The sequence below is a fragment of the Tauraco erythrolophus genome, chromosome 16 (assembly GCF_009769465.1).
Source record: "Tauraco erythrolophus isolate bTauEry1 chromosome 16, bTauEry1.pri, whole genome shotgun sequence".
Lineage (NCBI taxonomy): Eukaryota > Metazoa > Chordata > Aves > Musophagiformes > Musophagidae > Tauraco > Tauraco erythrolophus.
In genome coordinates, this window is record NC_141480.1 from 12,978,839 (window position 1) to 13,049,425 (window position 70,587).

General features: G+C 43.8%; 2 protein-coding genes across 6 annotated transcripts; one reads left to right on the forward strand and one right to left on the reverse strand.

Moving 5' to 3' along the window:
* Positions 1–8,978: 8,978 nt before the first annotated feature.
* Positions 8,979–19,962, reverse strand: SLU7 (spliceosome associated SLU7). 5 transcript variants are annotated; one of them, XM_086621438.1, is made up of 16 exons: positions 19,937–19,962; positions 19,280–19,456; positions 18,450–18,603; positions 18,103–18,183; positions 17,395–17,559; positions 16,911–16,976; positions 15,716–15,763; positions 15,045–15,176; positions 14,673–14,770; positions 12,755–12,822; positions 12,413–12,552; positions 11,334–11,495; positions 10,777–10,881; positions 10,543–10,617; positions 10,183–10,287; positions 8,979–9,275 (listed from the first exon to the last, which is right to left on the reverse strand). In XM_086621438.1, the coding sequence occupies exons 2-16, from the start codon at positions 19,441–19,443 to the stop codon at positions 9,096–9,098; spliced, it is 1,743 nt and encodes a 580-aa protein (XP_086477564.1). In that variant the 5' UTR covers positions 19,444–19,456; positions 19,937–19,962; the 3' UTR covers positions 8,979–9,095. The 5 variants fall into 5 exon arrangements, with proteins under 5 accessions (XP_086477564.1, XP_086477568.1, XP_086477565.1 ...); XM_086621442.1 differs by lacking the exon at positions 19,937–19,962 and adding an exon at positions 19,838–19,884; XM_086621439.1 differs by lacking the exon at positions 19,937–19,962 and adding an exon at positions 19,675–19,704.
* Positions 19,963–20,212: 250 nt separating this feature from the next.
* Positions 20,213–24,877, forward strand: PTTG1 (PTTG1 regulator of sister chromatid separation, securin). Its single transcript, XM_086621665.1, has 6 exons — positions 20,213–20,279; positions 21,055–21,157; positions 21,472–21,656; positions 22,567–22,660; positions 24,198–24,347; positions 24,733–24,877. Exons 2-6 carry the CDS (start codon positions 21,076–21,078, stop codon positions 24,795–24,797), a joined length of 576 nt encoding a protein of 191 aa, XP_086477791.1. The 5' UTR covers positions 20,213–20,279; positions 21,055–21,075; the 3' UTR covers positions 24,798–24,877.
* The last annotated feature ends 45,710 nt before the right edge of the window (positions 24,878–70,587 follow it).

Here is a 70,587-nt window from a genome sequence, read left to right on the forward strand (position 1 = left end):
TTTTCAAGTTAAGGTTAAGAGGAGGGAGGAAAAAAAAAAAGGAAGAGTGAATATACTCACCAGGACTGATCTCTTCAGCGAGATCTTGACAGGCGCTGGAAGCCTCCACGACTTCAAGCAGATGTTTTGCTGCGGATCACTGTGGCGCGCAGAGCCCCGGCCCCGTCCTGCTGCAGCAGCGTCCTCCGGAGGGGTGTGCAGCATTGACTCGGGCTCGCTTTTCTTCCAACGTTGTGCTCCTTCTTGTGCGGGTTGCTGGCTTCCTGCAGCAGCTCCAGGTTTTGGCTCAACGTTGCCAAAGGCATATTTTTATTATTGTGTAATGGGTCTGTGCCTCATCCTCTGTCACGTGGCACGGGAAGAAATTTTTGCGCACATATGGCTGGAAAGCTCTTGATGCTTGGGGAGCTTTTCCCTTTCTTTCCCTTCCAGTTTTGTACAGAAGGCTCAGGAGCTGCCTGGATCATTGCTGACCGATTCTGCCCCTCTCTGCTGCCCCGCAAGCAGAATTTGTAAAGGGATGTGTAACACAGATCAAACTAGGGAACAACTTCGTTGCTTGATTCTGGAGCATTAGCGAGGGAAGCAGTTCTGGTCCCAAGGGTGGAAATTCACTTCTAAAACAATTTAGACAAACAGGTAATGGCAAGTCACTCCAGGCTTGAATTCAAGGACTTCGTGGTGAAGCAACAGCTTTGCAACTGTGAATTTTGAGAGGAAACTGCACGTACCTCAACGCTGCTTCAGGTTGATGCCTGAGACAAAACATGGAGATTTTGCCATAGGGATGTCAGGGCAGGAACGCTTCTGTCTTTGGAAAGGGCTGGGATTTTGTTTTAAGCTCCCAAAGTAATTATGAAACCCCTAGCAATTGTTTCAAGGTAAAGCAGTAAGACCAGAATTGGTGGCTGAAGCCACAGTTCAGCTTTAGCTCTGCTGAGAACACTTCTGTGAGAAGTGTAGAGCTGCAGCAAATCCCTGTCCCTTTGTGTTTCTCTGCTTATACCAGCCCGTTACACCCAGAAATTGCAAATGCCTTACAAATCTCAAAATTGGCAGTGCTTCCCTTACAGCCCTGGGGGCTGCATAGAGACAAACAGGGGGTCAAAGAGTTTCCTGACCCCGTCCCCCCATGCCCACCCCTTCCCTCCCTCTCCACTTTGCAGGATGCTCCGTGATGCTGCTGGGGTTGGCACAGACCAGACTTGTCTTTTTAAGGGTGCAGTGGGGAGAGTCTAAAGAGGAGCTGAGAGATGTCTCAAAGGCAGAGCCTAGCCCCATGGGTGCCTGGGCTGGCAGGGTGGGAGGTTATGGGAGACCTGTCACCCTGCTGGGAGGGCAGCAATGGCCCCGGGGCCATCATCACCCACACAGAGCGGGTCGCTGGTGCTCCTGGCCACAGCCCATGGGTACCGGTTGTGGGTGTGTGATTCCTGCTCTGCCCCGGCCAGGATCCTGCGCAGGGCTTGGGACAGGCGTGTGCTCGGTGGTGGGCCTCCAGGTCCTGCCCTACTGCTGTCCAGCCAACAAATATTTTCTGCTCAGTGCAGATGATCAGCTGATTGGGAGTATGCTGGAAGTGTCGTTCCTTACTCTGCCAGAATTCATCCTTATCTGAGCTGTTGCGGTTGTTTTTTAAGCTTTCCCCTGCACTTGCTGTTGGAACATGATGGGAATGGATGTAATATAAAAATGAGGTACACAGTTTGCTTTGTGAACTGTAATCAGTTTAGCTGCTCCTGGGAAGGATGGGAATGTTTGGCCGAGGAAGCACAGGGCTGTGTTCGTGCTGTGCTGATGGGCCCACAGAGCTCCTTTGGAGCTGGTGCCCCGGCCCCCAGCTCCCTGATGGCTCAGTGACGTTCCCTACCATTGAACAGCTCCAGAGAACGAGCCCCCTCCCCGAAGTCATGCAATCGTCATCATAAATTTCAGTGGGATAAGGGCTGGTTTAGAAAAGCTGTTGTATGGCTGCAGAGCTTTGGTGTGCCCATGGGGAGCTGCCCCCAGCCCTGCTGCCCCCTGGCATTGGGGTGGGTGCAGGTGAGGACACCCCCAGATGTGGGCTCTGAGAGCTGTTCTCCCCTGGGGCAGCTCTGGTGATTGGTCAGGTTATGAATTCTCACTTTTTGCCTGTTTCCATAAAGTTTGTAGGAGCCCAGTTCTCTTGGCAAGCCTCTCCTGCCCAGGTGCGGGGCTGGGGTCAGCCAAAAGGCTCAAGGCATGTGCACAGGTCCTGCCTCAGGCTTCTGATGAAACCAGATGAAAACTTCCCTTGGGCTTTGCTGGGGTGCCAGTTGGATTGGCCTGGGAAGCCACAGTGGTTTCCTCAGGCACTGACAGTGTTGGAAGAAAAAGCCCTTATGCTTATCCTGAACCTTCCCCATGGCAGCCATGTTGGGGCACTGGGAATTTGGAATGGGTGTGAAACAGGCCAGGGGCAAAATGATACTTGAAAATACAGCGGTCCTGCTGGGCATCTCCAGGTGTGACTGGGGAAGTTGCAGTTACTGGTGGTTTTGTGCCCAGATCCGTGGTGTGTTGAAGGCAGCGAGCGCCTGACCTAGTTCAGCGGTGTGGGGAGAGGCAGCGCTGGGAAGCTCCTGCCAGGCAGATGGAAAATATGTCTGTGCTGCAACGCCGAGCGAGCTCACCCGGGGTCCAGACAGCTCTGCTGGGGAACATGCTTGGCAGCGTGCTTTGTTAGATAAACAAACTGCCCGTTCGCAGTGAAACAGAGCGGCCCTGAGACTCGCTTCTCGGTTCGTTTTTTTCCAGCTAGCTGTTGCAGGGAAGTGTTACAAGAGGCCATGTCCCGTCTGTGCCGCTTTTTAGCAAAAGCCTCCTGCTGTGGTTAACGCAGTTTTCACCACTGACCACGGGGAAGGCAGCTCGTTGCTGAGCGTGGGCAGCCGGCTCGGGCTGCCATCTGCCTCGGCAGACCCCCGTGGGGCTTGTGTAGGGTCGGGGGTGCAGGACCCACCGCAGGTGAGACCGTGGTGTGTCCTCCCTGGCAACAAAGCTGTCTTGCCCACATCGCCCCTCATAGCCCCTGCACCGCCTGGGCCAGGTGCTGCTCCTGGTTGGCGCAGTGCTGTGCCCCTGTCCACGTCCCCCTGGTTGGCGCAGCGCTGTGCCCCTGTCCACATCCCCCTGGTTGGCGCAGCGCTGTGCCCCTGCCCGCATCCCCCTGGCTGGCACGGCGCTGTGCCCCTGCCCGCATCCCCCTGGCTGGCACGGCGCTGTGCCCCTGCCCGCATCCCCCTGGCTGGCACGGCGCTGTGCCCCTGCCCGCATCCCCCTGGCTGGCACGGCGCTGTGCCCCTGCCCGCATCCCCCTGGCTGGCACGGCGCTGTGCCCCTGCCCGCATCCCCCTGGCTGGCACGGTGCTGTCCCCCCGCCCGCGTCCCCAGCATGATGTTCTGTGGCTTTACGTCCTTTAGCTAAAGATTGTTGGGGGAACACGTGGCTCGAGTGGCAAGGGAAAGGTGCGACACCCAGCACCTACGGAGTAAAAAGGATCGTTGTAGTTGCATTATCTCCTGTGCACGTGCAAACGTGAGCGCAGGAAGGTGAACGGTTGCCAGACAGAACGGCATCCCAGCAAGGAATGGTTTTCCCTTGTTTGCTTTCTGAGCACTAACATGTTTCACCGTTGCAGATACTGACCTTGCTGCAACAACTTCGTAACAGAATAAAATGACTCAGCAAATGCCAAAATAGCTGCAGTTCACCCAGAGGCTGGAGGCAACCTAAAATACAGCCTTCCCATTGCGCTGGGCAACGGCGGTGAAAGTGTAGCTCTCCTCAAAGATGAGTGTACGTGCTTTGGGGTTTTTTTGGGGAGATACTGATGGAAGGGGAAAAGCATTTTTCTACCAACAGGCCTCCTGGCTTAGTGTGGACTGGTGATTTGAGTAATTTTTATTGCCCTGCCTGAAAGGAGTTTGGAAGTCTGTGAGCAGTCTTCAGAGAGTGATTGTCCCTTTCCAAAAGCCCCCATAAAAATGAGTCAAATCTCTGTTTAAACGTAAAGGATGCCCTTGAGACCATTAGCTCTGCTTAGGAACTGCAGTCCTAACCCATTAAGATAAAAATAAATAGAGCTTATTTTAGGAAGAGGGAAGTGGGAACCAGCCCAAGCACCAGTGAGCCACCGCAAGCACAGTGCAGAAGATGTGTTAAGGCTGGAGTTTTTTTCTTTTCTCTCATGCACCTTCTAATTCAAAGTGAAATTCAGCAATCTTTTTGACTTGCCACAATTGGCTCCTGCCTACGTATCTAATAACGTAGTTAGACAAGAAAACATTCTTCTGAAAATGGCTTGTATTTCCCAAAGTACAAAAGACTCCAGTCCCACTTCTGAAGTCTGTAGGAGCAGCAGCAGCAATCCCAGTACCTGGGGACACAGGCAGCATTTGCCTAAGCCAGGAAAGCCGGCAACAAATGTCACTTACGTCACAGTGCAGTGCCTCTCTCCTTCTGGGCAAAGCAGCAGCCCTCAGAGACCAGTAAAAAATTACTTGCATTGCGTGCAAGCAGTGACAGCCTGTGCAGACAGCAATAGCTACAGATAAAACCCCCCTCCTGCTGCTGCGTTCCCAGCAAAGAATTCTGCATGAGAGCTGGCTTCTCTCTTCTCAGAGAATTGATAATTTGCTAAAAATAGTCTTTCAGCTATTCCTAAAATACGGATAAAATATTAGCATATCGGCAGAACTGCCTCTTAAACCTGCAGCCCAGTGCTTTTGCTGCTGCACATGCCCAGCACGAGACTCATTAAAGGCAGAAGGGGCTGCCAAGCAAAACCAGAAGCCAGCCGAAGGCACCATTTTCCTCCCCCAGCTTGCGTCTCGTGCAGCCCAGGGGCATTACCCTTTCCCAACCAGGAGCGATGCTAACGCCAGGCAGCTTCTCCTTCACCCGTGCTGCCGTGACAGCCGCCGTGCTAACGGGCCCTGCCGCAGCGACTTCGACCTCAGGCCTTGCACTGCAGCATCCGCTTCCCGATGCAGATGGCATACGTCATAGCAGCTTGTCAATAAAGAGCAGCAATGGGTTAAAACTCTGCTGTGAGGTGGTGTTGGAGCCAAACTTGTAGTTCCTAGCTTTCTGTTAAAAATGGAGAACAAACGCATGTGCCAATGTGCTAAAGAAGTAAATGCAGCTGAAAAAAAGGTCCCACTCATAAGAGACGTGGTGGGAGATTATAGAGCAACGGGCCAAGGACTGTGCTTAGATCTAAATGCCGTGCAAATGAGTGGCTGGGTGGAGGCTGTTTCTAAAATGCTTTGGAATTACTGGACTTACTTTTAAGACTTTGTAGCTTGTAGAAGTTTTGGGTTTGCTAATCTGTCCACTGAGCAGGGTTTTCTTAGGCAAAGTCAATTTTTCCTCTGTTCCACTGAGGTCTGAAATGCATTTTGCAGAAGCAAAAATTATCACTATCTACTACCCTGGTGGGTTTCTGGTTGGGTCATCGAAGAGATGTGGAGAAATTTGTTTCATGTAAAATAATTAGTTTCAGTTGCAATGTTTGTGTCTTTTTGTTGCATGTGGCAAAATGAACGAACGCAAACAGGAGTGCTGATAGAACAACAGGTGGTTGACTGCAGGTAGTTTGGGCCTGAATGGAGTAGTTGAAGTCATACCCTAAAATGGCACGGAAAACTGCAGTTCTTGGCTTGCACTAGGCACTGGTGGGCACAGAAATCTCTGTCTCTTCTGTTGTGTTTTATTTCTCCTAGAACTCTGTTTTATCCTTAATAATTGCTATCATTCCTGCTTTTTTCTGATCCCTCAACAGCCTAAAACAATTACACTCATGCAGAACAGTGCATCTCTTTCATTAACCCACTCAGGAAGCCATAAAGATCCAATTACAAAGAAATGTGGAGACAGTAAAAGAACTACCTTCTGGCATGCCTTGAAAGATAACACAGAACCCTACACTTTTCAGTAAAAAGTAAAGGAGAATGTTTTAACCTGCGTGTTTTAAAAATGCAAACGTCTTCAAATCAGCTGGCTAGTGCAGAGTTTGCACACTGAGCGTGCCTCGGACAACCAGAGCTCAACAGGATGAAAAATGAGGCAATTACAGCCACTGTTGAAAAGGGAGTTGAGGAAATAATTTTTGAGCTTTGCCAAGGGCAAGATTCAGCAAAAGCCACCCTGACTGTGCTGGGAGGGTCTGTCACGCATTACGATTTCAGAATATGACTCTTCTGTGTTACCAGGCCAAGGTGTCTCCTCTCGCCTTGCTTCTTTGTGCACACAAGAAACGGGAGTTCTCAACTTCAGCTGCCTCTGCTGAGTATGCTCATTTTTATTGTTTGTTTTTGTCCAAGCTAGCCTACAAACTTGTTTCAAACTCATTTTAGAAAAGAAAAATTCTTCTTGTGCAATAGGAAGCAGTCTTTGGATATGCACAGTTATATTGCATGCCAAATCCAAGGGGAAGCAGATGGAGGAAAATTAATCCTCATGATCAGATCCACAATGTTCTTTAACATTTAACCTTTATGATATAAATAGGACAGCATGTTTTAAGCTTTATTTATCCTTTAGCTGTTGAGACTGATCCAGATGAGATCCACTCTCCATCATTCATAAGCTCAAGGAACTGTATTTTGAATAAAACACTACTAATTGCTTTTTGCCCTGCAGCTGCCTTCCTGCTTCACCAGAGAGGAAACTGGTCCATCCTCCCCACCAGTGCTCTCTCCGCAGAGCGAGACAGGGCATGCCAGAAAAAAGGTTTTACAGTCATGTCTTCTGGTAGTGAAAAGAAAATCCATCCACATGAGTATGCCTAAGGTGGAATTCAGTACGTTTATTTGTAATAAACATATCTCTCTCTAGCACTGAACACGTCATACTGGCTTCTAAAATACAGGCACCTTTAACTCTCTCCCTGTTTTTCTTTTGAATGTAAGAAAAAGTGACTAAACAAGAGTTTAAACCTAAGCTTTACAGGCTGCCTAGACTGGTGAATTAATTCTTCTTCATTCTAAATGGCTCTTTTCAGAATTATTTCTGAATTGCCTCCTTTCCCTATGAAGGATCAAGTCTCTAGCTACTTTGAGAAAGGTATCTGAATTGCTGGTAGAACTGATAACATGGACCCTTCTGACATCTCATCTTCCCTCAAGCTGAACTTGGTACTGACCAAGACAACAGCAGTTGGAGGTATGCTGGCCAGAACTTCAGATGTTACAGCCCTGAGAAAAGTAATAGTTTACAGTTCAGCTAATTCAGAAAAATCATCCAAGGACAGTTTGCACTCAGGTCATATCAGAGGAAGTCTGGAACACAGTCAATACTCAACCTAAAATTTTGATCATCAAAGAGAGTAGCACAGATAGTTTTAATCTAGAACTATACTGCAGACTAATGCAGAAATTCCATTATTAGCATTTCTGTATGCTAAATTAAAATCCTCAATCCTCAAAGAGGCTGTGAAATCACACACATGGCACTGAACTGTATGTTTATTGTATGTAGTTACTCGTGGAAAAGAGCAGTTTTCCCTTGAGATTATCCATAACCTAGAAAGGTCAAGACAGGAGCTGATGTGGAAACTTAGAACGTCTGTCCCTGACTGCCTAAATCCACACTGTTTGTGAAAACATAAAAGCAATTTCTGCAAAAGCTGTTTTCTACTCTTAAAGTTTTTCTTTCCTGGTACTTGGTTATATTAACGATTCCACCCCAGATCTTTGACTATTTTTTTGCAAGTGCTAGGAGGATTTTTACATCAAGTTTTATAAACTAAAATTCTTCAGTCAGATTTGTAAGTCTTATAAAATAAAGTCTGCATTCAGAATTAGTATTTCTGTAACAAAAATAAAGGGGAAGCAGCCTTGGAGAAAACCTGATGAAAAAGGGAAACCAGCTTTACAGGTGGAAATCGCAGGTACAACATGTTACAGGCATAACATACCCTTTCATTTTCTTCCAGTAACTTTAACTTCCTTCATTGTTTACAGAGTGGAAATTGTAGTTAGGTTCTTAATTTTAAGAAGAAAAGCCAGGATTATGGAGTCTTCCTTATCTTACTATTAAAACAACCACATTAAATGTGGTTATAAAAGCTGTGTTTAATATGGCTGCTTAAGCCACAACAGAAATAATTCTCAAGACTTCCAACTCTAAAGTCATGCTGTGAAGTTTTTCACCCATGTCTTCAACTTTTAGTAGTTAAAGGAGAAAACACCTAGTTTAAGGACTAATATTGCCAAACACAAAGCAGATGCTGCTTCACATTATCATAAGGTATTAGAGCCTGACGCTTGGTGTTACACTGTGTAACAGGATTCTGGAAGTTGTAAGGGAAAGATGAATACTGTTACAAACAGAAAAATCAAAGAACTCATCCTCTGCAACTGAAATTTGTATGTTAACATCTGCAGAAGCAGAATTCTAATTTAAAAGCTCTACAGCCAGCTTCTCCTAACCTCTTCATTAAAAAGGCTGGACAGCATTTTAAGACCTTTATATTAATTTAACCAAAACTGTACAAAGCAATCAATTTTTACATTTCCAAAATACTTACTACAAAGTGATCAAGAAAGAAACTATTTCTCCTTTCAAAGCCATGTGACAGGCAACTCCCTTTACAAACAAGAGGCTTCAGTAGCAATATCAAATTTTTTTCAACAATTTTTGTTCTATATTAACAGTGACACCTGCTGACCATTTCTTTTGAGTAGTCAGTTTCACTGAATGTCTCATCACTGTATGTGTGTCTTAGTTGGCCAAATGAACCTGCAATTCCAGCCAGTATCAAATCTTTTCTCTTACCGTAAAGAATTTACAGAGTAGGTGGACTTATTTTATATATACATATATTTACATATGTGTGTGTGTGTATATATATCTCTTTGTGACTGTATATATATACATACACATACAAAATTGCTGGAAGTATTGGACTGCTTATGTCTGGAAAGAAGTCTTCAACTATTTTGCTGCAAAAAAAAGTCTCTGCCATTTATGGCACTTTAATTAGACATGTGGAAGATAAGCAAGTGTCTACGGAGTTATAAACAAGCATGAAAAAACGTCTTGTGTATTGGAATGATTTTCACCGTGACTACTGTCCAAGAAAAGAGGCCATCGGATCATCAGGCCTCTGACGTTTCATTCTGTAGGCTTCCATTTCTTCTTCCGTTGGCTCCCTGTTTTCAAATACGCTGTTGTATGGTCTCTTCCTCTCATCCAACTGCATGATTTCTTTAACGTGGAGAAGACGAGCCTCTTCTGCGTTTAGTGCCTGAAATGAAAGCAAAGGAAGAAAAACAAACACAATGAAAGTTAAGCAAAAAAAAAAAGTGTTTGTATTAGATTCTAGTACAATGAACAGGCAGCCCGCAGAATGGTCGGATGAGGAATGCACATCTGGCTCACCTATGCACATCTGGCTCACCTGCAGCATGCTTCCTTTAATCCTCATTTTTTATTGTTTAACATAAAATGACGGTGAAATGTAAATTATCTTGTTTGCTAATTACATCTCTTTCCAGCTGCCAAAATCAACTAAAAAACTCCCTGGTTTTACCTAAAACGTAATCATGATCCAGCAAGTACAAAAGCAGGTAAGCAAGCATGTGATCTTAGGGGTTTGAATTGTTGGATTTTTTTTTTCCAGTCAGAGTGCTTTTTTTTTTTTAAAAATGCTTTTTGAAATACATTAGTTTCACACTCTGAATATCCAGAGGCAGGCTGCTGTCCTTGTGGAAGGCCTGTTGAGCAGCAGTCAGCAGATAGCTGGGTGGATGGCTTTACTGCATCAATTGTGAGACTGGGCCCAAGTCTGGGATAAAAAGCGCTGAGTTAAGTTTTGACGGTGCCTTTGATCTCTTCATCTTTCTTCAATACCCACATCACTGTGTTCTGCAACGTCTTTTATGGATCTATAGCTGTAATAGGTGCCTAGAAAGGAAGTGTTCTAAATCTTCTAAACTAAGTCTTCCAAAACTAAATATTTATTGCATGTTTGCCTGAAAAACAGGGAATGTACTTTAGAACCTCTAACAGCATTTTAAATTTGCTTTAGCTCAAAATTAACATCAAAGAACATCCCACAGAATACAAGAACTGCATTACAGGTTTCATAAACCTGACATTGTAAAATATATTGCAAGTTTTTTGCCACAAAACCACTGAAGAGTATAGTGCACCTTTTTAAGTTTTTCTTGCTTCTTTTTCTCTTCACCCTCACTATCTGAATTTGAGGTCTTCTTGTGCTTCTTCTTTTTCTTCTCTTTCTGTTTCTCTTGGTGGATCTGAAAGGTGGAAAACCAGCTACTGTTAAGATTCAACTTGCAAACATCAGTAATGTTCAAGCCATTAAATCCCAAGCGTCTATTAATGCTATTTGAGAGCTTCGTTTTCAATACGGACATTAATGATCCAATAATGCGGTCTAATAATTTTCAGACTCATTATGACTTACATAATTTTGTAGTTATACACATCTTTCCATCTCTTAAAACGCTGAAGAGAAACACCTGCTTCCCTGAGAAAAGGAAACAACCTACCTCCATCAGCGTTTTTGGTTTTGTCATGTGTTCTTCCTCCCTGGGTTGCTCTTCCAGTAAGCTTGCTTCAGTATTCTGTACAAGAGGAAGGATACCCACTTACTAAGCACTTTTGAAAGGGGAAGGACAGAAAAAATCCCCAAAACAAACAAAAAAGCAAAACCATCTAAACCTTAGGTAGGTAGATAAATGCTTTTTAGCTCTTTCCAAGTGGCTAAATAGGACAATACTTACAGCAATTTCTTTCCCAGCTTCTCCAGTACAGTACGAGTACTTAACAAATGAGTGGCAGCATTTGTAACCCCACTTGCCTTCTTTCCAGTATGAACCCCAAATGCACTGCAAGAAAAGACACCAAAGCAGTTATGTCCACAATGATACTCCTGTGTGAGGCAGGCTGCAATTTATTCCTGAGGTTATATCCTGGTAAGTAACTTGTTCAAACAATCCAGAAAGGAAAATTGTAAGAAATACTTTTGCAATTTTACATTAGCCTTACAGGTACAGTTTCAAAAAAGAGAAAAGCAACAGGATGTGGTCAACTCATATTCAAAGTTGAATATAGTAACTTTCCCTTCAGTTTAAGATTGCCATCACAACCTCTCAAATTCACGCTGCACCCGTGACAATTTGAAATCCTCCCTTAATAGAAAAGGGAGAGTGTCACGTTTGAGACAAGAGAAATTTATTTGCTGTATTAATTATATTGTACTGTATCCTGCCATATCTCATTTTCTTCCAATGGGAAGGAATGAAATTTTTTAATAATTTTTACAGAAGTTAGGGCTTACTGTATGGTTGTTGATCTTTACATCCTCTTCATATTTAGAGCAAGCAATAGCCTTCTCTTGTCCTTTGATGACTGTTCCATGCCTTGAGTACTCCACATAATCTTCTGTTTGTGCCAACAGCAGTTCAGCTGGTGGGGCATCCAGATGTTCTTGTCCTCCATACTAAAACGCAAACAGAAACGACGTATAATAGTTCTGGAAAAACCCTCATCTTTTATATAGTTAAGCATACATTTCAGAAACGTCTCATTCAGTACCTTCTGAAGAAGACACAAAAGAAGTGGATGGAGACAGTTTAATCTTTAGTGAACAGGTAAGAGAGAAATACATCTCCTATGTCCATGGTGGTGTTTTTTGGTGTTGTCGTTTGTTTGTTTGTTTGGTTTTTTTTTAAATGTCTGGAGGATTACAACAGTAATATTCCTCACTCAAAACAGGAAAACTTTTCAGACCAACCCAAAAGGTTCTGTTACAACCAGAGCAGTACTTCCTGTCCCACCCCAAACTTGAATGTTGACAAGGTTACAATCTAAATGGATTATTTAGTTCCTTGTCAGTTGTCCAAGAAATGAGCATCAAAATATAAACTAAGTATTCATCTAGAAGAGTTCACCCAAAACTTGAGTCTGAAAATTCTGCTTTTCGCATTTAAGAAAAAAGGAGAAATTTAAAAATAATTTTGGGCAACAGTTACTTGGATATGTTACAAAAGACACCACTTTTAAACAGTAAAAGAATTTTTTTAACCACTTGTATTATTTAAATAAAAATAAATCTGAAATACCACTCCTCCTACGTACTGCTGTCAGATTTTTCACTGGAGAAACTCTGACAGTTACGGGAAGAGCTCCCAATAATCCAAAGAAATACCAGCAGATCTTCAAAGGCTCCTATATTAAATAATATAATGAATCCAATGGATGAAATAGTGTGTATAGATATAAAAATCTTTTTATAAATCTAAGCTGCTGAGAACAGCTGATGTATTTTCACATAGCATTAGTAATCTTATTTGTTCCCCAAGACCCAGACTTCAAACTCAACAGAATTCTTATTAAATAAAACTAAATGTCTGTTACCTTCTCTAGGATGCTTTCTTTCTGCTGTGCCTTGAAATCTTCTTTTTTCACTTTGAAGGATTTATAAAGTAGCTCTAATTTTGTAGGGTCTGCTTGAAGATGAACTTCAGAGCCTTTGTCATAAGCCTCCCAAGCAAACACTGTGTACACAAGAGGTTTCACTCAATATTTAGTTGAAAAATGACATATGCATTCAAATTATGATCTTTAATTCTGTAGTAATTTGAAAAGAAGCCTTAATCTAAAATTATTTATTTCTCTTTTGCCAGAAAGCATTGTTAACTTAGGTCTTTTAAGTCAATTTCCTTAAAAAAAAACAAACAAAAACCAAACCCCACTTACACTGAGTCTGTGCCATTGAAATGGTATCTCCAGTGTAGCGAACAAAGTTGTCACCTGCGTAACCAACTCTGCAGAAAAGAACAATATGATTATTAGCATTCGAGTAATGTCACTTCCTTTTAAATACAATCATAGAACATCAACAGGAAAGTAAAAATTCTCCTTTGTGCCCTGAGAGTGAAGAATGGAGGGAGAGGAAGGAGCATTCAATTCAATACATGAAATGAAACTAATCGAAAGTCCAGGCTCCCCACAGAGTCATGAAAGCATTAGATAGCAACGCAGGACACTCCATGACTCTGTTTATCTGGAAACATCTTATGACACAGACCTGGAGCTTCGTCTGAGATACCAAGCGCCACGAGTCAAGCTTGGATCTAAGTGCACAACAAATACGCGTGAATGGAAGGTGATACTCCAGCGTAGTGATTCTCAGCTTTTGCATTTGTGAACCCCTCCTCCTGCCCAGAACCAGTGCATTTTACTGAGTTAAAGCCTGGGTAATAGCTTTGCTGCTCTCAGTTACCTTTAGCACATCCCTTGAAGAGATTCACAATGAGTATATGAAACACAGGTTGAAAATCAAATAACGTTAACAGTCTAATCTCCCACTCTTTTCATCTACCGAAAGCCACTCTAGAAAATTTACAGTCTGCAAAGCTGCGGCAGAAACGCAGATTCAACACAGGTCAAATTGTGACTCGGGAGAGAACTGAAAGCATCTGCATCTAAAAAAAGAGAACTGACTGGCATTATTCTAGCTGTGGAAAGAGCATTATTTGGTAGCGTTTAGGCACAGCCGTTCTATTTCAGGCAGCGAGCTAATCCAATTCCTGTACTCCGAATACATGTTTCTGCTCACAGCCTGTCTGCTCTGTAAGTCCCCAGCACCACACACGTCACGGCAGGGCCACTGCTCCAGTGCTTGACTTGGGTTTTAAGTGAGACAGCCTGACGTGCAGCCAAAAGCCAGCCTGTGGCATTCTTTAATTAAGAAGAATAGGCTGAGAGAGTTGGGGCTGTTCAGCCTGGAGAAGAGAAGGCTCCGGGGTGATCTTCTAGCAGCCTTCCAGTACTTAAAGGGGGTCTACAGGAAAGCTGGAGAGGGACTTTTTACAAGGGCGTGTAGTGATAGGACAAGGGGCAATGGATTTAAACTGGAAGAGGGGAGATTTAGATTGGATATAAGGAAGAAATTCTTCACTGTGAGGGTGGTGAGGCACTGGAACAGGTTGCCTAGAGAAGCTGTGGATGCCTCATCCCTTGAAGTGTTCAAGGCCAGGCTGGATGGGGCTTTGAGCAACCTGCTGTAGTGGAAGGTGTCCCTGCCCATGGCAGGGGGGTTGGAACTAGAGGGCCTTTGAGGTCCCTTCAAAGGGTTCAACCCAAACCGTTCTATGATTCTAAGTTGTCTGTCTAGACATCGCAAAGCTTTCAGACCTTTTCCATGCAGACTCCATTAACACATGAGGAGCTTTTGCTCCTAATTCAGGCATTTACTCAGATATCACAGATAGTCCATGCTAGTCTCCAGTGCTGAATGCCTCTCAGCAAACAAAGGATGAAGTTTTAAGATTTGGTTACTAAAATACTTTACATAAACATCATTATTGTTTAAGGTATCACCTCTAGAGACAGCAGTGTTCTAATCCTTCTACAGATCATTACAGTAAATGGTGGTCCACATATCCCTGAAGATTAAGGGCCAATATGACTAAAATGCCACTTTTATATACTAAAACAAAAAGTGCTGCTAAATAAAACAATTTTTCTGTGTTTACTACTACTTCTATCCATAACTAACCAGACATTCATTAGTAAAAGGACATAGAGATGCAGGAAAATACCAAACTATTAAAGCAATCTCATATTTAACAGAGTTTTGTGGATACACAAGTATGACCCTGTTTTAACTTACTCATCTGGATTCTTGCCTGTGTTGGCATATGGGTTCTCCCTCATTGCTCTCGTTTTAGGATCATAATAAGCAGAGTTGGGATCTAGATTCCTCAAGTACTAGGGAAAGAAAACAATACACAAGATATTGGATATTTACGATTTTAAGGGAACTGAAGTTACTGCTGTATCTCCCAGCTTAGACATTTTAAAAAGGTACATCTGTATAAAATGATGACTTTGAAGTTATAACATAAGCAGGAATAGAACTAAGTAGAGACCTTAACCTCCAAACCCCAAGACTCATATGCAAACTCATTAATAATTGAGTAAAATTTTTTGAAATTAACTCTCATGAATACAAAAGAACATCTGTAAAGAATTCTTTACTCACTTTTGCAATATCTTCCCGAATACGTAAATTTCGAACTGTGATACGTCTTTTAGAGTCAAAGTTCTGCCCAGGCATATCAATGTCATCTGCATATTTGTCTTCATCTTCATCTTCACTGTTATGATCTCTTTCCTGAGGAGAGATGGAAACTTCTAAATAAAAGAGGACATTCACTCTAGAGGTAAGTACGAGAATCTGATTTTAGTGGTTTCATTAAAAAAATCTGCAATCCCCATGGTTAAAAGTTAGCACTTTTAAACGAGTTAGCAAGTAACTCGTTTACTTGAGCTTAAGAGTGCTGTCATGTTAGCAACAGCTAATCTAATATTCAACAGTTTTCAGAAATACGTGTTAAAGAAGTTCTACTTGCTCATATGGAAACAGTTACAAAAACATAACTGTGATGACATTCAGAAAACAGTTATCTCGGGCAAAATATACCACATATTAAAAACTACTTATTTGCTTGTGACTCTAAGGTTTGACAACACACAGGAGTTAAAATAAACCCCAAAACCCCTCTATAAAATCCAGCAACCTCTGCCCAAAAGACCAGGCAGCCAGTGGCGTGAACCCAACATTGAAATCTTTATGCCACCCTTGTTTCGCTACTGCACTAACTACAGGTCCCTTTTTCTGCCATGGTGTGATGCAGTGGGTAATTATCTTACTGTCTGTGAATTCGGTTCCTCTTCTCCCCACTGGTGTCTTGGGGAGTTCTGCAGCAAACAAAGAGCACATCAGCAGAGAAGACAAAATAGTGGAGAGAGGAAAGATGGCAGCAATATAAAGAGCAAACAAAGCAGAGCTTGATGCTGGATGCAAAATACAATTTACCTGTGGCACAAAATGCACAAAGACTGCTATATAACGTTCTAGGAAAGAGCTATTACAGACACACGTTGGAGACCTTTTCACTGTATTCCCAACTAAACTCCCAAGACTGCCAGAACAGCAAATTCTAGAACTGTCATTGTTATTTAGAGCTTGCTATGCCTCTGAACGCTACCGGTTTAGACTAGAATATTTCATATCGTGCAATGTAACCAAGATTCAACTCTGAAAGCTTAAAAAAAAAAAAAAGAAAAGGTATGTATACAAGTATTTAGTTAGGATTGACAGGAATACTGAGCATGAATTAGAAGCAATAATTTAATCTAGACAAACAGCCAGAATTAATTTTTTTAATCTGCTTAGCCTTTAATTTCAGAATACTTGCAGTGGTAAAGATGGAAGCAACTGTGAGTCCTGGGAGACTGACCAGCAAATTGGCCAGCATGGACTATGCAAATCAGTCTCGGTCCTCTCCATCAGAGACAGTTGTTATGTTTCAAACATACTTTTCTTCTTACGGCTCCATTTTATAAGGAATAAGTATATGGAAGCCAGCAAAGGTTGCCTTGTGGCGAAAACAGGCATAAAAAAGAGAAAGAATCTTTTCTATGGGGAAGGTCAGGACGCGGTAGTTTGTGCTGGGTTGGCGCTCAAGTTCACTCTGCCATCTAGTGACAACAGGCAGGGTGACAACCTCTGGAAGTGGAGGCCCAATTATTGATTAAAAAAACGACTTCCGACCAGTAGCAGTCTCTACTTTTCCTCATTTGATAAACTTAGAACATTATCAGAAATGCCTTTTAAAACTAGATATTTGTAAGAGGAGCCTGTAGAACTTAGTGGAAGATGCAAACTCTGCAGAGTTATAAGCCAGATGGAAATACATGTGCTCAGCCTTCAAGTAACCAAAAAAAAGGGGCATAAAAACAACAGCAGACCCTGTAGAGAGAATAAAAGCACCAGAGAGCAGAAGTAACCCATTGCATTTTTACTCGGCCAAAACAAAAATGAATTAGGGTTTAGTTTACTTACCACTTGCTCCAGCTTTCCTGATGCCAACTCCTCCTGAAGCTTCTGGGCTTTCAGTGTGCGTTTGGCCTGCGTATGGTAAGAATGCATTTGTTTTAACATTTAATAGCAAGTGTGTAGCATAAGCATTGCTTGTAACTGCTGTTATTTACAATGGTAAAATCTGCTCTAATACAGCCAGATAATAAATTCCTTTCTTGCCTGCAATTCAATCTGCATTTTGGGGAATAAATTCTAAGGCTTGTCTATTCAAAAACAAGTGATCTGGAGAGACATTTCATTTATTGTACAGACCCGTACTCATTAACCAGTTCTGATCTGAATTTTCAGTTTAAGCGAAGTTTGCTATCAAACACAGAATTCACCTCGCTTTTTCATTATGAATACAGCACAAGGTCTGATATTAACAGTGCACGTAACAAATGTTCATCCTCCCAGCCAAGCCAAACACTGAACTTCTCCTCAGTAAACCACAGCACCTACGTACCAAGTCAACCTTGGAATACTCCTCTACAATCTTCATGTGCTCTTCTGGGTTATAACCATTCCAACGATCTCGCTTTCCATCATAATCAAACATCAGTTGAGGCTGCACATGTTCATCTGGTGCAATATTCATGCCTGTGTATTTTGCTCCAACTTTCCTGGGTCTCTGAAAATAAAAAAAAATATGGTTGGACCAGTGCATTAGATGAAAATGTCACTCACTCAGATGTCCCTTTAAAAATAGTATCAATCGAGCTCCTCTAAAACCAGTCAAGCCCGTGAACTGTAAATACATGCAAGTAGTTAATTTCTGTATTTTAAAGTAGCACAACTGACTCCAAACCCTATCAATTTCTAACTCTATTTTCCAGAATTAAGAAAGCAATTAAATAGTTTCTGGGGATGGCTTCTAGAGAATATGAAAGAAAAAGACAGCCACAGCAGCACTTGAGTTAAAGCAAATCAAGAGCTAAACATTCTCACCTATTATTGCAGCACTTATCACAAACAGAATTGACGAGTAAAATAGCATCATTTTTTCCCTTCATTTTCCCTAACAATTTCTTTAAAAATTTTCAAGCCACTTGTTAATACTTGCAAACTTTTTCAAAACTAGTATTTTTTTTTATCTATAGCTAGCTATTTTTCACTAAGATTAGAATTCATAGTATTCAAAACCATTAAAAAAATCAGCAAAAGTCAAGTTTACCTCCATGCAGTCTTTCTTTTTGTGTGTCAATGCACCGCAGTTCTCACACGCTCCTTTACGATATCTAGTTGCTATAGCATGCTAAACAACAAAAAAAGACAGTGTTGTACAACCTTGTGGCAAGACTCATATATGTGTTCCTGATAACAAATTCATTTTTTCAATACAACTAAAGTGCACATGGTCTACCCAAACCCAGAACACATTTTGATTGTTACCAGACACTGTGACTTGCCTGCTGAGGAAGAATTCCCAGCTTCCATCACCCTCAAAAACATGTAATCAGAAACTACTTCCTCACAGAATTGAACCAAAGCTTTGTTCTACAACAAAAACATTTTGCATACCTCTTGAACTCCTCGTTTGTACCAATCTCCAGAGGAGCTATACTGTTTCTGCTTCTCTGGCTGAGGTCTCTGATGCTTTAGGGTAGGTCTTTTAGAAGGATCTATGTACCACGGTACTGAGGATATGTACTGAGGAATATGAGGATTGATATCTCTGTAAAAGATGTTGTGTAATAAATACATGGCATAGGGAAAAAAAACCACAACAACTTAGCCTAACAGGTAACTCTGATGTTTAGTTCAGTGCTTTTGGAGTGACAATAAAATAGCAAAGTTGTTGCAATACCTTGCAAAATAACCTGTAATTTAACTAGATAAACATAGACTTCCATTGAGATTTTGTTGCCATCTAATTCACCTACACTCCTGACTCCAAACCAAATACCTTATTCTATGCAATGTTACTGAGCACAAAAATAGTAACATTTCTCAGATGCAACGAGCCTTGTAGAAGCGACAGATAAGGTATGCAGTAAAGTTCCCCAGAACTACGTTTTGGTCACTTCTGAAATACCACTGGTAAGTAGCTGCATAGATGGGACTTTTTAGCAGCACTGTCAATAGATCACAGTAGATAAAACATTGAACCTACATTTTTTGGGAAAATATCTGTTTTCTGGGGATCATTCTATGATTCTATGATGTTTTCTGGGGATGGCTGGAATGTTACAAGCAAATTCACAAAGTTCAACTATTTACTTCTACAATATTACAACTTCTACTCATGCAGTAATCTTCTATCACCCTTGTGATTATTCTGTCATCACAACAGGAAAAGCAACATGTTTAACCAGTAGCTTTAGAATAACTCTAGCTTTAATAAAACTTACTTTCCTTCTTCATCCACCTCAGCAGGTGCATTTCCTAGTTTTCTTTGTTCTTCTAATTCCTTCTTTTTCCTCCAGTCTTCCCTTGTCATCTTCTTTGGTTCCTCCAGGCTCACATCGTTTGATCCTCCTGAAGGAGCTGCATTCGCTACTGTCCCTGATGCCATTTTGGTTTTTCCCCTGTAACAGAAAAAAGAAAAAAAAGCGCCTTACAGATGAATACTATTTGAGAAGCACGGTTCTCCAACGCGGTTTGCATCGCTCGGTCACACCAGTAACGCCGTGTTAAGCGTCCTCCACACATGACTTCTCACAAAAACAAGCACCAATGCCGAACACCCCCATCTCATTAACGCCCTTCTCTGACCAGCGGTACGCGGTGGGGACGGTGCACGCACCGTCAGGACACGCTACCGGGCCTTCCCCGCAGCGCGGAGGGGACACGGGCCTCAGCACCGCGGGCGCGCCGGGATCCGCGCAAGCCGGGGCCTACGCGCAGCCCGCGGGCGAGGGAGCAGCGTCCCGCCGAGGCCCGGGCCTGGCCTGCGAGGGCGCACGCACCTCCTCGGGGCCCCCAGCGGCTGCTCGGCGGCCGCCCCCGCTCCGCAGCTGGTCCCGCCGCCCGCCCGGCCGCCCCTCACCGCCGCCGTCCCTGTTTACCAGCCCGGCCGCGACACCGCCCCACAATGCACCGCGGCCGCCCCGCCCCGCCACGGAACAGCCGCTGCCGGGGCGGTGCCCCGTCGTCACCATGGCAACGCGGCGGCGGGGCGGGGCGGCTGCAGGCTGACGCCGGCGGGCGGGTGGTGGAGCCAATCGGCTGCTGAGCCAATCGGCTGCTGAGCGTCAGTCGAAGCAGCCAATGGGCGACGCGGAGACGGTTTAAAAGCTGCCGGCGGTTGGGGCGTTGCGGCTCTGTGTTGTGCGCTGCTCGGGTCTGGCCTGGCCGTCTGTGCGGGTGCCGCTGTCCTGCCCCAGCGCCGAGCTGCCGGCGGTTCCGGAGGTGAGCGCCGGGAGCGCGGTCCGTGTTACCCGGCCGGAGCCGGGGCCTCCCCGAGCGCGGGAGGAGAGGGATCCGTGCCCGTCAGCCCTGCTTTGGCTTTGAGCTTGAGCGTTTGCCTTCAGGCCGCACCGAGCAAAAGCGGTCTCTTCCGCCGGCCTCTCCCGAGCGAGCAATCACTCACCCGCCTGTGTTATGGCAGCGATAAGCTCCAGCGGGAGCTGTCTGGCTCTTCCCAATATTGCAGGGGGTGCTCTGGTCTGGTGCCTTGGATGGGGCTGGAAAACAGGAGTGGAGTGATCTGCTTGTATAGGGTGTCCTCTAATGGCTTCTCGTTCTAGTGAAAAACTCTCTGCGAGTGAAACAACTGGCATGGCTCTTGGCTGTTCGAGTGCTACGAGTCGAGCTAAATTCTGGGTTGCTAAAGTAGGCGATGTACTCTTTTCTCAGATGTCCTGAGAAAACAGTTCAACACCACAAAGAAGTGAGGAAGCAAATGAAATGTATTAGATTTTTTCTGTGTAGGATTGCTAGTGAGACCTTGCTACTTTCCCAAACTTGTACAAGCTCCTCTTAGACTATGAGCCTACCATGTGCTCTAATAATGCCTGCAAACATAAGGGTCTGTAGCCAAGCTGCTATGAGATGATGTGAAGTATGGGTGTGTGCCTACTCCTCTAGGGACCAGCATATGGCAGCTGTGTTGTCTCTAATGTGATTTGCTTAAAAAGTGTACTGTGGTGGAAGAAGTGACTAGAATGATTTCATTGTTTTCCAGTGTGGTCTCATCAACCAGAAGATGGCAACGCTCATCTTTATTGATAAGGAGAATGGTGAAGCTGGTGCTACTAAGAATCCATTAAGACTCCCTTCAGGATCTTGTGTGTATATGCTGCCCTAAGCCAGTAGGGGATCAAGTGAAGTGCATAAATTGTGTTTTGTTGTTCACTGTTTTACGTAGTAATAGTTTTTTCTTCTTATATCTACTTATCTAATTAATTCTGCTAAGCTCATCAATTACTATAAGAATGAAAATAACTCTGTGCTTTTGTCATAGGTGGGGCTTATGCTCCTGAGTTTTAAATGGTGAACAATGATTTTTGACAACTAGTTATGCAGCGCGTGTGCTTACTGAAGCAAGCTTTAGGGTTGATACAGTGGCAAAGTTTGTGGTTTTTTTCTTCCCCTACTCCAGCAAAAGTCTTATCTGAAAGAACACAAGTTAATACTCCACTTCCCAAAAAACCAGTCAGTGCATCTCCAGCAACATCTCTCTCTGTCAGAAAGGCTCTTGGAAATGTGAATAGAACTGAAGGAGTCACGAGCACAATGGAAAAGATAAGACAGAAAAACCCTGCAGAGCCTTGCGCTGTGAACAAAGTGAGTATAACACTTCTGTGATGGGGGAAAATGCATTGTTTACCTACTGTTTTGCCTTAACCCTGGCAGGCAGCTAAACTTCACACAGCTGCTTTCTCACTCCCCCCTCAGTGGGATGGGGGAGAGAATTGAAGGGTAAAAGTGAGAAAACACATGGGTTGAGATTAAGGCAATTTAATAATTAAAAAACTCAAAACCAAAACACTAGTTTCTCACTACCAGCTGATTGATGCCTTGCCAGTCTCTGAGCAATGGTAGCCCTGGCACACTTCCCCACCTGTTTTCATTGTTTAACATAATGGAACAGGATATTCCTCTGGTCAGTTGGGGTCAGCTGTCTGGCTGTGCCTCCTCCCAACTTCTTATGCACCCCAGTGTGCTTGCTAGTGGGATTGTGAGAAGCAGAAGAGGCCTTCATGCTGTGTAAGCAGTGTTAAGTTATAGCTAAAACAGCTGTGTGTTATCAACAGTTTTCATCATGAATCCAAAACATGGCCTCATATGAGCTACTAGGAAGAAAAATAACTCTATTTTAGCCAAAACCAGTACACCTACATAGGCACAAGGAGTACAACAGCTTGGAGTAACTAATGGCAAAGAAATGGCTCTAGAGAACATAGTCTGAGTTAATTTCTTGTTCACATGGTAAGCAAAAGGAGCTCAATATTATGAGTCTAAATGTTCTAGTGCAGTGACTTGTTGCCACTATATAGTACTGTACCTCACAAACTCAACTGAAGCATTTGCCCATCTCCAGCTTATTTGTGTTGAAGGTGTTAATTTAGGCATAACTAAGGACTGTATGGCAGCCATTCTTGTATGTAGACCTGCATAGCCCAGGGAAGCCACTACAAAGGTGCTATAGTGGAAAACTACAGTAGCTCAAATAATGTGACTTTCTCTTTTTAAGGTTACTGAAAAGACTGCTGGATTAGAAAGCTGTGATGCAGTGGCTGAAGAAGACTGGCCAGAAACAGAAAATATGTTTCCTTTTGATCCTCAAGGTAAGAACTGTCAGTGTAATTAAAATGAACACTCAGGCTTTCATGAGTGTTGACATTGTTGTAGGACTTCGGCCAAGCTATTGTGGCAAACAAGCTAGTGTTGCTTTTCTCAAGAGTCTGTTCTTAAACATAAGGGTGCTTGCTACTTCTGAAATACCATCTCATTCTTGTTTAAATGTTTCTAACTGCAGTAGCTGTGCTCCAGATATGTAGTAGTCTGAGTCCATTATTATGGTGGCAGGGAACTAGTTCCAAGTAAGCATGCTATAGCCTCTCAATTCATTAAATGGCACCTTGTAGACAAGTGTTCAGAGGAATACTTAAGCAGTACTGAACAGTAGACTTCTCTTAAGGCCATATGCCAAGATGATAATTCCTATTGAAAAGTTTCCTACTGCTGTAGAATATAATAGTTGAAGATGAATTTCTAAAGCTATTAGAAGATCTGCAGTGGGCTGTGCTATCTCAGTCCTTCAAAGTGTGTCCTTAACCCATCCAGCTCATGTGGAAGTGAATATGCAGAGACTACTGTACCAAAGACTGCTTCAGTGTTGGTGAAACATATACAGTACTTGAATAAGTTGACTGAGTATAGTGATTGGAAAGAAATTACTAAAAGCTCCAGCTTTACATGAGCAGTTATGTTGTTGTGGTTTAGCCTAGCTAGCAACTAAATGCGAGCTTGCTCACCTTCTCGCACCCCAGGGGAGTGGGGATGAGAATTAAAGGGGAAAGGGGAAGCAGACCCATGGGTTGAGATAAGAACAATTTAATAATATAAAAAAGATATATGAATATATATGTATGATGATAACATATACAAACAAGTGATGCACAGTGTAATTGCTCACCACCCAAGTGACCAATGCCTCTCCTGTCCTGGCCAATGGTCCCAAAACAGGTAAGTCCCAACACTGCAATCCTGGATGAGTGAGAGGCCTAAAAAGATTGAGAGAGAGCACTCGGTCTGAGACCATGTCCCTTGGAAGATCAAAAGCCCTCCTTTCTGTTCAACCCTCATCTATATCCTGGGCATGACATTGCATGGTATGGAATACTTCATTGGTCCTTTTAACCCTCAATCCTAACTCTAAGTTTAAATTGTAAGGAGAGTTGTGGATCCTTTGTCCTGGCTGTGCTCCCTCCAGCCTTTTGCATTCCCACATGCTGGCAAAATGTGAGAAGCTGAAAAGTCCTTGATGTCACATTACCAACTGTAAACATCTGTGCTATCAACATTCTTCTCATAGTGAATCTCAAACTAAAACAAAAGCACAGAGCACTTCCAGATACTGAAAAGAAAAACTAACTGTCCCAGTCAAAACTGGGACAGTTATACAGTCTAGTCTTTTGAGAAGTGTTAGTGTAGGGGTTTTCATGGACAACTGAGGTGTAACTGCAAATATCCTATAAGAGGAGACTTTTGGACTGTGTTTTGGATGTCCTCTCCCTTCATTTAATCTAGGAGAATTTGCAGCTTCCTGGGCTACTGCTACTGTACACTGTTACTAAACTACAGTGTGTCTTTCTCAAACAGACTTTGAGAGTTTTGATCTTCCTGAAGAGCACAAAGTAAGCAATATCAACCTGTGTGGTGTTCCCCTCATGGTATTTGAAAGGACATATGACAGATGTGTGAACATGGTTCCTTCACCTATGAAGATTGAAGAGATTTCATGGGAGTCTAGTAAGTGGAAACATAACGAGTGTCAGTACATAGAGTGCTCATTAGTGGTTTGGTAGGGAAGCTAGTTGGCTGCAGTAGTGAAATGCCAGTGCTGTCCTAACTACCAGGATAGCACACTAGTATCAAAAAGCTTTTGGTGTATAGTCAAGCTGAATTTAACTGATCAACCCCACTAATCCAGGTGGTGGTCTCAAAGTGATGTTGCTGAGCAATCTCTTGCAGTGCATTGCTAACTAATCAGTTAGGTGGAATTGGCTTATGCAATCAAACAGTATTTCCCTTAGTCATTCAAGAGGCTTATGCTAGTCCACTGGGAGCTAGCTTATGTTAGAGTATAAGTTTTGGGTTTCATCAGAAACTGATTTGCTCTATTTCTAACTTTCAGACTTGCTACAATCAACTGCTGACTTCCTTGCTACCCTGGATGAGATCATTGACATGCCCATCTGAATTGGGCCTTTAATGCATATTCTGAAGCTTCTATTGAATTCAGGTTTCATGTATTTTAATAAAAGCTAATCTTACCTCTATGATACTGGACTTGTCTTATTTTCAATAGACCCAAGACATAGGTAGTAAAATAGCCTCCTTTTCAAAGCACTATCTGACAAGCAGTTAAAGTGGAGCCTGGATAAGCTTCTAAGCAAGACTATAATTCACTGTTGTGAACCATATCCAGAAGTTAGTACCTGCTGATTAGACTGTGTGGTCATGATAGGTTAAGAGGCCCTTCTGACCTGTTTACATAACTCTTGCATGTTAATGGATAAAGGATAAAGTTTAAAACTAATCTGTATATCTAGTATAAATTAAGTACTAGAGCTAGTACTCTTCTGGCATTTTTCCTTTCTTGAACTTGTTTGCTTTTCACAGTGGTTGTCTAAGATAGTGTATGTTGGATTCTTATGCAGCTGTAGACTACTTTTAATTGTCACAGCATTATGGCTCTTGCTGCTGGGTACTGCCTGTGCTTTTTGAGGAAAAGCTAGTGGAACACCATCCTTTAAATTAGAAGGGCACAGGTTCAATAACTTCTCTTCAGTTGTTCTTAAAATTGTAGAATGGTTAGGATTGGAAGGTACCTCAAAGATCATGTGGTTCCAACCCCCCTGCCATGGGCAGGAACACCCTCCACTACACCAGGTTGCTCAAAGCCTCATCTAACCTGGCCTTGAACACTTCCAGGGATGGGGCAGCCACAGCTTCTCTGGACAACCTGTTCCAGTACCTCACCATCCTCAGAGTGAAGAATTTCTTCCTTATATCCAATCTAAATCTCCCCTTTGTCCCTTGTCCTATTACTACATGCCCTTGTAAAAGTCCCTCTCCAGCTTTCCTGTAGGCCCCCTTTAAGTACTGGAAGGCTGCAATAAGGTCACTCTAGAGACTTCTCCAGGCTGAACAGCCCCAACTTTCTCAGCCTGTCTTTGTAGGAGAGGTGCTCCAGCCCTCAGATCATCTTTGTGGCCCTCCTCTGGACTTGCTCCATCAGTTCCATGTCCTTCTTGTGTTGCGTACTCCAGAGCTGAATGCAGTATTCCAGGTGGGGTCTCACAAGAGCAGAGTAGAGGGTCAGAATCCCCTCCCTTGACCTGCTGCCCATGCTTTTTTTGATGCAGCCCAGGATATGGTTGGCTTTCTGGGCTGCCAATGCACATTGTTGGCTCATGTTCTTCATGTAAGATGAGTCGAGCCTTCACTTAAATTGAACTGCTTTTATAGTTCCTGGGCAGTACTCTGATCTAGTCAGATTACAGCAGCCTGAGCTGCCTTCAGCTTTTAGCTCATCCTTAGCATGAACCACAATGCTCTGTCTGTTTGGGTCGTCTGCTAAGGTAGGTGGCCTTTCTGTTTGTCTGTGATGCACCTGAGCTCTGCACAGGAGGAATTGCTATGTCAGATTTACTGCTAGTACACTGTGGCATTACATAACTGCAAGCAGTGGCAAGACCAGCTTTTCAGCTCACGCTTACAGTAGTGTCTGAGGTCATGACGAGTATGCTTTAACGATTGCAAGCTGACTAAAAGATGAAAATGCTCTAGTGAAGGAATTAGGTTAATTTGGTGTGGGTCAGTGCTGCATCCCACAGGTCTGCTTCTTGGAGGCGTACCATGGCTGCAACCTGACAGCATGTAAAGATAAACTGTGAATGTGCAACCATACTCCTTTTATGCTGTTGTTTCTAGGAAACCTAAAAATGCAGACAGCAAAGGAGCCCTAGTGTTTTCCAATAGGTTGTCTGGTTTGCAGGTGCTGAAGGGAATGTTTTTGCCCTGCTGCTGGTTTTTATTCCCAGTTTCTTGTCTTTGGTTTAAAATGTCAAAGAATTCAGAGGAATATCAAACTAAGTAGGCAAAAAAAAAGGAAATCCTTTATAGAGATTTGAGATTTTGGTTGATATTTAGTTGCATTTTAATAGCATTTGTTTCTGAAATAACTTGGCCATCTCAGCTGAGATTGAAGCTCAATGGGTATAGTCTACTAGCCACAGGAGCTAAGCTGTGGTAACTATAAAACATAGTAACTATAGAAGAAAGTGACAAAATGCATCTTCCTTTGAGTTGTCTTTACCAGTTCAAAGCTGGCAGAGAACAGTCCAAGCTCAATTTTACAGAAAAATGCCTGTAACTAAGGCACTGAAACTGGTTACACAGTGCCATCATGTGGGTGCTTGTTATGCAGCCCCGCAGGTAAAATAGTCACTGGTGTGCAAAACACCAGACAATGTGGAATGAGATGGTATAAGGATATGATACTAAATCAGCATAAATGTAGGTTGTAACTTTTTGCATGTACAAATGGACATCTCTGGAGAGAGACACTAGTGCTTTGTATGTGGTATGGAAGTTTATCATGGTAAAACTTTCTTTTTAGTTGATTTAAAACATTCACTGTGACCAAGCACCTAGATCATTATTCAAACCTCCAGAAATAAGCTTTTTGTGCCTTGTCCACATGTGTGTATGCATGCACGTGTCAAAACATTTAAAACATGCTTGCTAGTTGTAGGATTTCATACCAAAATGGACAAGCATTTGTATAATGTTTGTAAAGGTGATAATTAAACGATTCAGATAGGCCTCTTGGTACTGATCTGGAAGCCCGAAAACTTGTTACTTGTGGTGACAGTGGAATGGTTGTGCAGAAGGCACAGCGTGAGTCAGACTCGGGAATATTGCTGGACTGTCTGCCTAAGAATGAATGCTGCTGCAGTGTGGAACATAAGGTAATAATGTTAGAATAAACTAAATGCCTTCACACTAGGGTCATCTTATTTTACTTAAATCCTTTCAAAGTCTAGGGAAAAAGAAACAGTCATAGGTTTTGTGTCCTTTCCTTCACTCACTCCCAGTTTTCTTTTTTTCTGTAAAATTGTGGAAGGGTGTGTTGGGTGAGGAGGAACCTTTTCTGTGGAATCCTTTTTTTGGGCATTTCATCTGATTTTCTACAAATACTGTCCACAGTATACAAACAAAGCTGCTGGCAAGCAACACGAGCCAGTCAAAGTTAGGCCTGAGTAAGAAGCAAACAAGGTTTTCAAGATTTTTATCTGTAAATAGTTGAGTTCAAAAAGGTATATTTCATCATGTAGCCTATCTCTGAGCCAAAACAGTAGTGTTGCTAGGAAGCTTGTGTATGGTGTGTATGGGATATAGATCTGTAAATCAATTTTCTTTATAGTACCCCTACAACTAATTAATATTTAGTGTTTAAAGATTGATTGGCTTTTTAAAACATTGGCCATGATCCTTTTGGTTTAAAAGATTAACAATAAATAAGTGCTAATGTCCAGTTTCAGAAACATCCATGACAAAACCCAGAGTTAAGAAGTCTCTACAGCAGACGAATGATGAAGTTACCTTCAGTTTTGGTTAGATGTTAATTCTCAGCACCAAATTTTAGATTACTAAGAATATTTTTGTTTCCTACAGTAGTGTACGTCATCTGGGGCTTTTTGTTGTCATTGGGATTTCTGGTTAATGCAGGTCCAAGTTGCTGCTCTTACAAAGCTTTGTTTTTTAAACATTCATCAGAAAGATCCATTTGTTTCAGCTGGCTTTTATTTTTCCCACACTGAAGTGGCAGTTATTTTTCAGGTGTGGTATCACTGGTGAAGTTATAAGTGTTTCTTGTTTGTGTTTATACAGGTGGTACCTGAGCCTCAACGTGGCAACCTGTAAATGGCAGGGGCCGGGTGGGTGAGTGGCCCAGGTCAAGGAGTGGAATACAGGAATTGCTGCAGGCAGGCTGCAGTTTCAAGCAGTATCTCAGCATGTGTCTTTTGCTTTGTGTGGGGTTTTTTTTAGGTGCTGCAGCAGGTTTGGAGGGGCAAAGCTGCACGCTGATGAGCGGTCTGAGAAGGCGAGGTGGTTGTCAGCCAAGCTGGTATCTTAAGAGCAGGGAACTATGGCAGCACAGTGAAGTGTTTATCTTTGGGTTTTGCCATGCAGGCCGCCTTTGGAATTGGATAAGCATTTGAGGTGAGCTGGGCAGCAGTGAGGAAGAGCATAGCGCTGGCGACTTCTTGGAAGTGCAAGAGTAGTTTTTGACTCTTGATATCTTCTGTTCCACAAGTGATGATGGCTGCAGCTCACCAACTGGAGCAGGAGAGCTGAAGGCCGTGTTGCTTTTGAGGAGGAGGTGCTTGTGGCAGAGGTCTGTGTCGACTGACATGATGCATACTGCTGGCACTGTTTTTGTGCAGATAATGACGAGGAACCTGGCAACTGCAAGAGTATCCTGGTTAGCTGATGTGGGTTTTGTCAAGGATGGATTCAGACCCTTGGCCCTCTGAAAGCGAAGCTGAGGGACCAGCATTTGCAGGAGCACCAACACTGGGAATTGCAGGGAGAGGTTTTAAAGTTGGTGACGGGGAGAGGGCTGTTCAGGTACAGTCCCCTTTGGGCAGGCAAAGGGAGCGGATTACTCTCAGCACAACACTCCTGTGTGCCAGGCAGGGCAGTTCCAGCCTGTGTCTCGGTGTGGTTCTGTAGTTTGTGTCGTCTGTCTTCTGTGTCTTAGAGCTTCCTCAGGCCTCGATGTTCTGTCTGCACTGAAGGAGCATGGCATGTGCTTGGAGTGCAATCGCTGGAGTCTCAAATGCCTGTGCTTATCAGTATAGTGCAATTTGGGTGCTTCTTTTCTCGCCTAACGAGCTTAAAGCATGGATAGGTCTTGTGTCTCAGAAGTTTCTGGTTGGTCCTCTTTTGTGACATTGTTCTTGGCTACATCAGCATCTCTGATCTTGAGCGGTCTGTTTTCACGGATCCCTTTTCTGGGACTTCCGTGCATCCCTACGTTCTTAGCTCTTTAAGCAAGGCTTCTTGCACATGCTTTGTTGGAGGTGCGGCCGTAGCTTTTTGTCACAGGTCACAGCCTGTGACTCTTCCTGGGCTGTGACAGATTCTTCCTCACAGCCTCCTAAGTCTTATGGCCTGATGATGTCAGGGACTCTTTCTTCTTAGAGAGCTTTCTTATGTCTCTGGTCATGTGTCTGGTTTGTGTGCAGTGTTGGTCTGTGCATGTTTGTGCCTGGGCTGGAGCTGGCCTGCCGAGGGGCACAGCAGGGATAGTCAACAGGAGAATAACAATAAGACTCTCTGGTGAACTTGTTGATAAGCCAGTTGAATTGCAGCACTGGGGACTTGATTTTATTTTTTTTTTTTTCTCCGAAAGTAAAACCATACATGGGATCTTTCATCTCACTGATTTTTCTATCATAATGGAAACAATATAAAAAAAGTTGAAATTTACAAATTGACTTGCATTGTTTAAGCTGTAATTGCCAAATAGCTATAGTGTTAAAATTGTTAGATGTACTTAAGCAGTTAGGTATTTGTTCTAAATGTTTAAAAAGAGAGGCAACTGAATGTTATGGGCTTTTTTTCCCCTGATATTTTGATAGAGTGCTCTGAATTACTTTATTACTATTTCGCTTTCAGTGGTGCATTTCCCTGGCAGTTCAGTAGTGACTCTCTTGGGCAGTGCAGCTGGCCAGATGTCCCTCCTAATTATGTAACACACCGAAACATTATAACCGTATATTTTTGAGATCTAGTTTAATGGTATCAATTCAGAGCTATGCAAGTTAAACTAATGCAAAAGGAAAATTAAATACTATATAAATAATAGTAGAGAATGCATAACATGACTTCTTAGATTGTTGCTTTTTACCTCTTCATCTCTGATAGTCAGTGACCTGTTGTAAAACTGACTCTTAGAAAAGGAGGAAATAGAAAGGAAGTATTTGTTCATTTGTTCATGCCTCTCAGGAGTATTTGTTCATCCTTTATGGAGCTGAGAATCCTATAAACCTGGGGAGAGGAGAGGAGGAAGGGGAATCGACAGCCTTTTTATTGGTGTAGCCAGCAAAGGGCCTTTGGACCTTTGAAATTTGTACAAAATGTCCCCTTACACCTTTTGGCATGCTTTAAATTGTTTGTCAATGATTGTAGATACAATTTGATGGATACCTGATAGTCTATATTGATTTATTATTTTGTGCATAGGGTATTCTGCGGGCTAATTAACACTCACTTCTGAATTTAGAATTTTTCATGAACTACCTTCCTCTATTTCATAATTACAAGCTGACCATAAGACAGGTGTTGGTCTTCATTTGCAGCATCTTCAAAGACACTAACTGTACAAACACAAATGTTTCAAGAAACTGGGTGAATACAATAAAGGAAAAAAAAGACGTGATATATTTGTGAGGAACACCCTTGTCTCCTGCCTTTTGCCAGTATTGTATATAGACCTTTGTTAGATTTTTAGAGACCATTAGAAATACAAAGGAATTCCTTTAACTTATTTGTCGTGATTTATTTATGAGCTTGTATTAGACTACTGACTCTCACTGCAAAATAAGCAAATGGGGTGTGTTTGTCATCCAGTTTATAATGAAGAAAAGTAGTTTTCCACAGCATATTAATAATTATTTTGAAACTGGTTTGGTTTATGTTGTATACTGTATCCCAGATGTCCTGGTTTCAGCTGGGACAGCGTTAGTTCTTCTTTTTAACAGCTAGAAGAGCTCTGGGGTTTGGTTTTAGTCATTCATTATGAGAACGCCGACAGCACGCTGATGTTTGTAGTTGGCACTGAGGTCTCAAGGGCTTTTCAGCTGCCGTGCTCTTGCCAGTGTGCAGGAACACAACAGGATACGGGGGAGCATAGCTGGGACAGAGGGTCCACAGCTTCCCTTCTGATTTGTACTTTGGCCAGTTTGGCCCTCAATCCTAAGTCTATTAGTATTCCATATCATGCAGTGTCATGCCCAGTAAAAAAATGAGGGTCAGCCAGAAAGACGGGCCTTTGCTCTTCCGGGACTCTCACTCTCGGAATGTCAGAGCACTTTCTTTCTCTCCCTCTCTTTTCGGGCCTCTTGCTCGTCCGGGATGGCGGTGTTGGGACTTATCTGTTTTGGGATCCTTAGTTCGGGACAAGACGGGCCTTGGTCAAGGGGTGGTGAGCAATTACACTGTACATCACTCATTCATATATATTTATCCTTGTACATATCTGTATATATTCATATACTAGTAGCATTAAATTGTTCTTATCTCAACCCACGGGTCTCTTTTCTTTTTTTCCTTTAATTCCCTTCCTCATCCTTGGGGGGTGGGGGAGAGTGAGTGAGTGGCTGTATGGAGTTTAGTTGCCAGAGTGGCCTAAACCACAACACCTAGAGCCCTCAGCCCCCTCCTAGAGTCCCAGACTTATCATAGAGATCCCCACATTCCCCCAGACCCATTCTACACCCCCCAGGCCTATCCTAGAGCTGCCAGACCCCTCCTAGAGATCCCCAGATCCCCCCACACCCATTCTACACCCCACTAGGCCTATCATAGAGCTTCTGGAACCCTCCTACAGCTGCCAGACCCATCATAGAGACCCCCAGAACCCCCCTGGACCCATTCTACACCCCTGCTAGCCTATCATAGAGCCCCCAGACCCCTTCTACGGCCCCCAAACCTATCCTAGAGACCCTCAGATTCCCCCACACCCATTCTACATCCCCCCAGGCCTATCGTAGAGCCCCCAGACCTCTCTTAGAACTCCTAGACCTATCCTAGAGACCCCCAGACCCATTCTACACCCCCTCAGGCCTAACGGTTTGTAATGTTCTGGCAGCGGGTGGCACCATGGTAACAGCATGTATTAGAGCTTCTCACTCCTGCCTCCTGACAGCCGTGGTGTGATGTTGTTTGCCTTCGGTACATCATGCACTGCGCAGGCGTCCGTAATGGGTTGCATTGCTTCATTAATGTGAGATGGAGCATAAGAGTCGGCACTGAGGAATTCCGTGTGCCTTTACCCTGTGACTACAGGGAATAGTGTGTCAGCCAAAGGCATTTTTATCTTTCATTGTTTAAAAAGTACAGAAATGAGAAGCCTGGAGGCAATTGGTCTCTCTAGGGTTAGTAAAGCCATGAATCTTGTAACTTTGCGTTTCACTGTAGTTTTATTAGTGTTAGCAAAGTACTGTCTAGAAACACAATGATGTCCCTCTAACTAGCCCCAAAGTGGTACTCACTGCTCCAAGAGACACAGGCACTGATCAGAGCAACATGTCTATAATGAAGTTTATATGCAGTTTATATACGTAATATATATTTAGTGACTGGTTGTTTGGGATCTGTCTGCAACCATGTGGTTTTGCATATAACTTTGTGAAGCAAGTAAGAAAAGCATAATTGATAAATTTACTTCTAACTGCAGTTTGGGAGAAGTTAAAAGCATGCCAGGCCTATTGTGCTTGAATGATCTACAAAATTAGAGAGATAAGTTATAAAGTAGCCCTAAAGTGTATTTTCTTGCAGTTAGATTATGAAGAAGGTCAGGATGAAAAAGGAGCATGCAAACAAGTTACTGGGGTGGATGCTTTGTGCTTTTCTAATGGGTGAGGTAATTTCTCCAGTTAATAAAGTTGGAGGGAGGTTCTTAGAGCTGAAGGCATACTTCTAGCTCTAGATATCATGTCTTTTTTTGTGCTAGTCAACTATTTCCATTTTTGTGCTAGTCAAACTATTTCCATAAGCTGTATGGAAGGTGGAGCCTTTGGAGGCCTTCAGACATTGGGCTTCCTTTGAGCAGTTCTGCTCAAAACATGTAGCCAATGGGTAAAAGCACCTTACAAGTCCCTCTGTATGATGTAGCCAGCTTAGGTGAATTGCTACAGGCTCTAATAGAAGTTTTTCCCCTTCCTATTAGTCAAGGGACAAAATTGAAATTACACATAGGGAGAACATGTAAAGACTAGAAGAGGAGAGACCTTGGAGTCTATAATATACGTATTTACTTCAAAAACTGTTCTGAGTCAATGTCTTTCCTGCAGGTCTGAATTCTTTGCTTAAGGGCATGTATCAGGTGTGTCCTTTGTGTTTGATACCACTGTATGAAGTGACCTGAACCCATCCCAAATACTAACTTCAGAAAAGTTTAAACCAGCAACAAGATCAGACTTTGCTTGATCTCATTATGACTAGTAATGACTATTTACATATACCTGAAAAAGATTAAAAGATCCGGTCTGCAAGGATATCATTGAGATGCTAAACTTAAGAGTTGCTAAGGACCTTTAAGATCAAGCAAGATGGATATACCATTTTGGTGGCGGGGATTTTTTTTTTTTAATAATTTTTCTGTTACTTAAAGCAGAATTAGAGCTGCTTCCTTTGAGATAGTATAATGACTGGTGTAGCTGGAGCACCTCTCTTATGAAGACAGGCTGAGAGAGTTGGGGCTGTTCAGCCTGGAGAAGAGAAGGCTCCGGGGTGATCTTCTAGCAGCCTTCCAATACTTAAAGGGGGCCTACAGGAAAGCTGGAGAGGGACTTTTTACAAGGGCATATAGTGACAGGACACGGGGCAGTGGCTTTAAACTGAAAGAGGGGACATTTAGATTAGATTGGATATAAGGAAGAAATTTTTCACTCAGAGGGTGGTGAGGCACTGGAACAGGTTGCCCAGAGAAGTTGTAGATGCCCCATCCCTGGAAGTGTTCAAGGCCAGGTTGGATGAGGCTTTGGGCAACCTGGTGTAGTGAAGGGTGTCCCTGCGCATGGCAGGGGGGTTGGAACTAGATGATTTTTAAGGTCCCTTCCAACCCAAACCATTCTATGATTCTGTGTTGTCACTGTGACTGATCACACAGGACAGCTGTGGAAGGATCCGGAGACCTCGGTAATGGCAACCGAGGGGCTTCAGTGTGGTGCTGCGCAAAGAGGAGCAAAGGGGTGAGGACGTGGCTGACAGCAGGGTGAGGGAGACTAAAGGAGCCGGGGACAGGAAGCAGCACCGCTGCACCCAGCCCGGGGGCGAGCAGGCGGCAGGAGGGGATGCGAGGAGGCGGCGGCTGTTGGCAGCCGGGGTTTTTTGGCCGCCAGCCGGCCGCTGCGGGCAGGCTGGGGCACTAGAGGGAGCCCCCGCCGCGGAGAGCGGGGAAGGAGGCTGGAAAGAGCCTGTTCCTGAATTCCTCGGCCCCATCCTCGCAGCTCCTCTCGGCTGCTGCGCCCGGCGCTGCCCCGCGTACCCCCGGCCGTGCGGGCACCGCTCTCACCAGCGCTTCCCTGTTTCCCATCGCCGTTTCTTTCTACAGCCGCGGCAGCCTGTGCATGCGACAGGGTTCCCAGTAAGAAGGAGAATTCTCTTTGATCCGGAATTAGAGAGCCTTGTCTTCCCGGAGGGCAGAGGTCGACCCTTTCCATAAAACCCAAACACGTTTTCTTGGGAACTGTGGCAGTGTGATTGCTGTGCCGCAGCAGAGAGTGCCTTTTCGCGTTTCTCTGTCACTTTTCTCTCTGCTGCTGCTCAAACTTCTTCAGACATCCAAGCAAGATGCTGCTGTTAATCTTCTGTAAATAGGCAGCTGAGATACTGGATATCAGTGGGTTTAAGCAAAACCCCCTGGAAATGTTCACATTCCCACACTGGTTTTTTTTTTCAGCTGTCGTGTGAGTGTGCACCTCAGGAGATGGAGGATGAGCTGTGCCTTAGCAGGAGCGCAGGGGAGAGCGAGCAGAGTTCCTGGGGACATGAAGTGCTAGTCATCCTGTTGTGCCTTGTCTGGTAAACTCCCAGCTATCTATGGAGACACAAAACCAACGTGTGCCTGTCCCAGCAGCGAGGGATGTCCCTGGGACTGTTGCAGGGAAATCCCAACTGCGAGGTCCTGCGGGCCCTACTGCTTTCCAGAGCAATACGTGGTTCTCCAGTCTATGGGTGACTGGTGTGGCCAGCCTTTCTTCTGAAGCAGCTTGGGCAGGTGTGAGGAGTCTGTGTGATGAACAGGTCCCTGCTGGGGTCTGAGGAGCAGCACCGAATGCTTCCGCAGGGCAGTGATAGAACGGCTGCCCCACATGCTGCTGGATCGTCTGGCTGGAGAGGGATGGGCTGCGGTATGCGGCGGATCTCAGCAGGCACAAACACCCTCTGTGCTGGGATGTCCCCTTTGGGGGATATCAGCTTTCAGCAAAACTGTTTCCTCAACAGTAATGTTTTCTTTGGCTGTTGTTCCAGTGTAGGTTCTGCAAAGTCTCTATGACTCAGTTTTGGAATGAGGAAAAAAAAAAACAAACAAAACCAAACTTGAATCAGTTACTGTTTGGCTTCAGTTTTCTGTAAGCCAGAAGAGCAAAACCATTCCAGTGTCAGGAATCAATAAACTAACATCATGCTTAGCTAACCTATCATCTTGTTCCCTAATCAAATACAGGGTGCTGCTGGAATTTATTAGTTCAGAGGGTTTTGCATTTCATTCAGCATGGTAACAACCTGCTGTAAAAGTCTGAGTAGCCAGAATTGGGGTTCTCTGTACCTGCTGCTTGTGAAAACTCCAGGCATCAGAAAAAAGTTGTGATTCTCTGATGGATTCTGTTTATTTTCAGGGAGTGCACCAAGTTCTGTTCATCTAAACATATAAAGCAAACAGTGAGTGACCATTTCTTTGCTCTGAATCTCTTTTCAGCTTAAAAGCTTTTTCCATGCATTTTTTTTTTTCCTAACCCTGTTTAGATGTTGTCTAGTCCTTGCCCTTCACCTTCCTTCTTAAAAAATATAGAACCCTCAGAGCTGTTTTTAGCAGCTGCATGATCCTTTGCTTGGAGTAGAGCCCATTATGTTTCATCTCCTCGATTTTGTGAAAGACCTTATAAATTCCTTTTAGATATTTAAAATTGTCAGTTAAAGTGTCACATTTTTATATTTCAAGACTTGAAATTCCAAAACTGACTTAAAAAATCTTACTCTCTAAAACTTAGGAATGAAACTTCATTTTGTAAATGCAGTGTCCCCTGATTACAGAAGTGTGCTGACCTACTACAGTGTGTGAGAGAGAAAAAAATCAAAATGAAAATGAAAACATTCCTGTTGGAAGTTGATTCCAACAGCACAGCACTTTTCTAAGAACAATTATTCCACTGGAAGATGCTCAAAACTTGCAAGTTGCAACCAGGTACTGGATTTTACCTTTTACCCAGTCTTGGCCGAGCCTTTTTTTTCAGATAAGAAGTTCTTAACAGATTTTTTCAGTGTTAGTAAACCTTCCTCTGAAGTCTTTTGTTCTTCTAGGCCATCTTTCCACACCTTATTCTGAGTTTCTTTTGAAACTAGGAAGGATCTGGTGATGCTTTGCATTGAAATCTAATTGCCTCAAGGAAGCTAATATTCTACTTTAGTTGTGTCTTGGTTCCCCAGTCTGGTGTATGTGGCCATGCTGTGACTCTGTCTTTTGCTACAGTGGTTTGCTGCTTTATAGAAGATGATTCTCGCAAGAAGCAGAGGGGTGAGGACCTTTTCTTGTGCTGGAACTCAGCCAGTTCTGTCTATCCTCCAGATTTATTTCAATTTGAACTAGCATGCTGTTTTTCTAATTAATACAGAGAGCAAAAATTATTTGTTCTCCTAGTAGATTCAATGGTATGCTTGCTACAGAGGCCAATCCAGTAGGAACCTGATGCCTGTGGATCAGCTAATTCTTTAACTGTTTTGCCCTTTTTAGGAGCCCGCAAAAGTTGGTGGGAATTTGTTACCAATCTAGGGTCTCAGTGCTTGTGCAACTGTCCAGGCTTAAGGGCAGAGTGTTATTTCCTGGTATGCAACTGGGAATGCAACATTTTTGTGTGATGGGCAATACTGACAAATATCTAGAGTATAAATTTCAAAGCTGTTTGTGTGACTTCGGAACCAAGGTTCTATTTTTAGGTGTAATTTGTGTGTCTGGAGGTATACCTAAAAGGGACCTGGGCCTCTTTTGTACCTATCCCAGAATGCATATCCTCAGAACTCCTGCCATAATGCTGCTGAGTTGCGGTAGCACTGATGGCTTATGGCTCTTCTGTTTACTCCAGATGAATTCTCTGATAAGCATCTGTTTCTAGGCAAGCAGCTAGAGTCTCTTTTGTGCCTCCTTGTTCTGTGGAGGCTGATGTGACAGTGTTTGCAGAGCAATTTTTTCTCACGTGGGATGTGAGCAGAGTAGGATGGCAACTGAGGAGGAGGTGCTGGTGTTTCTATTTCCAATAGCACAGTACTCATCTGAGTGCATGAGAGGCCAGTGTTCAAATTTCAAGATTCTCAAGGGGACTTGAAATCCTCATCTCAGCTGAGTTATTCCAGAGGATTCTTCTCAGATGCTCCTGCTGAGCAGAACTGCACAGGAGGCTTTGCTATGCTTGGGCAGGGAGGGGACAAGTTGGTGACTTGGTGGCTAGGCTGCCTCTACAAGGAGAAGGAAAACTGATTAGAAGACAGTCTTCTACGTGGAGAAAATCTTCCCACCTTTAGGCTGTGGTTAATGAAGAAGCGTCCTTTTTCCTCTCTGTTCCCACCTTGCTGGTGTGCTTTGCTCTCAGGTTCATTTACTCCAGTTCTGGATGTGCAGGTCCGTGTTCCATGGCAGGGTGTCTGCAGCAGAAGGGGTTGCTGTTTGCTATCCCTGCTGCTCAAGGCTGACTCACTTCCTGCCTTCATAACTTGTTTGAAACCTTCCTGTTTTCTTTAACTTCTGACTGCAGAGCATCTAGTGAAGGAAGCCATCTATGAAACTTGTTACAGAAATTGTACTGTGCTGCCTGGTATTCCTTTGCATCATATCTTTTCACTCAAGCTGGCTGATAGGGCAGCAGTAGATTTATTTTTTCTTTTTTCTTTTTTTTTTTTACCCATTGAAATGCTGCATTCGTCTGAGCAGGAGCCCTTGGCCCGGAGTGCTGGGCACACACCAGCCCCGCACGTGCCGCAGGCAGCGGCTCTCGGGCAGGAGCGGGCAGCAGAGGTGCTGCCGGCCAGGGCTGGGGAGTGGCGGCAGATCTGTGGGTGCACTGAGTTTGCGTGGGCTCTGACTGCCTTGTGCCAGCTCTCATGGTCTTGCTTTCACATCTGTGAAAGTCGGTCACAGCAAAATAATTAAGCGAACAATAAACCTGCGTAGAATAACTCCGGCAGGGTTTAAGGCACTGGGACAGATAATCTGGCTGCTGTGGTGGACCCTGAGCAAAGCCGGAGGGATCGCGGGCTGTCCTGGTGACATCCAAACCCTCTGCGCAACTATGGGGCAAAATTCTTCCTTTAGGATAAGAAGTATGTGCATGTACATGCACTCATGTGCACAAACAGACTCTGGGGGGAAGGTTAAAGCCTCTCTATGAATCTCTGCAGGCATTTCCTGCTGGGAACACTTCCCAATTTAGAAAAACATGTCGTGGAGGGTAGCTGCAGCTCCCCTTTCTTGGCATGTTCCTCCCTCTTTTGTGAGCCCTGTCCATGAGTGGAGAGCTTAGAGGCTTCGGCAGGCTGCACAGGGCATCAGGAGGACGCAGACGGGCTGTTTCTGCCGTCCTATCTCGACTCTGTTGCCCTGACATGCCTGACGTAGCTCTTCACTGCTTCCATAAGAGGTGTCCTAATTTATAGGAGAGCTCAGAAAATTTCAAAGTCAATTCAGCTTAAAGAAACCTGACGGGTAGATGCACAAAAGTAAAAAATGATATATATATGTATGTGTATAAGGCTCTATATTGTAGAAAAAGACCCACAGAACTCATGTCTCAAGGGAAACCAAGTGAAAGTTTGCTTTTAACAGTATTGAGGGAGAAATTCCAGTTTCTTCAAGTAATGTGGATTTTGCCATGGTTTTCAATGGGACAAGCTCCAGCTCCTCTTGGAATTAATAACTCATGGTATTATCTCACTGTCTGTCACAAAGAAATACTATAAGCTGGGATGAAAGATTTATGAAATCATGCAAGAAGAGACTATACGTCTAGTGTGCTTTCTGAAGGCTATATTTTTGTGAAAGATATTTTATATACAGGACCTGATTTATCTCTGATGCCTGCATGTTTTATACTGCTGTAAAGCTTTTAACTAGCTTGGGAGAGATCCTCGCTTCTGGGAGGACCTTCCTCCCCATTGAAAGAAGGAAGTCAGCCCTTTATGTTTCTACAGAACACAAAGAACAGCAATAAATAAAAGCAGAGAAGCTGGAGCTAACTGGTGGTGATGGTACTGGTACCTGGGCTGTGATTTAACGCCTTTAGAAAGCACTGCGTGACCACACATTGTGTTTCTGGTGGTGCTGCTCCCAGGGCTGTAGCTTTACCTTGCCTGGCATGACATAATAGTGCCTCAAGAAATTCCGGCCACTGAATTGGAGTAAGATCTAGACTTCCTGTCAAAAACCAAATTCCATTAGTCAAAACTTTCCAGATGAGATGTGAAGATGACAATAACCATCCTGACTGATGTCAGCTGTCGAGCAGTGCACCATGTATCGTCTGTCTCTTTCCTTCTCACTCACTGTGTACAAGCTTGCTTTTTTTTTTTTCTTCCTTTAGTCTTTGCTTTTGTTTCACAAAGAAAAGTAAAGAACCTGTCTTGTCATCTTTTCTTTCTAAAGGCTTGTGTAAATGTTTAGGCTTTACTCGTCACTCTTTCTGCTTTTGCATGGAGGATGTGCTGAGGACTGAGGAACGTGATCCTCTCACCATGGGACTCGGGTCACGTTTAGCTACTTTCTGCTTTATGTTATCTCACTGTGACACACGCACATAATGAAACTCACCTTTTGGGACCCAGGAAACTTGAATAATCTCTACTTAAAAGAACCAGCAAGAATATACTGGTCAGCAGGGAACAGATGAGTTTAGTTCAATGTCTTTTACGAAGAGGTTTTTAAACCTTGGGCTAGAGTGAGGATGCGTGTTGAAACATACCAGCGAGCACCTCAACTACAGTTGTATCCCAGCCTGAAATATGACTGTTTCTCTCTTCCTCTGCAATGACTTATGCAAGTTCATTTAAGCATCCTTACTGATAAGTCCCTCTAGGGCCTTTGCTTCTCTGTGCCCAAACTTGACCCAGGGCAGCATTTGAAAGTTCAGACACAACATTTTATTAGCCAACACCAGGTCTCTCATGCTGCTGAAAAGCAAAATCTCAGTTCCAGATGCTTTTGAAACTTTGGGATTATTTCCCATCTGGATCTGGACTCAGTGTCAATGGATCTGCCTTCCAGTGTTAATTACTGTTCTTATATACTTTAACATGGGTATTAAATTGATGAGTGGTTTTGTGTCTGAAACCTCTGCTCTTGTGAAATGTGTCTTGTGTATTAGCTTAGTTGGAGATCTGTAAACCAGACCTTGGGATGAAATAAAAGATGGTACATACTTTTGCTCTGAGTATGGACAAGCTGGGCCTTTGTACTGTCTCAGAAGAACATGGTAATTAACAATAAATATCTTCTCAGTTTTTCTTTTTCTCCAAAGTAGCTGGTCCATACATGAGCTTGTTTTTGTGATAACCTTTAGGGTGAATGTGGAAGAAAACATCATCTCTCATGAAAAGAATTTGATATGTTTTATGCTCTGGGAGTGGAAAGTAGATTAAGCCCTGTCCTGGTTTCAGCTGGGTCAAAATTGGTTCTTTTTAGCAGCTAGAAGAGCTCTGTGTTTTGCTTTTAGTCTGGAACTCGTTATGAGAAGAATGTTGATAGTGCAGTGATGTTTATAGTTGGCACTGAGACCTGAAGGACTTTTCAGCTTGCCGTGTTCTTGCCAGTGTGCAGGAGCACAACAGGCTGAAGGGGGAGCATGGCCGGGACAAAGAGTCCACAACTTCGCTTGTGATTTGAACTTAGACTTAGGATGAGGGCTGAATTGGCCAATGAAGTATTCCATATCATGCACGTACAAAAATGAGGGTTGACCAGAAAGAAGGATGTTTGCTCTTCTGGGGACTCTCATTCTTGGACTCTGAGTGCTCTCTCTCTTGCTCTCTTTTCAGGCCTCTCACTTACCAGAGATTGTGGTGTTTCAGGATTGTTAGTCTGGGACGGGACAGGTGTTGGTCACTGGATGGTGAGCAATTACACTGTGCATCACTTGTGTATATATATAATTATCATTATACATATGTATATATTCATATATTAGTAGTAGTATTAAATTGTTGTTATCTCAACCCATGGGTCTCTTTCCCTTTTTCCCCTTTAATTCTCTTCCCCATCCCCTGGGGGTAGGGGAGGGTGAGTTGGGGCTGGGTGGCCTTTAGTTGCAGGCTGGCCTAAACCATGACAAGCCCTGACAGCTTGCAGACCTGCAGTACCTGGGAAAATGTTCCTTGTTGCTTCCAGAGTCATAGATGGAGTGGGTTTCTCCAAGGTCTTCAGGAGTTGTGTGTGAAAGACAACCTCCTGGAACGTATCCTAGAAAAGCTCCCTGACTTGAGATGGAGAGCAGTGGAGTGGGAGTGATCTCCTGTGGTTGAATCCCCATTCAGCACTCACCTGAACTGGAAAATACTGGGGGTTCAGACTGTGGTGGTGGTGGTGATGGTGATTCACTTTTCCAGGGCTAAATCCACAGATCAGATCCTGTTGTTAGCCTGTGATGAGCGGCTGTGAGATGGGTTCGGAAACAGCTGTCTAATGCCCGGTAAGCGAGTGTGTACACTGAACGAAACAAGGATTGCCACGCTGCTTTGCTGGAGAAGCCTGTGGGGTGAGTGGGCACCAGAGTTTCAAGCAATCCCTCTCTCTCACAAACAATCTGCCTCAAGTCCATGGTGAAGAGTGTCGGGCTAGAGTCAGTGATGCATGCTGCTGCTTCTGCTGCCTTGTTTGTTTGTGGATAAATACAAGCATTTAATTAACCAGACATATAATTCCACTCCTTTTTAATAAGCTTGAATTACACACACTGAGAATCTTGATGCGGGTATGGAAAAGTAGGTTTGTTTACACTGGTTTTAAACATCAGTCAAATCATTTTGGGTACCGGCGATGTTAGACTGCAAGTCTCATCTCTTCTCCGTCAGGGTCTCACTTTTTATTTAGATTTTAAAACTGTATTCAAATGAGGTTTTGACCGAAACTGAATCACAATGTACTTGAAAGCTGAAGAGCTTATCAGGTATCTGATAATGTTTTCAGGATTTCCCCAGATTAGACCGCGGAGTGTACAGACAGGAAGCTGAAGTATCGAGCGCCTGACCAGAGCTTCCTCCCCAGCAAGAGTGGGGGTTTCTCTAACTTGAGTCTTGAGCTCTACAAGCCTGGTCTGAGCCTTGAAATCCGAAGGATAAAAAGCACCCAAATCTCCCAGTTGGGTCCTCCGAGCCAGGCGAATGGAGCGCTTCGTTTAACCCCCGCTTGCAAGGTCAGCAAAACAGTTCTCACCTCTCCCTGCTCTTGCGTTACCTTCCTGGCTCTTTATCAGCCAGGGAATCAGAAAGGGACTTTCCAGAGCTATAAACATGTGAGCTGAAGAGATGGAATGAACCCGTATGCAAATGAGTTTTCCTTCCCTTCCCTTTATAAAGTTAAAATGTTTTTGAGAGAGAAACAGATCCTCCAGAATGTGGGTGTCCGAGATTGTTACCTCGGACTGGCTGTCTCTGTCTCCCTGCTGCCTGTCTGTCTGTCCCTCTGCTTTTCTTTCTGCTCGTCTGTCTTTCCATTGTAGAGAACAAAGCGGAGTGATGTAAAATAGAAAATGAGAAATGCAAACCTGTGGTGATTGAAGAGGAGGAAAGAAAATGAAAGAGAAAAAGCTGAAGAGTGGGAAAAAGATAAAATAAAATGAATTTTGGGGATTCCGCTGTGAGTAAGAGCTGAAAAAAATGTAAGCTGATTTATTACATGCTTATCTTCTGCCTGAGAGCCAGTACACTGTGTATACGTGAAAGGTAAATTGCACATTAAGGATTGAATCAGAATGCCAAATTCTTCTTCAATTCCTCCAGCTTTAAACCAGAGTAATTCTGTCAGCTTCAATGGATTTGCGTTTTGTAAACAGCAGCCGAATCAAGATCAAGTGTTTTAAGTCGCTTTGAGTCATATTTATGCTAAAGCACTGAGAAATTTAGAATGATTTTTAAATACTGTTGTGTCAGGGAATCTGCACATTTTCTAATGCTTCTCTTCACCAGGCAGGAATTTTTTGCTGTTGTCCTTCCAGTGCTGTGATGACTTTATTCCGAATCCAATGGCAATTCAGAAACAAGGGGTGGTGGGAACGTTATGTGCATTAACATTTTCCTTCCATTATGATTTATGTATAATCTTAACCCACCTAAATAACAACTATTTAAACAGGGAAAGGATGTGAGTTAGTCGATGTATATTTTTTTCTCTTTCCATCAAACGCCACTGATTTTGAAAGTTCAATGTTTGATTGCAGCTGAGGGATTGACTGGCTGTACCTGGCTTTTGTTCGCCTTGATCTTTTACTTTTTTGAAGACGGTTTATTTATTTTTTCGTCTGCGTGCTCTGAGCTTATCTAGGCATCCAAAAGTTTGTTTTACAGTATGGAAAAAAAAAGGATAGAGGAAATGCCACAGTTTTCTGTGGTGGAATTTCCAAGAAATTTCCCATTGGGTTGGAAAGGTGCAGACATGGGTTTCTGGAGTCTGCAGGATAAGGCAGCTCCCATCCCTCCATCTATTAGCCTAATTAGAAAGGCAATTACTCTTGTCTTTTTCTGAATAGTTTCCTTGCTGAAAAATGCAGTTTTGAATGAACTGAAATTGTTTACGAAGCTCAACTGAGCTCAGCAAATAGGATCTGGTAAATAATCAAAAAGTTAAAAGATTTTAACATTTTCAGAATTAAACCTTAATTTTTTCTTTATAAACACTGTTTTAATTTTCTTAATTGCCCTCATGCAATAATAATAATAGCAAAAAAGAAACAAAGGGGTTTTTTTAAGCCAAAAAATACCTTGTAATGTACCTAAAATGAATATGTTTTGTCTTTAGAAAATGATTTAAAAAATAAATCTTTTGAGGTGATGTTTTTCTTTTGCCTCATTTTTCTTCTTTTTGGCTAGTGAATGAAAAAATGGCTGATTACTGTAGCTTTGGTGGAGACAATTATTGGGATCAGCTATATTTCACAGTTATTTGGGAGAATGTTGAGATTTTATTTTCTGTGGGAAATGATGATGATAATGTTAATTATTTTATCATAAAAATGTATGCTTTTATGGCTCTTGATCGATCAAATGAAACATGTTATCCACCTTTTCCCATAATTGGGAAAAAAAAAAGGAGAAAAGTCTATTTTCATTATTGAAATAGATTTTGTGTATGATTTTTGAACCGATTCCCTGATGTTGTGAGCAAGGCTTCAGCTGCTCTCCCTTCTGCAGCTTTTCAGGTATCCATATTCCATCTCAGCTGGCTTTGGGGATGGGGCTTCACAGGTGCCCAGAACAGTTTTGTGGTTGGATAGGCAAGGCCTGGAGCTGCCAGGGCAGCGGGAGCCTGAGGATTGCTGTGATGGCAGGACATGAGGTTGCAATGGGGGGGGCTCTTTTGCAAGAAAGAGGTTTCAGATATGTCAGTGACTACTGTGACCTTTTTGGGGGGATTCATTAAGGAGAAGTCTGAAAAAACTGATTCACAGCTGCATTTAGTCCTTTCGTGGATACTGGATATCCAGGTCCCTACTGGCAACTCTTATTGATCTTAAGTTAAAAGTCCGTGCAGGCTTTAAAGAATCTCTTTAGTTTTCACTGTAATCATTAGTTGTACTCAACATACTTGACTAAATATTCTAGATGGCATTGTGTCGAATCTAAATAGCACCTGAAATTATTTTCTTTAAAATCTGATCTGGTGAGCTCAAGGGGAACAAGATTTACAGTCCTGACTTGGAGGTGAGCGTATCCCAGAGGAAGGCAGTGCCGGGTGCTGGTGGGCTGGCAGTGCCGGTGGGCTGGCTGCGCCAGCATTTCTCAGCCTTTTCTGATGGACCCCCTTTGATACAAAAACCCTGGACCGTTTCAGGTGTGCATACAGGAGCCGTCTGCACCTGCAGGCAGCCCTGGCAGCACCCAGCAGCTGGCTCCCAGCTCCGTCTCCCGGCACTAGACCGTCGCTGCCAACAGCGTGGGGATAGACGTGCGTTTTCTTGTCTTCTACATGAGATTGTTCATGGACCCGTTCCTGGTGTGTGACAGCAGTGGGCCACAGCCCGCAGGCTGAGCAATGCTGTCGAAATAGCTTGCAGTGGTTAGGGTGCCTTAACTGGGTCACAATTCATTGCTCTCAGACTACTTTATTAGCTGTCATGTACTGTTATCTGCATTAACTCTGGCCAATTTCCACAGTACTTGAGCTGTTTCATTATTCTAATATTACACTGATTTATTTCAGCGAATTAATATTGAAACAGACCATGTGTGTATTGAAAGTTTGTTTGCTATTCATAGACTACTTTACTTTCAGTAACTTACAGTACAGTTACAATATAAATACAGTGATCTTTTACATTTCAAATATTTATATATTAAACCAGTTTGAAGAAAAAAAAATATGTCTGACTTCTAATGGATTACTAACATTCAGTTATTACAGAATAGACTCCTTGCTGGGTGATCATCACATTCCTTTTTAAATTATGAGAGGGTTACAAAAATGTGATTAATTAATGTTTGCCTGTTTGTTTTTTAACTGCTTATACAGAGCCTAACCATTCTGGGTTAGTGATATATAGTATAGTAGTTATACAGTGACAAATACTGTAAATATCCATGTACTTTCAGCAGTTGAAACATTGCCAGTTCTTTTGAATTATTAAAAATGTGGAAATTGGAAGGGAGCAAGAAATGTCCATTTACTGTTTTTTGTTTACTTTTTTCCCTCTTGCTATATTTTTGGGTGTTTAAATCACATCTGACACATATGGACTGACCAGTCATTTCGAGCTGACTCCGTTCCACCACATTTACCAGGAGTTGGTTCAGATGAACAGCTCTCCTTACCACCCTGCCTGCCTTTTCCCAGGCTGGGGACAGCACGTGTGTCAGAGCCAGCATCTGCTGCGGGTACGGTGATCAGACACCCTGACCAAGGGAGGAAGCATTGCTGGTTTGGAGACAGCTCCATATTCAAAGAGGTAGGCCTTTCCCTTCATCCTCACTATTAGTCAGCTCGTGCGAAACTTCTTGTTTGTTTAGAGTAAAAATGTATTGCTGAAATGGTAAAGAATAGATAGAGGTGGAGTTCCACAGAGTTGCAAGGGCTTTTAATGTCTCAGTTCTCATTACCCTTATAGCACGCTGAAAATTGGCTTTCCAGCTGTCCCTCCTGTTCCTTGCAACACCTGGGCACTGTTAATACAGCTGTTACTGCAGTTGTGTCAACGTGCAAAAGACGTGTTTTAGACTGTTTACATTCCTCTACGCTATGTTTCACCCTGTCATCTGAGAATATATAAAAAAATTTATGCAGCCCATAAATGTTTGTATTTTTCAATACAAAAAACTTGCTGAAATTGTCTCCAGGGCTGTGACCGATTATGGCTTACTGTGAGTATAACTGAAACTGTACTCTGTTGTAACTATACTGTGAGTATATGCTATAGAGATTACTAAAAATAATACTTAGTATTAGAAGTCTTTATTGTTATTGCTGGTGGCCAGAACTTTTAAAAAATATGAAATAACATTTTCATGATGCAATTTTCGCTATTACTGTTTTAAACAGCTGTAATATATATAGATGGCTGACTAAGCGAAAACATTTTTCCTAGTGATTTATGCCTGGTATGTATTTTGCCATGTATTTTTTCTTTAAATTAGTGAAAAAAATGCAAAAATCATCAGTAAGTTTTAGGTCAAAAACTGAAATGGAATATGCAATCATTTTTATCTTTCATGAAGGAAAATGGTCTGTTGCACAAAGTACTGTGTTGTTGGAAAATGTGATTAAAATGGAGACAACAGTATTGAACCTCCAGATAAGCGGAGTGGAATAATTCTACAGGAGAGGAAATTAAATGTTTGTTATTCGTGACATAGACATTGGTAGTAGAAATATAACTACCACTTGAAATTAAAAATGCATCCAGGAAATAACTGGGAGGTTCAGAAAGCATATTGAGAACAAATGCACTTGCTTCTGCCAAGCCCAAAATATGTGCTTGGGCTAATACCGATTCATCATGAGATGTGATTTTTTTTTTTTTTCAAATACAAATTAACCATTCCAGATTTTTTTAAAACTTTTTTTTCTTTTTTTTTGGTGATGAGACAATGGAAGTGTCTGTGCAGCTGCTAGGCTGAGGGCATTATGGACCTGATGCATCTGACATCTTGAAAGGTTCAGGAGAAGGAATACCTATAGGCAGTTCCTCCTCTGACATCACTGATAGTCTTCACTGATGTGGTGAGAGCCTGGGATGTAATCTTGGAGCAGGGTGTGTTTAGCACCAACATATCTGATGTGATCTATTGGATACTGGCAGAGTTTTTCTCAAGAGCAAAGCTTGAGTGTGCTTTGTCTTTAAGCTTGCACTGAAACTTTGATCTTGTTTTTTTCAGTGGTGAACGTGATTTTTGTAGAGCATGGAAAGATTAATAGCTTCTCTGCATGTGAGCACTCTTTGCCTGTAAACATGTATATTGGCTTTACTGAAAGGGATTAACAATATTTAAGGTGCGTTAAGATATTGGCAGTTATAAGACATTGCCTTGTACCTAAGCAATGAGTCAAGACTTTCTCGTTGGTTCTTAATTCATGAGCAGAGCTGCTCTGCTGTTGGTAGAAGTGATGGAAGAAGACTTTTCCAGTGTAGAAAGGGCTTGACCATTTGCGGTGTGGTGTGGTGTAACCCTGGGGGGGCCAGAACAGACTCCCCAAGGCCCAGCACACCACGCAGCTCCTATAAAGCAGGGAGTCCGGGGAGAAATTTGAATTACTGTGGAGAGCAAGGGATGCTGCGTGCCCTGGGCTGGGCAAGGACAGTCGGGCTGGGACAAGCAGCCAGCTGGGGACATGGGGACGCTTCTGCTGCGGGATAGTTCAAGAAACGCGAGAAAGAGGGAAAACCGAAGAAATGGGGATTTTTTTTAAATGGAGAAGACCAGAAAGGTCAGGTAGGGGTTTCAAAGGTTGATGGTCTGGGTTTTAAATGTGGAGCTCTGGGTTCATCACGCTGAGCAGAAGTTCCTCACTGCCCAGCGCCCTGCGAGCGAAGGCACAGGCGGGAGTGAGGCTGGTCTGCAGCTGCACCTGGCTCTGCTCTCACGGGGATGAACGAGATCTGCCCAGCAGGCAAAACACCCCGCTGCTCTGCAGAGCATGCAGCCCACAGCCCCGCTGCCGAAACCCTCTGCTCCCGCGCCCTGCGACATGGTGGGCCGGTTTTAACCCCAACGCTTCTGCTGAGCTGGAGTGTCTGGCTGCCTCTGCTGTCACTGCGATCTCTTCTGGCTGTGAGATTTCCTTTTCTTTAAATCTCAAGATCTCTAGAATGACTTCGTCTTCCATTTTGCCCTCTTGTTTCAACTAACCAGATGTCAGTGTAGCTGTGAGATATATATTTTTCCACTAGCTGTGGGGAAATGTATTTAACTAAATAAAGGGTGAAGAAGATACATTATGCTCCTAATGAAATGTGACCATATTCGTTTTTTATTTCAAGTTCCCCGTCGGTGCTAATTAATTACCACCCATGATGAGCACATTTGAATAGTATCTGGATTTCATGTGAAGCTGCAGTAGATCATTGACTGGTTAAGAAACATTAAAATCTCACTGTTCGGTTGTATGTTCAGACAAATGTAGATGTTGTATTAAAAAGAAAGGTAGTAATGGCAACATGGAGAATAAAAGTAGAGGATGATAAGGAAAATGCAGAGAATTTACACATCCTATTAACTTGATGGCTTTAGGATCTTTATGTTCTTTTCCTGTTAAAACATATTTAATTCAAAAGGAAACTTATGGAAGAATAGTCTTCAGGCACTTAACGTTACTTAATCACTCTAAAAAGGTTTGCCTTTTGGTGTAGCAGTAAAATTTTATATGATGATTGCCTATTAAGTATCTGTCCTGTAGGAACAGTTAATTCTGGTGTAATAAGATCTCCAAGCGATGAGGTACTGAATGACCTTCCTGGAATAGGAAAAAATAATGTTTTTTCAAAAAGTAGATTTATGGCCTGTTGAAAAGACTCACCTCCTCACTGCTTTTGCAAAGGCAGAACAATATAATTTTATGGGCTGTCGTCTTGTTTGCAAATGCATGAATTTAATCCTTGAGAAAATGAGTTCTCAGAGGGAGGGGAGCACTCTGGGAATGACATGGAAAGGATAGAGGATGGCACATGTGAATTTGACAAAGGGTCAAAGCAGAACGTGGCTGAAACAGGTGTCATGTTTTTTTAAGATCAGAGACAACTAATGCACTGCGACGGTATTAAACTCAGCAGGCAAACTGAGAGAGAGAGTTTGACCTTTTCTCCTACTTAGTTAAAAAAACTCTAAAGGCAACTTACCTTGAAAATGACTGTGGAATTACGAGGACGCACTAGTCCATACCTCCCTGTAGGGATTTCACTCCGGCACTGGCTCAGCTGGGCTGTCCTCCCCAGGGACGCCTTCAAGACGGGTCCATCCCAGAGCTTTGGGAGGGAGCGGAGCCACGTGCTGCGGTGGGCATCCCAGGTTGCCAAGTCTGAGACAGTAATGTTAAAGCATATTCCTCTGCAGCCCTGTCCTGGGGCCGTTTGCCCTCCATGTCATCTCCCTGGGAAGGCGGCAGCTCTGCAGCCACTGCTGGGTCGGCACTCGCCCAGGAGACGGGAGAGGTGGGTTTAGCTGTCCGTGAGCACAGGGCTGGGAAGCACCGCACGCTGCGCCCCGTGTTCAGCTGCCCTTCTGGCCTGGCTAGGGGCTGCCGTGGTGGGGCCACCAGCAGTGCCCGAGCTAGCCAGCTCAGAGCTACTGCACGTCCATTTACTGTGTTTCGTGGAGGGGGGTTTAATATTTTTCTTTGTCATTAGTGTGCCTGACTGTGTGATGCAAATGAGTGCCGCAGTTGGGTATCCCCAGCCGGGCATGCTGACCGTGCTGGTGCCCAGGTGGTGCCAACTCCTGCTGGGTGCTCTAGAGAAATGCTGTGCACTTAACACAGGCAGGGGGCTCTCCCGAAGGCTAGGCACTTCCATCCTGTATTCTTCCTGGCCCTTTCTCTGTTTTACCATATCTTGTCTTCATTGATGATCATTTGATTTTTTTTCCTGCTTGAAATTGGAAGAGCGATTACCACAGAAGGGTGGTAATATCTTGCTTAACATCAACAATGATCGTCTCAGCAAGCAGTACTGCAGTCACCAATCAGAAAAATCAGACAAGCAAAATTTATTGTTGTGATCTTGTATTTTAAAGTTGGGTCTTATTTGAGGGTCTTAACAAGACCTTACTTTTGTTCATTTGTTTTTTCTGTCCTGTGATAAAAGTCTCACAGAGTCTGATGGATTGGTGGGACCAACCCGGGCTGTGGGTACCACAAGACAATTACTTTGCAAAAATATTTGTTCAGAGGTTTCCCTCCCAGCAAGAGAAGTAGTTAAAGAAGCATATTTTTAATTTCTGCTGTTTGGTTGACTGACTCAACAGCCTAAGAAAACAATTAGAGCCGTAAAGACGTGGGCACGCCGTTGGATACCGCAGCAGCGGAGCTGTTGGCTTTCCTGCCAAACAACGTGCTCTGTGCTGAGCCTCTGCTGGTTTGGCTGCACGTATTGCTAATTTAGCTGAAAAAGTGGCACTGGGTGTTGTCAAGAATTGTTCGTTGCAATTTTCTCGGATGTTTGTTGCTCATTTGAGATATTTAAGAGATAAATTTAAGAGCTGTTCCTAGTTAAATTAAATTATTTAGAAGATCAGACAGTAATTGCTCTAGGACAGGCTGTACAAAGAATAAGGTTTTCGTATCCATGCAGTGCTGGCTGCACAGTCACCGGTACCCCTGTCTGCAGCTTTACTGGGGAAGCTTTGAATTCCTGCCAGGGTGGGGCAAATTTTTTGTTGGAATAAGATGGGCTCGTTCTAGTAAAAAAATTTGAAATATTTTGCAGCTTTGAATAAAATTACTTTTTCAGGGAAAAGTTGGAAACTCCCTGATGCTTTTTAATTTTAATTCAACATTTTTATTTCCAAAAAAAGTATACATATTTAAAAATATATATATTATGCATACACAATTTAAAAAAAACAATACTAAACCAAAATAATTCATTCTCTTTGAACGATTCTGTTAAGTTAATTTACTTAAATCTAGTTTTTAAGGCTAAAAGATTTAGTCTGAAATCCTCTTGACCTCCAAATATTTTATCATAGACCAAATATTTCTTCTCATGGAACCTGAAGGAAATTTTTTGTGATGCCTCATCTCACTGGAACATAAAGAAATATGTTTAAATTGTTCCAAATAAATCTGAATGTCTTTTTAATAACTAAACCAACACTGTTTATACACAGCATTATGCAGATATAACATCTAACTTACAGATGAATGCATCATCCAACATCTTATCCAATATATTTTTTACTTCTCTTTGGTTTCTAAGAAGCGAGGTGGTGTTTCCTGTCTGAGATGTCAGCTTTGATCTTCAGTGCATTTGAACAGTATCTATCTGTAGTCCAGCACTCCTGCCTTTGGGTGAGATTGTCACCCTGCGACGAGGTTGTCACATCAGACAAAGTTGTGTCAGGGCACCACCGTGCAGCCACAATACTGATGGCTTCTGCTTGCCTTTTTGCCACCCAGACCATGACAACTGTGAAAGGCTGCACCAGTGCCAGATTTCCTTCTTTTGAGCTTCTGGATGGATTATTTTGTTAACAAAGGTTGCTGGGCAGCTCTGGAAGATTTGCTCTGTGTCATCGTATTAAAAAAAAAGGGAAGAAAATTTATAACTTCTTTGAAATTCTCAAAGGCTTCCAGAAAAGTGCAAAATGTTATACTGTTATACTCCTTGGCTATAAATTTCATTTTTTATTACTAAGAATTCTGCTATGTGTTAGGGCATATTCTTTCTATGTGTGTGGTCGCTTCTGGTGCCAAAAGAAAATATAAAATAGCCTATTTTTCAATATATATATCCTCGAGCCATTGTTCTGCTTCTGACCTACCGTCTGTGTAGAGTTGCTTTGGCTGCAGTGAAGGTTTCACTCTTTTGTTTTACAGCACCTGGAAGAAGGCCAGGCACTGGGGAGAGCAAGCAGGAGCATGAGATACTACTGTGCGTCGGGACAGCCCTAAAATGAATGTCGTGTATTCTCAGCTTTGAGAACTGAATTCCATGGGTTGTAATTGAATCCGCTGTCAGACCCATGGGGCTCAGTTCTTCAGCTTGGATGTTTCTCTCTTCACACACACAGGAGATCAAAGAAGCATTTGATCATTCGCTGACTCTTCTGGATGGTGATAGCAGCAAGTAGGAGAGAAAGAATAACTGATGTGAATCATTTTAACAGGGAGGTTTCATTGCAGAGGCCAGGCTCTCTCATGTTAAATAGCTATACAGTGATTGAATCTTTTCTTAGCTGATAGGCTCTGTGTTGCTGCTCATTGTTTAATGAACTCTGTTCTTTTCCTTTCGGTTTTACCAAGGTTATATATAAATCCCCGAGATACTGTTGATTGAATGACGGTCCTCAAATATTGCAAAGTGGTACAGTGCTCCCTGGACCTCTCTGGTCTGAACACCGAGTTTACCAACTAATAATCTGCTGTGACCTCCTCTGTTCGGTACCGCTGCCGTACAGTTGTTGTTTCTTTTCTTTGTCTTATGCCAAATACCTGTTTTCAGAAAAAAAAAACCCAAAACCCTCACTTGTGATGGTAAAGAATATGTGTCTGCACCAGCCACCAGCACTCTTACATAAACACAGGTTTGCTGTCCTGAAGATGGTAATGTGCTCCCAGAGTGTTTGGATTTGGGAGCTTCTTGTGTAATCAGTGATGGCAGCGTGTGTGCTGTGTGAAGGCTTGGCAGCACGAGCATCCTCTTATAGGGAGATTCATTCGAGTCAGAGGCTGACGCTTTTTTCTTGGAGGATCTAGGTTCAAATTTTTCCTTCAGGCATAAGGAAAATAATACTTGTGGTCTTTAAGCATGTAAAGAGTTATCATTACCAATGAGCTTTTCACCTCTTTCCTGCAACAATAACACCTTCCTAAATTACATTTTCCCAACTCAGTAAAGTGGATCATGCACTGATCTTATCCCTGTGGTGCAATGCTCTTAAAAGCATAGCAATATTAAAATCCCACAGGTGCAGGAGCAGTATGTTCAGCTAAGTAGCTTAAAACTGTCACGTACCTTTTATTCTGAAAATGTATTTACACTAAAAATAATCAGATATAATCACTGTTGCCTGTGGATACAGATGTACCTTCATACTGATGTGCTTTTCATATAAATTTTTATTCTAGAGGTTCAAGAGTTTCTTTGTGGCTGTCTGAATGCTCACCAGTCTAGAGATTGTAGTTCTTGGAAGAGCTCACCAGTTCCACCAGCTCCTGCTGTAGGAATATTCATTAAACAAGAACGAGACATGCACAAAGCAAAGGATGATATTGAAGTTTCTTTTTTTTTTTTTCATTTGTCTGAAGATGCAAAAACTTCATCCACTTCCTTCACTATGAAGCCCAGCCTCCAGGCAACGATGCAGCAGAGATGATATGTGTATGGTGGTAACCACACAAGGCCGCTGATGAAATCAAGATGGTCTTTGGTACAGGAGTCTTTGCAGTCCTCAAAACGTGGTGTAAGTAATGCTTTTTTTTTTTTTCCTCAAAAGTCTACCGTAAGTCGGGAACTAATGATAGCACTATTGATGTTATCTCACATTACGGTTAAGTAGTTAAAACACAGAGGGTTGAACAAGTCACCATCATGTAAGTGAAGGAACAGATACAGGGCTGTTGTTACTCTGATAACGGCTCACACCTGCCTTCGTGCTCGAAGGAAGGGCGAGGGAGTTCCTGTGGTGGGTCTGAGCCGTGTGTGTGTACCCCCAGAGTGGGCTTCCTCACTCCCTACAAATTCACACACCAGATTACTGCACCTTCAGTGAACTGCAAATGGGATATCACTACCAAACTGTTGGCAGCTGCGTCTGAATGGTGCTGAGCCTCCCCGAGCCCCACAGGCTGCCTGTGTCCAGGTGAAAGTCATGAAGCTTCTGTCCAGCTCTTGAGCTCCAGCTCTCCATGGCTGTTGGGCTTGCATGTAGGAAAACAGTCGCACAGCCCATGTGTACTGAAAAAGTAGTTGGTATTTGTGTCCTGAGCAAGTATATGTTCTGATCATAGCTGTTTACGTGAAAAAATGGTGAAGGAAAGAGCTGTTCCCAGAGTCTGTTATTCTCAAGCCTTTTTTCTCTCAAAGCTGCATAGGTATTTTCTGTGCAGAGCACAGAAAATGTTCTGAGAGAGAAGAGAGAACAGTTTTTAGGCACAGGGCTATTTTGAAAGCAGAATCAAGCCTGCCGTCCTGCCCCGCAGTGACTCACCGTTCACTGTGTTCTTGCTTCGCTACGGGCTGCTGCAGCTCCTTTCGAGCCTTGCTTGCCCTGGGTGGCAAGGCATCTTCTTTTTGGATATTCTCGGGATCTTTAAACCAGATAAGTTTTCCAGTCCCAGCCTGTCCAGTGCTTTGTCTTTCCGGCAGAACAGAAAGTATTTTTTAGCGTGCGTTTTCACACCCATGTGCTTTCTGTCTGTCTGACTGTGCCGCCTCGCAGTGTACGTGTTTATTCTGCTTCACGGTAACCGAGCAGTCCTCAGGGTGCCCCGACCCGCAGCCCGCACCCGGCCAGCCCGCACCCGGCCAGCCCGCGCGGCCGCACGCGCTCTCGGCACACCGAAGTCATGCGGCGTCACCGGCTTTGTGCACAGCACCAGGAGTGAAAGCATCGTGACTCTGATGACTGCATCTTCTGAAGGGTTTTCTCACCTTCTCTCCCCTGACTTACAAAACTGATCCCTTTAATCTGGTCCTCCAAATGCTCCATTTCAGAGTGAACTTCTGATTTTTGATTGTACTTTTTTTTCCTCTTGGCAAATTCATTCAGGTTAATTCAGCTATACTTGTTAGTGCTGCTATAGATTTGAAACTTGATTTTTGGGCAAGTAAAGCATTTGCTAAAAATATATACCCTCTCTGTATCTTTTTCAAGCTGATCTATGCCACCTTCTGGTGCTTATGCACAAATCTTACTCTGTTTATTTTGTTCTGAATAAATTGATGAACTGAATCCCCCTGGCACAGCTCTGGTGGACCAGCAAGGCTACATTTTGCAGACAAATAAACTGAGAGTCCAAACACTTAAAATGGAGAAGCAGTCCTGAATTCTGTTGCATGGTTGTTGCTCTTTGCTTGTGGTTTCTGCTTACCATTCACAACAAACAAATGAGGACAAACACCTACACCCTTCGTCTTCTGGTATGAGCGTGCCCCAGCATCACCCTCTGCTGCTGTTTGTGTGGTTTGCTGCCTCCCCCTCCCTTGGCTGATGTTCTGTCCCCACTTCTTGGTCCTTGATCCAGCCCTGCCTCTCTTGGGATATATCTTTTTTTTTTTTTTCTTTTCTCCCCGTGTGTCATGAGATTGTCTCTTTTTTTTTTTTTTTCTTTCCTTTTTTTTTTTTTTTTTTTGGTAGCTCATTCCACCAGACTCTTTTCTCCCTCCTTCAAGATTAAGTGCTTGAATCTGGTGAAAAAAATGCAAACCTCATGTGTGCTGGAGGGGCTTGTGCTCTACTTCCAAAGCAGAATGGAAACAAATGGTGGAGCAACATGAGAGGGGAGAGCAGATAAAGGCAGGCAGAGGGAGAGGAGCTGCAGCAGTAACAGGTCTGTAGGTGTTTGCATGTTTTGCATTGCAAGTAAGGTGAGAAAAGTGCCCTGTGGCATTAAGCACTGCTCCCTTTTGCTGCCTCCCAGCCACCATCTTCTCCTTAAGCCTCTGCATTTCTTCTTTATACTCTGTGTGCCTTGTCGGGTGAATGCTGATGAGAGGCGTTCGTGCAGGCTGCAGACGGGCGTTTATTCTCAGCAAATGATCTCAGGCCTTTTCGACTGAGTGGCTGCACATTGCACGCTCCTCTGGAGACGGTCTGCGCTTGCTGCCCTTTGGTACCCCAAGACAAGATAGCTGTTGCCGACTGCGGCTCATCTTTTTGGCCAGCATCCCTTTTTGCTTCCAGGAAAATGATGAGTTTATGTCAGGTTCAGTAATCCTGATGTCTGCACAGCTGAGAGAAATAGCACTTTAATGTGAGTGTGCATGTGTATATGTGGAAACCACAGCCTTGACAAGCCTTTCGTCTGCCTTGGAAAAGAAACAGCAGGGCTTAAAAGCTATGGAGTTGCAATATGCTGACTAAGGTCACTAGTTTTCAGTGACTCACAATCTGTTTTTCTGGCAGCCCAACCATACAGCAGGTTGTGCTTTTTTTATCTTCTGTTTCTCTCCTTTAAAAAAAAGTCCACATCAGAAAAGTTAATATCTAAAGATATCCTGTAAGGTCTGTCCCTTCAACAGGATACGTGCACTCAAGTAGACAAATCTCCGTTGGCTGGCATCCCTCCCTCACTCTGCTGTACTAATCTATTTTTGCACTGGCAAAGAGACACTTTTAAAATTTACATTAAGTTAAAGTTATTATGAAAGATATTGGCTAGGTTGTCTCGCTGGTAGTCATCCTTATTTTCCATTTTCTGAACGCTCACTGCTGACCTGAAGAGAGTGTTGGTCAAAGCCAGGTGAAGCCAGCTGTGCCATCATCTCACGAGGCACTGTGATGTTTCTGGCTGCCATTAAGTATCTACTTTCTAAAATGAGGGACTTCTTCACTTTGTTTCTTTTCTGTGCCACAGATAGGACTTACACTGCCTCAGCGCTTAAGGGTTATATTTTGAATTGGTCAAAGAATGTCATATGTTAGAAGAATCTGCAAGAAGAGGATTTTTTTCCTTCCATTTTTCTCAATTTTTTAAAAGCCTTTTTTTCTGAATTTCCCCCCTTGTTTTCCTCTCTTGTTCTTTTATTCCACTAAAATTTTGTTGTCTACTACCTGTTTAAAAAGCCATGTATTTTGGAACAAACCAACCTACGGTCATTGGGAAAGGCAGCTGTTTCATTTCAAGATGTGAAGGAAATTCTTAAATCAGATTTGACATAAAAATACACTGCCCAGAAGATTGGTCTGTATGGATTAACATCTGTTGCTTGCCTGTAAACCTTGAACTCTGCTGCTGTGCAGGGATGGCAGAGCACCACAAACCTTCCGGCATTGCTGCTGAACTACCAGGCAGCGCTTCCACTGTGCTCCGGAGGTACCTTTTAGAAGCAGGTCATAGATAAACGAACCAATTTATAGATGAATAATCATCACTGGGATGATTCTTTCAGATTTATAATAGTCTATTAAAATAATGATTGTTCATTTGTTGTTTGAGAAAAAACCCTAACTTTGCCAAGCATTTCCACTTTCTGTAGATAGCAATTCAATTACTATTGTGCTGGAGTTCAATCTCTTCGTATTCCTGTGAGAAATTTTATTCCTTATTTATGCTCGTTTTATAGACTGGGACACAGGGACATACTTGGCTGAGGCCACAAAATGAATCTATTTGAAGTTTTCTAGGAATTTTGCCATAGTTAATATCACTGGTTGGAAGGCTTGAGTAAAAAGGAAGCTGTTGGTGTAGTCTGTAGCCTTGCCCTCCTTGGAACAGATGCCCACAGCACAGAAATGTCCATTTTCTGCTCACACATTGCTCAGAAAGTTGCTCAGTCTATTCCTGACAGGAGATCTTACAGGAGAGGAAAATGCCTCCTGATGCCCCCGACTCACTGAACACCGTGGGAGGCAGGACCGCCTAAATCACAGCCCCACTTTGAAAGCCTGCTGCTGACATTTTGCAGTTTTGCTTGTTTTTCACGTTTCCTCCTTTCTGTGTTTTCTTGTGCAAGCTCAGGCAAGGAAGAGTTTTTCCTGGATGCAGAAATCTGCGGCGCTCGTGGCATTTTTAGGCACATTGCTGCCAATCAAGCGGTTCATGCAGAAAGGCCTCAAGAGTGGACCTGAGGCCACAGCACACCCTCCAGTGCCTGGGCACTTGCACCCTGGTAAGGGCTCAGCAGTGGAAATTTTTATCTTTTCCAGCATGAAAACAAAGCTCTTCTCTTGACTGAGATCTCACGCAGCGCTGACAGCATTCGCTGGGGCGCTGCCAAATAACAAAGGGCAATATTTTCTTTAAAAAGGAGAAAGCGTGTTAAAAGTTTCTGTGCTGTGTTTGTGAAAATCTCGGAGTCACTTGATTAGGAGCTTGAAGTTGGTCGGACTCCTTCCAGCTTCCCCACTTCACCCTCATTTCTGCATGATACTGCAGCTGCTCTGATGAAAAACAGTTATTTAAAAAATTTGCTCGTAGCTATGGCAACCTTCATGCACTGTATTTCAATTGAAACTCTAAAACAGCAGCAGAAGTTTCTTAATAGGATATTTATGAAGATTTTCATCTTTGTACATTTTAAAGTGGAAATATTCCATTTTTAAAGGGGGGTTATCAAAATCTCATTAATTGTGGAACTGCATTTTTGTTGTGATAGCTGCTGCTTAGCTCTTTTTTTTTGTGGGATTTTTTTGTTTGTTTGTTTTTGTTTAAGATACCTCCGTTGCTTTAACTCTTGAGAGCCCAAGACCTGGGGCACTTTCCCAATGCCTGCTGCTCTCACCTGTGCCTGGCCTCCTGCTTGCTCTAGCAGATGGCTGGATTTGTAGTGGCGTGGTGGAGGGACAGGGCAACTAGTTGTGTTGAGATGAGGCTGGTGGAGCTGGAGCATCACCAGGGATCTCAGACTTTGCCTTCCCACAGTAAATAACCCAGGTGGTTTATTTAGCCCTTTGCCGTGCAGTTGCCAGGTGTCTGCCTGCTCTGAGAGAAGCAAATAGATGTGCTTGCAGTTGGATTTTTTAGTACCTCAATATTTCCATGTTTCTTCTCAAAGGCACGAACTTGCAGGGTGTACTGTTTGTCTGGGTACAGCCACAGTAGGTTTTAACCTCACAGACAGCACAGCTAGCAGCACCTCGGAAGGGTTAAGTTGGCAAAGCTGCTGTTTTTCTTCTTTTTTCTTCCCTCTTCTTTTTCTCTGTGCGTTCACACTTTCAAAATCATGAGGATGAAATTAAGGAAGGCTTGCTGAGACATACACTCCGCTGCCCTAAACCCCCTCGAGCCATGATGATATGTTCTGGTGCCTCCGAAGTGTGGATTAGGTCTAATTAATACTCTTTCTTGATCAATGGCTTTGACAAAAATGCATCCAAGGGATTTACGTAATTACAGCTGAATCAGCAAGGGCTTTTTGCTAGGAAGCTCCCAGCACTGCGGCAGGGAAGTTTGCTCCTAGTGATGAAGTTTTTGGCCTCCAGCCACTGTAGGTATCTGATGGCCTCATCACTCTTGGTTTTTTTTTTTGGCTTGGGCAGGTTTGAAGCTACTGGTTTGCACTGGAAGATGCCTGAGATGTGGACAAGCATGTTCCTGAGCTAGCACAGGTTGTTATAACAAGGCATTGGCACCTTTTATCTGTACTGATGGAATTACTCCTGACCCATACAGTGAAATGTTCCTTTTTGGAAATGCCTTACAATAGGTTATAATGAGCCAGCTGAGGAGGTGTTATCAAGGCATTCAAAGAGATTTTTTGTGTTTCTTTATTCTAATCTGTAGAAAAAATTGAATTGATCACATTTTTCACATTACATCATCCAGTCATGTCCGTCCTCTCTTCCACTGCATCTTGTGCAGAGAATAATTTGGCCAGTCCCAAGGATTAAAGATCTTCTGCCTCTTTTGGAAAGTGCCACATGCAGCACGCAGACCCAGGGCCTCACTGCACTGCCATCCATATGCTGTGGATATGGCAGGATCGATGCCAAACTGCGGATTAAAATAGCGTTAATGCCGTCTACTTCAGGACATTGTACCGAGGCAGTCGTACCATGAGCCATGTCTTTCTGACTAGAGAAAAAAATTTATCTTCAGTTTCCATAGGGGCCATGAAGAAGCTATGTCAGAGGCTATAGCATACCTTGTTATATTTTTCTGTTTTGTTTTTTCGTTTTAAAGTCAAATTGGCTTCTTTCAGCAGTTGGAGAAAGTGAACACAATTAGAAGGCCAAAGACAGGGAATGATGCTGGAATAATTTGCTTCAGTAAGCTTTGTGCCCTATCTAAGTTCACTTGCAGCTGGCAATCCACTTTTGCTTAAATTTCATTTTAATGGGTACTTTTTTAGTCACTTTTTATGACGGGAAGATGTAAATAGATCTAACTTTTTTTTCAGCAATTCAGTGCTTTTAGCTGCAAAACTATGATGGTATGAAAAATACAATTTGGAAAGGAACCAACAATGTTTGTTTTGTTCTGCAGTTTCCCACTGAAAAAATGAGGCTTTTTTCACCGCTACTCAAAACAGAGAAAAATTTTTAACAACAGTTTACAACTGGAAGGAATTAACCAGGTAAATACATGAGCTACAACTTATGAAAGCTGTTTTTAAAAGCTGTTTGAAGGAACCACTGAATCACTGCACTTTCTCATTGCTCACCGGGTCGTGCTGCTGCTGCCGGAGCAGCCTGTCGCTGTGTCGTGGCTCTGACCTGTCACACCAGCGGCCCAGTGGAGCTGCCAGGACAAGCTCTTGCAGGGTATCTTACATCAAAACCAATGCGCAAATATTTATAGGAGCCTTTGAAAATCTGTCTGCCACACATCTGGCTTCCTTGTTTCCTTGTGATGTTTCCAACATATCTAGTCCTTCTCTGCTTTCATAGTTTAGGAGTTTTAAGACCCACCACTCTCCATCATTTTGTGGGAGCTCTCCAGCTAAATCTGATGGGTTGGTAACTTTGAAATTTGTCTCTGCAATTTTCTTAGTTAGAGTTTAAAGTTTTGTTACTCCATCCTGAGTAGACATACAGCAAGCTCTGCCTTCATATTTCTACTGTTTGGGTTTACCTTCCTTTAAGGATTTTTCTCTTTCCCCTTAATCTTGCAGGTTGCATTCTCAAAAAAGGTGCTGTGAACTTCTGGTTACATAAAACCATCTCGTATAAACCCCTTCTGAGGTCCAAGAAATCGCGCGATAAAGCCTAGTTGTCTGATGCAAACGCCTCAAAATTGGCTGAGAAACGAAAAACGTGCGTATCCCTCCCCTCGGAACAGAGAGAGAAGTTGCGCAGCTCCTTTTACCCGGTAGAGGGCAGAAACGTAACAGCAAAGACCGAGCAGAGCGCGGCGGGGGAGCGCCCGCGGCGCCCACATCCCGGCCGGGCAGGCGGCGGCACCGGCCCGCGCCGCCCCGCGCCAGCACCGCCCCGCGCCGCGCTCACACCGCCCCGCGCCGCGCCAGCACCGCCCCGCGCTCACACCGCGCCCCACCGCGCTCACACCGCGCCCCACCGCGCTAACACCGCCCCGCGCTCACACCGCGCCCCAGCGCCGCGCACCGCGCTCACACCGCCCCGCACCGGCCGGGCAAACGCGGGCGCTACAGCAAAGCCCGTGTATTCGGGGTTGGGGTCCGTGTCAGTGCACTCCTCTATTTTTCAAAAAACTCAGGCTCTTCGTTTCAGAAGGGGAAGAGGGGCAAACTGGGGTGCGGGCACCTAAAGAAACGGGTTGTTAAGTGTCTGTCAAGCATTTTAGGGGAAGAGAGAAAGAATGAACCTTTGCCAGTTAGTTCTGTAGGTAGACGTTGTGAAAGAGAAGGTGTTTTGCTTTAAGAATATTAGTTTTAACAAAGAATTTAGAGGCAGTATTGGATCAAGGGGTAAAGTCAGTAAGGGGGTGTTCTCAAAACTGTTCCTTCCACTGAGTGGCAGTGGGAATTTGTCCCGTTCCTTTCCTGGACTCCGCAGGAGAAGAAATTCAGTGATCCTAGGCTTGTTTAATCAAAATAGCTCTGCAGTTGTCTTTGCTTCAGGGATGGTGTGTTTGCACAGAAGATTGCTCATCTGAACCTCAGAAACATTTGCTCCATCTCCTTCCCCCTTGCCCAAAGAAACCCAGTTTGCAGCAGCGTGTAGCTCCCTTTCATCAAGCTGCCTGCAGAGCTACTTGGGAAGGCAAACACAGCGCCCTGGATTTATTAAAATGCATTGCTTGCTTTTTGTCAGCAGTGCTGATGTCGGTGGGAACAACAGGGCAAACACCTTAATAGGCAAGCCGAGAGCCTGTGCACTGTTTATCTCACACACACACACGAAGTTTGGATATGGCTCAGCTATTGCATTACAGGCAGGGGTGGTATTAGTTTTGAATGATGTTGGAATTAAGTACAACTGGGCCTGTGTAGAAGCCCAAATAACTGCTGAGCTTAGTACTGAGCTGCAGAGCTTATTGCCTCCGGGGGTGTAGCCTGAACCCAGACCCAGTACGGAGCATCCTTACGGGTGCAGATCTTTGGGGGCAATACTGCAGCAAAAGAAAGCTTTTAGCTGGCTCCGACTGGACACAGAGGCTGAAAGCCCCTGTCATCATGGAGGTAGAGAGCGCTGTGAGGGCTGGCACTGTGTGTCTGTCTGCCACTCTCCATCCACACTGATGAAATAAAAAAGACAGAAGCAGCTCTTCAGGTGCTTTGCTAGGAGAGCATATTACAGAAATAGAAACAGTTCACCCGGCACTGCCCTCCCGTGGGTAGAGCCGCCTCTCCACAATGCACAGAAGCACCAGAAATGCTCCTTCTTCATGCACAGGAGAGAGAACAGTCATCTCTGCTGCCAGTACTGCAGAACTACTCCAATTAGTTCATAATTTTAATGGTAGGGGTATTTTTTGGATCTGAAAAGTATGGCTGCTGTCCAAATAATCTAGGTCTTTTTTATGTGAATAAATATTGCAAATATACAAAAGAGACAAAGAGCCTCACTGAATAGCTGCACAAAGAGGCTGAAGGGTAGCACTGAATTGCTGAAATGAAAATGCGTCAGTGGATGTAGATGGAGCTCACCTGTGAGAACCGAAGTCCCTTTGTCTGAAAGCCTAGTTGTGACCAACTGGGGTTTGCATTCCATCTCAAAAGGTAGAGCCATTTGTTTAAAATACTTAACCTTTGTTTAAGAGTTGCTTCAGTAATGACTCACGGAGGAGACTGCAGTGAATTGAATCACTACTCAAATTGTCTACTGTGTGAAGAATTTAGTTGCAGAAATAAAGGTTAGTGAAAAACCTCTAAGGTCTAAGGCGATCACAGGCCAAACAGCTGTAATCATTTCAACTTGCTAACTGCTGCAGTCTGGTCTCGGCCTCACTGCTGATGGCTTTTTCCACTGCAAGATTGTTCTCCTGCTTTTCTCTAGATTATGTTGGTATTGCCCAATGTCCAAATATAGAGTAACTCAATGTTTCCATTCAGTGCTTTTGTATGTAAAATGTGTTAATCTGTTCTAAGCAGCAGAGCATCTTCTGTAAGCTGATATTTTGGCACCTCCTTTGGCCTGTAGCTATTTCAACTTTCCTGAGCTATTTGAAGGGGAAACGTGTCCTGGCACAGAAAGCAGAGCTGCAGCAGTCCCACTGCTTAAAGGCACTGAGGTATCTTCAGCTGGTGGGACTTTTCCATCAAAGGAGTCCAGGCCTGCACAGACATGCCGAAATGGTGGTGGTAACGTTGCAAATGTGATTTCCTGGATCAAAAGGAGATGCTTTGCTCCTAGCAGGTCAAGGACTGGATCAGAAAGGTGAGGACTTTCTGAGGAGGTTAAAGTTTTAGTCTTTAAGGAGAACAGCTACTATGGAGAAGCTGGTCCTAAGGATGGCAGGGAGATAAGGTCTAACGAGGGATGTCTGTGAACAGCCTCAACAGAGGGTATCCAAGAAATCAGTGACTCCAATGAGCCATATAGGCAGCCCTGCTCCTTTCTGCGCTGTGGAGTGAGCCAGTTCTCGGCTCTCTGCTCAGCAGAACTGACACAGCCCCAGCAGCACACAGCATCCAGCACCTCCATTTGTACCCGAAGAGAGGTGCTGCCTTGGGAGCCGTGAGGGAGGAAGGGAATCAGCAGCCGGCTCTGTCTGCTGCAGGCCTGTGTGCCCGGCACAGCCCATGTCCTGCAGCCCTCTGCAGCCTGTGCCCATCACGGGCTGTGGGAAGAACCTGCACAGAAGTCGGGGCCATCTCGCTGTCATATTTCATCGGCTTTCCTTGTTCATAATTGACTGAGTGTTGCATGCCTAATCTTGATTCAAGCCAAGGAGAGTCTTGCAGCTCCTAAGTAACTAAGTCGAGAGACCAAGCGTTTCACGGGAATCTGAGTAACCTGTCGAATGGCGGGGAGGGACAAAACCTCAATTTCCCACAGTAAGTGATGACATAGTTGCATCATAACTGACAAAGCTGCTGACTTTAAGGAGGATAAATTTCCCAAGGGCAATACTGAGATGACAAGCTTTCAGCTCTGGTATGTCATTTGCTGCTCTTCCTTGTGTTGATTTTTTTATAGTGGCTTCTGTGGAGCAAGTGGCTACTTAGCAAAATTAATGTGGCAGAATAAGACCCTTAGATAGGGTGTGGGATTTCATCACTGAGCTCTTCACATATTTCAAAAAGCATATTAATGTTAGGAGAGTCCACTCATCAATTCCTTACTAGTTTGCTTCCCAGCCCACACCGCAAAAATTTCACCCAGGGATCCTTGCTGAGCTCCCAGGAGATACTGGCAGAAGCAGCTCCCTGGAGCTGAAGTGGAAGAGACAATTTAATGGGACTAAAGTTCTAAAAATGCTTCTCTCCTTTCTAATACAAACTATCTGTGATGAATTATCACTCCTCCTAGGGTTAGAATATAAACCCAACAATTTATACATGGCAACCTTTAATAGCTGTGCGTGTGCAGCCCCTTTTGCTCTGCAACCCAGGAGGATGGCTTCTTAATATTCCTCTTAAAGACTTAGTGTTTGTGTTGGATTTCCTGTAAATCCATAGTGTTTCATTTGCAGCCACACTGCAACAAAACCCACATAACGATTAGGAAGCGTTGCACGTAGATACAGAAAATGCAGTCACAAGATTGCTAAATAGAAATTGCTCTATCTTTAAATGATCATGAGCTGTCAGCTGTTCCTTTGTTCAGATTATTATAGACACACATAAAACATTTGATTGAATGCTCAAGTTTTCACCAGCTAGAATCCAGACGGATGTCTGATAAAATAACAAACACACCCCACTCCACCCCTCCTCAAAATCCCCTTCCTGCTTCGGCTGAATTTCTCCCTGTATTGAAGCCAGTATTTCATGGACTAAATTGGACAAAGCAAGCAAACAATCTCCTGCGCATTGATTTCCAAATCAAATCATTGTTAATCACATCAATATTCCCAGCTGATGGAACACTCTCAGAGGCCAGCTCTGGCTCAAACAAGCTCCTCTGCATAGATGCCATGGAGCCCTCTGCGTGTGCCGCCCGGATTTGCTATTAGTTATTGCTGGAAACACTCAGGTCTGATTCTCTCACCTCTTCTTTCTCCTGCCTGTCCCCTCACGCAGCAAAGGAAAAACAGAAATACCATTCTTCACCTGACATTGGGTTTCTGCCCTTCCTCAGGGATGTGCAGGGGGCAGCTGCCTGGTGCTAAAATCCAGATCCAGGGTACCACTGGCTTACCTGTAAGCAGCTGCAATACCTCAGCTGCTGGGAAGTGTGGCAGACATGTCAGTGTGGTGAGCTGCTAATTTCTGGGGCTAAACTCTGCTCTTTTGTGGCACAGCTCTGATGGGAGTGTGACAGCTTGGAGGACATCAGAACCTGCCACTGGACAGGTGTGCTGGCTGGGCAGCAGGAGTCTGCTCCTGCAAGGATTTGTCCAAAGGGGGAATTTCAAATCCATATGCATCTCTTTATGTTCAGTGAGACGCCTCTTGTGCTTTAAACTAAGTGAGTGCCTGTGTGTTGGGAGGATGGCAATAGGGCAGAAAGGGCAGAGCCAGGCTGACTGTGAGAGGAGCAGTGCTGGTGCGGGCAGCCCGCTGCGGGAAAGGATGCTGGCAGGACCCAGGGGGAACTCGAAATCAGCTCCTGCCCCTCAGCAGCTCTGCCCGAGGTCAGGTCTCATGCAGGCAGTGAACAACTCCTTTCCTCCATCACAAAAGAGTGAGCAGAATGGAAGAGAAGGTGGCAGACTCCGCCGTGACTGTTTCCCACTGTAACAAGAGTCCCCAGCACCGTGTGCCCGCACAGGCAAAGCAGCTTTCGCACTCCCACCCAGAGCATGTTACGGTCCAGTGCCGGGGAGGCTATCTGAGACCGGATTAATGGTCAGTCTGAAAAGCAGGGGATGAGCCTTGGAGACTGGAATAGTTTCTCCCGGTTAGACTCAGCTCACAGGAACGCTGTCTGTGCCCATGTGGGCGCAGCTGGTTGGGAAAGCACTCCGCCCATTTGACATGTAATCAATTTTCCCTATCAATAAGCAAGACTTCAGGACTGTATCTGTCACATCTATTAGGAATGGCAAATTAATTAAAAGTATGAACTAATTAACCCCCCTGCTCTCTGCCTTTTCCTTTGCCAGGTCAGTGAGGCTCATCCTGCCGTAAGCCCCGCAGCAGCCTGCACTGTGTCCCTGCGTTTGCTAATGGCCCCCGCGCTGCTCCCTGTGCATCTGGGGACCGAGGAGCACTCTGCTTAATGAGGCCACTGACAGTTCGATGATGCTTTCTGTAAAAGTGTTCTCCTCTGTGCCTTTACTGAAATTATCTGTGGAGTGGTTATAATATGGCCTTAGGCCAGCATGTGAGCTGTAGAATAGGGTTGCTCAGGCTGAGATTGGAACGGGGTTTCAAAGGGTCTCTGCCTTAAAAGTGGAAGCCTGATGAGGTGAAGAGGGCTCTAGAAAGAGACATAAACTTCTCTTAAGATGGTCGGTCTGAATTTAGGGAGTGTTGGTCTAACACACAGCTCTTTGAACCATCCTTTAGCGGAGTAGGCTTTGCATAGCCACAAGGAAGCTTTAGCCAAGGGGAAATTGGGACTAACTTCTTCTCTGCCGTGGTTAACCCGCGTCAGCACTGTGGATGCCTGCGCCCTGCGAGAGCCAGTCTGTGCTCTTGGTGTTGCATCTTGCTGTGCCCACTTGTAAATCGAATTGCCGTGTTCTCTGATGATAAAGTTTTACTCTTCCAAAAGTTACAGTTTGCACAGTGGCATCTCTGTGATGCGATTTCCCCCTCTGTATAATCATTTTCATAATCTGAAGCGGAAAAGAAAACCCAAACATCTACCATGGAAGAAAGGAAAACTCTCACGGAATAAATCTCCATAGAGTTAGTTAAATTTCCCCGTAAATGCATATTACTTCTGGAGCTTCCTGTGGAGGCAGCAATGAAGAGAATTACTCTGCTCGGTTTTTACCTACTGACCCTACCAAATACTTTCCTCAGCATGCTATCAGAGGTGTTGTAGAGCTGATGCATTTGCTATTTTCTGTTTAATAGAGCTGATATTCAAATCGACTGATGTCCCTTGTCACAAATATAATTTCATCCTTCTAACGCGTTTGCCAAGAACAGTGCAATGGCCTCGCTGTTAGATACTGTGCTTGGTTCATTACTTTAAAATATGTTAGCACTTTGTTCATAATAGGCTTGATGGCTTAAACAATATAAGTGCTGAATTTTTAATGGTAACAATAAGGTATTTATTTTATTTATATTTGACGAAGGAGCAGGAAACACTGGTACCTTGTGAGAAAGCTTGTTTTTATGAGACTAAGTCCAGTTTTGCATCCGTGTTGGATCATGCCAGCACCCTGTTTTGAGGTGACTCTGAAAACATTGCAATTACTATAGGTCATTTGTCATTTAAGGGTATTATGAAAAATACTTCAGCGGCTCTCGCAGCACACGAGTGAGTTTTAATAATGAGATTGAAACCCTACTGAATGTCCCAATATTATCCTGCAAGGAGGAGAGCACAAAGCTGCAGCAGGGTAGAGAGGAGGGGACCAGCTGTGGGTCCTTCCAGTGTGGAGCAGCATACAGCATCCCATGCTGCCAGGGTGCTGTGCTGGTGGGCTCCTTACCAAGGAGTCTGGAGGTACAGCCAGTGATAAATAGTGTCGTGGGATGCTTTATGCATATAGCATCATTGCCTTGAAGGGGCACCAGGCTTCCTGGGGAGAAGCATGGTGACATTTCTGGATGTGGCGATCAGCCGCTCTGCTCATGGTGGGCTTCGCCTCCCCCTGCCCGGCTGCTGGCCCTTCTCCTCCTGGCCTGGCTCACCAACCCCTGTCCTCAGGGCGACTGCACGTTCCTCCTGACAAGCCCACAAATGGCTTCACTGATGTTTCCCCTACTCAGAAAAAAGTTAAGAGACTGCACAAAATTTCTGTATTGCAACAGGAAGCTGGAGGTTCCCCAGGCAGGACTCCCCATGGCGTGCAGAGAAGAGAGGGAGTGTTTTAAGGAACGAACATTTTAGAGTATTTCTGCAAAAAACAGAAAATATTTTATTTTTAAAGCCATGTGCACAAAGTTTGGCTTCCTCTGAAACTGGAAATTGTCCCACAGCAACATATGCTAATTCACTAGATGAATTTCATTCATTGAAATGCGAACTAGAGTAATTTCTTCCTACTTTTGAATGCAAATTGCAATTCAGCCTTAACTATGGCAGTATTCCCATTACACAGAGCTGAAGAATGTCTGTAATATTTACTTTACTCTTGCTCTTAACTTAGCAAAATCTTTTCTCAATAAGCTTCACCTCATCCCACAGCAGCCTTTTCTGCTGGTCCTCATGTTCAGTTTGGCACCGAGGGGTCGGCTCAGCCTGTCTGAGTAACAGCACCGCCAGGGCCACAGGTCTCCTGATCACCTGGGGGGACCAGAAAGGCCATCTGGTGACTTACAGTTCTCTTCTTGTTTCATTACTGGTGGGAACTGGGTCTGTCCTATCTGCAGCAGTCTGATACTCACAGAGCAGGGGCCTGCTGAGGCATAGACAATAGCCATAGCCAGCATATTTTCGCTTTGATTTAAATGAGCGAATAGTTAATTAATAAATAGAGGAATTTGCTTTTAGTTTGATTTGCAATTTGAATTAATGATTTTTCCAGCAAAAATAAACTACCCTAAAAATAACATCTTTATAACTTCAAGGCTTCTCTTTGGACTGTGTACGAAAATGCTGCACAACCTCCATCAGTACTGAACCTGTACTGAGCATCATGAGCACTGACAGAAAGAAGAGGAATAGCAAGAGGGAGAGGGGGAGGGAGAGAGTGAAGTTCGCTTCCCCCATGCACTACATTGTTTCTTAAAAATAGTTTTGATACCTTTTTTCTGCTCACAGTAGACTTGCCTGTGTATTTATGTGTGTTACTCTCTCTGTATGAGGCTAATGACTGCCTGAAATCATTCACTGAAAGCAATTGTTTGGACATCTCTCCGTGCAGGTGATAAAGTGTAAGGTTTTTCATTATTGTTCAGCTCACATCTGGAGTCAGCTCCAGCCCGTGCCTGGCACACCGAGTCAATAGCCTCACTCTATATTCCACCCACACATTTTCCTTTTCTGAGCTTATCCTGTCTGCTGCGACGGTGCCGGGTGGTGCAGGGGCAGGAGGAGCCGTGCACAGGAGGGAGCGCTCTGGGTTGTGGGGGAAGCTGGTGTCAGGAATTAAAGCTCCTGTTGTGACAGAGATGGCAATGAAAGCAGAAAACTTCCTCACACAGAAGGAAAACCCGTCTTTGTGACAACTGAGCCGTTCAGAGGTGATACACAGGTATTGAGCAGTGCCTTTCACGCTAATTTCCAAAGTGCTGTCGATCTTGGTTTAGGTCAGGTCTTGAAGCTTCCTTGCCAAAGGCTGCCCAGCGAGGTTGCTTCCCACCACTGCGGCTCG

What these genes read in the sequence shown, in the direction of transcription:
- SLU7 (XM_086621438.1), bottom strand. Translation starts at nt 19,443, where the DNA reads ATGGCATCAGGGACAGTAGCGAATGCAGCTCCTTCAGGAGGATCAAAC. An exon ending in AGTATTCCAAGGTTGACTTG is followed by an intron (nt 16,977 to 17,394) that starts GTACGTAGGTGC and finishes TACCATACGCAG; the next exon opens with GCCAAACGCACACTGAAAGC. An exon ending in CAGGAAAGCTGGAGCAAGTG is followed by an intron (nt 15,764 to 16,910) that starts GTAAGTAAACTA and finishes TGTTTGCTGCAG; the next exon opens with AACTCCCCAAGACACCAGTG.
- PTTG1 (XM_086621665.1), top strand. Translation starts at nt 21,076, where the DNA reads ATGGCAACGCTCATCTTTATTGATAAGGAGAATGGTGAAGCTGGTGCT. An exon ending in AGCCTTGCGCTGTGAACAAA is followed by an intron (nt 21,657 to 22,566) that starts GTGAGTATAACA and finishes TCTCTTTTTAAG; the next exon opens with GTTACTGAAAAGACTGCTGG. An exon ending in AGAGATTTCATGGGAGTCTA is followed by an intron (nt 24,348 to 24,732) that starts GTAAGTGGAAAC and finishes TCTAACTTTCAG; the next exon opens with ACTTGCTACAATCAACTGCT.